The 72,089-nt window shown below is 40.2% G+C and overlaps 4 protein-coding genes across 9 annotated transcripts; 2 read left to right on the top strand and 2 right to left on the bottom strand.

Annotated features, from left to right (window-relative positions):
* The first annotated feature begins 13,419 nt into the window (after nt 1–13,419).
* LOC102702106 (G-type lectin S-receptor-like serine/threonine-protein kinase SD2-5) lies at nt 13,420–17,833 on the top strand. Its single transcript, XM_006656041.3, has 3 exons — nt 13,420–13,627; nt 14,596–14,690; nt 15,126–17,833. The coding sequence occupies exon 3, from the start codon at nt 15,129–15,131 to the stop codon at nt 17,655–17,657; it is 2,529 nt and encodes an 842-aa protein (XP_006656104.1). The 5' UTR covers nt 13,420–13,627; nt 14,596–14,690; nt 15,126–15,128; the 3' UTR covers nt 17,658–17,833.
* A 729-nt stretch (nt 17,834–18,562) lies between these two features.
* On the bottom strand, nt 18,563–22,165 carry LOC102708448 (paired amphipathic helix protein Sin3-like 2). Its single transcript, XM_015837937.1, has 4 exons — nt 22,061–22,165; nt 20,761–20,884; nt 19,289–19,369; nt 18,563–19,010 (listed from the first exon to the last, which is right to left on the bottom strand). The coding sequence occupies exons 2-4, from the start codon at nt 20,818–20,820 to the stop codon at nt 18,828–18,830; spliced, it is 324 nt and encodes a 107-aa protein (XP_015693423.1). The 5' UTR covers nt 20,821–20,884; nt 22,061–22,165; the 3' UTR covers nt 18,563–18,827.
* A 7,911-nt stretch (nt 22,166–30,076) lies between these two features.
* On the top strand, nt 30,077–35,830 carry LOC102708164 (pentatricopeptide repeat-containing protein At4g13650-like). Of its 6 annotated transcripts, none has more exons than XM_040525004.1 (5): nt 30,077–32,366; nt 32,856–33,008; nt 33,416–33,514; nt 33,591–34,888; nt 35,751–35,830. In XM_040525004.1, exon 1 carries the CDS (start codon nt 30,286–30,288, stop codon nt 32,293–32,295), a length of 2,010 nt encoding a protein of 669 aa, XP_040380938.1. In that variant the 5' UTR covers nt 30,077–30,285; the 3' UTR covers nt 32,296–32,366; nt 32,856–33,008; nt 33,416–33,514; nt 33,591–34,888; nt 35,751–35,830. The 6 variants fall into 6 exon arrangements, with proteins under 6 accessions (XP_040380938.1, XP_040380936.1, XP_040380934.1 ...); XM_040525002.1 differs by having other exon boundaries at nt 30,077–32,341; nt 32,853–33,008; XM_040525000.1 differs by having other exon boundaries at nt 30,077–32,341.
* On the bottom strand, nt 35,159–40,605 carry LOC102701830 (phosphate transporter PHO1-3). Its single transcript, XM_006656040.3, has 14 exons — nt 40,056–40,605; nt 39,455–39,776; nt 38,090–38,561; nt 37,968–38,016; nt 37,800–37,871; nt 37,579–37,708; nt 37,374–37,494; nt 37,030–37,279; nt 36,797–36,901; nt 36,667–36,711; nt 36,340–36,492; nt 35,974–36,252; nt 35,745–35,881; nt 35,159–35,668 (listed from the first exon to the last, which is right to left on the bottom strand). Exons 1-14 carry the CDS (start codon nt 40,470–40,472, stop codon nt 35,581–35,583), a joined length of 2,640 nt encoding a protein of 879 aa, XP_006656103.3. The 5' UTR covers nt 40,473–40,605; the 3' UTR covers nt 35,159–35,580.
* Nucleotides 40,606–72,089: the final 31,484 nt, after the last annotated feature.

The following is a 72,089-nucleotide window of genomic DNA, read 5'->3' on the forward strand; positions in this document are numbered from 1 at the left end:
GAAAGGTGGGTGCAGTGTTTTTTATATTTGTTGCCGATTTGTAGGGAAAATATTAGACTATATGTAAATTTTAAATTCCTAATATTTTGATGAAACTATCGAAATCTGTAGATTTAAGAGCATGTATCACAAGGCTATAGACTTTGGCTGCGTTCGGCATGGGGTGTAAGCTAACTTACCCCTGGCGCGAAGAACGTAGTAAAAGATTAGTAAATGATTAATTAATTATTAATTATTAAAAAATATTAATATGATTTTTAAAACAATTTTTCTATAGAAATTTTTTAAAAAATATACACCATTTAGCAGTTCGGAAAACGTGCGCGTGGAAAACGGGAAAGATAACTTATCAGTCTGAACGCGGCCTTAGAACCAAATAATATCCCAAAACTAGAGATTTAAGATCTATATGTTTAGTGGCGAAGCTATCAAAACAACTACAGATTTTAAAGTTTACATATATGCTTTCTTGTCCTTTAAAGCTACAAAAGTTATAGTTTTGGAATAAAATTATTATTCGATCCGTAGTTTGGGATACAATGACTTAAATATATGATTTGGTGAGAAAAGATGACACTAAATATATAGTTTTGTAATACACACTCTTAGTATTTTTTTTTTGATAGTTTGATCCAGGCATTCATAGTTTTGTAAAATTCACTCTTAAAGAAATGTGAAGGTTTAAATATAACATACAAGGGGTTGATATGAAAATGTGAGGCTATGACTAAAGCCACTTATACTGAAATAAATACTTTTAAATAAGTGGTCTTAGCCTACATGGTACTTAGGACCACTTAATTAAATGGCTTGCAATGTGAATAACCTAAATGTTACATTGGACGAATAAAACCAAGAAATTGAAAAAACAATAGATATCGGTAGAAATATTACAAGTGTCAAACATATATTACAAAACACATAAAAAATTATGCAAATGGATATTTGCATAGACCGCAAGAAAATCATCAGAAATTGGATGAAAGAGATAGAACCAAAGATTTTTTTTATATAAAAAAAAAGAGGTCGGAGCTCTTGCTAATTTTTCTCCGAAATCAACAAGGTAACAATCCTTTGGAATTTTATAGGATTCGGATTTCAGAATAGCTATAATCCCTGATTTTTAAAGACCCCGACAAACATGTGATTTTCTTTTCGTGACGACAAACATAAGCTTTTATTGGAAACAAATGGGCCAACTGGGCGTGACGGGAGGAAGAAACCAAAATCGCATCGTCAAATTTCAACGGCAGCAGCAGCAGTAGGCAAATGCAAATCGGCGTTGCGGCTGCCTGTCGAGATCGCCCGTCTTTCCATCAGATTAAATGCAGCGACCTCAGATCAGAGCAAATACTCGTTGACAATATATGTGCACCGGCGTCGTCAGAGCAAGTGTGGATGGAGCTGAGCTGACTCTGTGGTAGCAGCGTCTAGACGTTTTGGGGCGCCGCCGCCGTGTCGGCCAGGGCGACCGCCGGCTCACCAGCCGACAGCTTGAATTGATATCGAAAAGTAATTTTCATTCGTAGTCATAATTTTCATTGGTTTGGATAAGGGTGTAGTTGATTTTTTACAGGTTTAAGTATTAATAACTTTTTAAATATACGCTAAAAGCATGTATAGATTAGTTATAAAGAAAAGCACGTATAGGTGAGTTATAAACTGTATTTAATAAAAATAAATAATATATATTAATAAGAAATTATAGCCAAAAATATATATAGAAGAGCATGGTATTGTCCAAACGACAAAAAGGAGTAGCAGCTCCAATAGACTAATTGACATAAAAATGGAGCATTAAATATAGATAAAACAAAAAATTAATTGTACGGTTATGGGAGAAATTATGAGACAGATTTTGAACCTAATTAGGTCATGATTAGCCATAAGTGCTACAATAACCAATATGTTTTAATAATGGATTAATTAGGCTCAAAAGATTCGTCTCGCGGTTTTTTGGCGGAATTTGTAATTTATTTTTTCATTTGTGTCCGAAAACTCCTTCCGATATCTGATCAAACGTCTGACGTGACATTTGTTCCAAAATTTTTTAGAATCTATATGCACCCTAAGGGCCCCTTTGAATCACAGGAATGAAAAAACGGAGAAGTAGCAAAAACATAGAATTCTGACAGAAATATAAGTGTAAAACAGAGTATTGCAAAACATAGGAAAAACATAGCAATGGCCGTTTGATTGGACCACAGGAAAAACACAAGAATTTGAGTAGAGATAAAGACTCAAATGATTTTTTCCATGATGCTCTATCTCTTGTTAAATTTCCTCCAAGACTTGTATGGGAAAATATATTTCATAGAAATTTCATAGGATTTTATAGGGTTAATTCCTTTGATTAAAATTTTTTTTATAAGAATAAAATTCTATAAAATTTTTATAAATTCCCTTTGAATCAAAGTGGATTGAATAAGGATGGCAAGAGGCGGAGAGATGGCGTCACTACGAGGAGTCGGGGTAGCAACCAATCCTTGGCGACCAGCAGTGGAGTCAAATAGGACGGCGTGTAATCTCTCCCGCGTCAGCGTGTGTCCTGCTCCGCCGCTGCCCCATGGATCGCGACCTGCAGCTGCAACAACACCGCAACCGCTGCGTGCTCCCCCGGCCCGGTGGTTTTTCCTTACGGCCGGGGCACTTAATTTCTCAGAGAATGAATTAACGACTGGACAGGAAAATTTTCTCGTTGTTGGTAAATGGCACTGGCAAGAACAGTGTAGTAGTGCAGTACTGTCAGTGTGTCGCGTACGTGAAAGAATGAAACTTTCGAGCCGGGACGACCTTGGGCGCAGGATGATTTATATTTATCAAGCAGATCATTGCCACGGATTGTTAATTTTATTGTAGAAATGAAATAAATACACTTTTAAGAATAAACTTAATAAATAGATTATAACAAGTGGCCTAAGCAATGTGGAACAGAGTTTTTTAGAAAAATAATTTTTAAATCATAGAGTAAATACTACATGTCAAATCTTCGCTTCTGCCTGTGCTTATAAACTAAAATTTAAATTTTTAAACTTAAATCTAGAATAGATTTTTGATTTTTTTATCGTAGTTTATTTTTCAGCCTTGGCTTATCGCTAAGAGCACGTATATAAAAATTTTATTCATAAATTAGTACTTTTACAAATATGCCGTTTGAGCCACCCCTACGATGTTTTGGTAATCTAATCGTAGAGTGAATACCTTTGTCGGTGGCTGGAGATCAACCCCATATGTTCAATTATGCTTATATTTATATGTCAAAATTTAAATTTTTAACTTTAAGTTTAAAATTAATTTTAGATTATTTTTATCGAAGTTTATTTTTCAGCATTGGCTTCTAGACTGCTAATAATACGTATATGAAAGCTTTATTGTAATTTTATTTATATACATGTCATTTAACTTTTTCAATAAAAAACCACGAACAATACCAAGTAGCACCGAAGATGCAATGCGGCCACCAGCGCAGGTGTTGCTCGTGGTCAGTGAATCCTATACGCTACCTCCTGCACCGTTATTTTGTATTTTTATTTTCCTTTCTTTTTTTTCAGGAACGAATTTAATTTTAAAATTTGTAACGTTGGAGTCTCCATAAAAAATCCGATAGAAGAAATGACTCAGGCCCGTTTATGTGACTAGTCTATTAGTTCCTGCATTTTAGTCTTATTTAATTCCTAAAAACCTAAACAGGAAGATTAAAAAGGACTAAAATTATATTAGTCTATTAGTCCCTTCCAGAGATACTTATTGGGACTAAAATTTTCTTTCCCACATACCCCCCAACCAAAATTTATATATGTGATGCATTTTTAGTCTTTTTAGTCCCTCTAACTAATCAGTAGGGACTAAAGATTTTAGTCTAGGGACTAATTTTTAGTCCTAGGACTAAAGAATCAAACACCACATTAATACTTGTCTCAGACATATAATATGGCATGGATCAGATTTAATTTTGGACGCATGACAGTGCCATAATTTTTAAAAAAATAAATGAATTGTGACAGATTTTAAAACCATGAAAATATTAATGGCATGTATTGCAAATATTGGATTTTCTTAAGGTACCTCCAATGACCATAAGCATCAGATCCGAATTTATTATGCTACACACGTAGTACGTGCAATAGAAATTTTATAAGGATAATATTAAAACTAAAATATATAACTTTACGATAAATTTATACAAATTAATTAATAAACATATCTTACTAATATTTTAAATAAAATATTTAATATACTTATAAAAATATATTGTTAGATCTAAATTTTACTGCTGGCTATCACGGTAACTAAAATGTACCGTAAGAATTGGAATCCTATGACCATATATTTGTATATACAGCTATAGTATATGTGAGTACTGCTCCACTTATGAGAGTGTCAAAGTTGACACAGCATGCACTGACGACAAACAGAGACTCGATCAAGATCCTCTTTTGGGCTTATTTAGTGGAAACCGTGTCTACTTATCACGTCCAAATTAATATCACAACACGCTAAACCAGCTAGCTACTTTTTGTGTGTTACGTCTTCATTAATGATAGTTGACCTAGGCAGTGGTAGCTCGGAATTAAGGCAAAACGACGACCGTTAATAAGACACCAGTCCTCATTGACCCCCATGGATGATGACGATGATCCAATCCAGGCATTGACTTTCTTCCATTATTCCAGCAGTAGTAACGTGGTACGGACTAGCTACGAATTAACTGCTTAATGATCGGAGATAGCCAAACAATATATTTACAAACGAAAAATAATTTACGAATAAAAGTTTTATATATGTATTCTTAGCCATCTAAAAGTTATGTACAAAAATAAACTTCAGTGTAAAAATCATAAAAGCAATTTTAAATTTAAAGATGGCTTATAAGCATAAGTAGAATCGAAAAAGATGGGGGCGAGTATTACGGTTTGATCAGCTCAAACTCTTTGGGATTTAGTACTGAGATCACTGAGGAGCTCCGTCGAAATTAATCTCTTGGGGTCCATTTGCGTACAGGAAACAAGCTATTAGCTAGCTAGAGTAGTGATGCATGCTTTTCTGATTGTTAATAATTAGTTACTGCTCTGGAAGATGAAGTTAATTAATCTTGTAGCAGCTAGCTAGTGAAGATTGCCCCGTTTTCTAGACCTCGATTAAGAAATTAAGTACGTGATGAGCAGGGTTACTTGTGTGCATGCCCATTCTTCTAGACTTTCAATCAGTATGACTCTTTAAGATAGCTCCATCTAATTCTAGTAGCTACCCGTCTCTTCCTTTTCAGAGATGCAACAACTACTGTACCACTACGTACGTACTAGGTCGCTCAGATAAGGATGCAACTAAATACTAATTGCAAAATCAATGGCTCTTTGAAAATGAACAAATTTGGTCAGCTACTGATGGCCATGCATCAACAATATAATAGCTAGCCCAAAGTAATTAACTATTCTGTACTCGTACAAATTAACTCTGGGTAGTGTTTAATTGACTAGTAGAGGTGGGCATTAGGTTTAACCGGTATGTTCAGTTCAGCCTTTAAGAAAATTTGGTCAAGACTGAATTATATTGAAAAAAAAAAGATTCAAGCAACGAGTCATTCAGTTTCGATTGGCTGAGTTTAGTTTTTGGTCATGACCGAGATAATTAAAGTAATCAAGCAAAGCACAATATAAATGTGTTAGCTAGCACTTCTGTTTTAGACATGATTTGTCAATTAAATAGCGCATGATAATATTACCACTATTTTTCAAAGATATATAGCATCAATCATAATGGTTTCTGTTTCCAACATATATTCAAAAGAACCGAGATTAAGATAGCTATCTGGGTTTCTTTTTGTTAATTTTGGTTAATTCAGTCATTTTGTTTAACAGAAAATAACGACCTTATTATTTCTGGTTAGAGAAAAAGGCTTACTGAATATCTGACAAAATTTTTTTGTCTCGGTCTTTTTTGCCATAATATTGGCTAGCTAGTACGTCTTGGCAAGTTCATTCCTTTTATTAAGACCATGGCAACTTTGGTTATTGAGTGTTTTTTTTTAGAGTATATGGGAGATTTACCTTACTGCCTATGCATCAACTAGTGTATTTTCTTTTAGAGAATATATGAAAAAAAACCGACGTATTTGCAAATGAAAAAATTTTGTAAACAGAACTTTTATATATACGTTTTTAGCGATCTAAAAATCAAGCCTAAAAATATACTACGATGAAAAAACTTCAAAATCAACTCCAACTTTAAGATTAAAAATTTAAATTTTGATTTGCAAGCATGAGCGGAAGTGAAAAGATGAGAGTGAGCTACTTCCTCCATTCGTTTTATTTGGTGTCACTTTTTAGTCTATATTTGACTATTCGTCTTATTTTAAAAATTTATATAATTGATAGTTATGATTTGATTTATTAATAAAAGACTGTAAACATGATTTATATTTTTTTTGCATATTTACACAAAATTTTAAATAGGATGAACGGTCAAATATTGATTTAAAAGTCAACAAGCTCAAATAAAAAAATAAAGTAGCATATTTTTGGGCACCAAAATTTAAAACCGGTAATGACTAATGCACCCACAATATCACGTATGTATGCTCCGCTCCACCCACAAGTCCGTTTGCTATCAAGCAATATTTCCTTGTGTGAAGCACATGATGTCAATTACTCTGCTATGGTAGTTCCATCTAATCAATTTTGGTTATTCTAGAACCTAGCATGCATATATAATCTTGTGCAATCCCTTTTTCTATACTATAGGATAATATGCCATTCATTTATATCACACTACTTTAAATGTCTCTAGTGGTGCTGTCAGTGAATTTGCCACCCCACCGCTTTCTACGGTTGTTTTGCAAAATAACTCATGGTATTTATTGATATTATAAAATAGTTCATATTTAGTTTAAAAAGTGATATTAGTATAGTTGATAAAAAAACCTATAACATTTTATAATTCCATAGCAAAGTATGGGTATTTTGCTAGTGTATATATGTATATACATACATATATATATGTATATATATATATATATACATATATATATATATATACATACGTGCATGCATACATACATACATACATATAAGAAAATTATATATAGAGAGAGAGGAGGAAAATATATATTAGCATGGATAGAATCTTTAATATACCATGTTTATTTTAATTCTCACAAATAGGCATGAAATTCTTGTTGATTCCCTTTGGTTCAAAAGACAAAGAGTCCGCAGTACTTTGATTATCGCTTCATATCTTTATACATCTTTTATAACTATCAGTTATGTAATTTTCATTGTAAATATTGTAAGTTTGTAATTCTCTTCAGCTATATAAAATTTTACTGCTGGACATTGCCTAACAGTAGTTCTCTCTCTATCTTTTCTTATTGAAAAAAACAAAGCTAGTCAACTAATTTTAAGCAAAAAGTTGAAGGCACACCAAACCTCAGATCTAGCCAAGGACCAAAAAAAACTTTGTCCAACCAGGTACTCATCCAGTACAATAATATGAAACAACCAACCCAGGTAGAAGAAGTCTTCTGAAGTTGTCTTGCTCTTGTAGTTTACCAATGAATCATCATCAGCAAATGACAGACAAAAAAGTCACAAAGTATAAGGGGACACTCATCGCCTTTTGAAACACTGGCACCCAGAAGCCAACCAGAAGGATATGCTTGCTGGAATTTGCTGCAACAGCAACAGATTTTATATACAGCTTTTCTTTTCACTCTTCACACGCATGCCTGCGGTCACCACCAGTCCACAGAGTAGAACTAGCCAACGTAGGAAGATCCAAATGATAGTTGCCATGTGCCTAACCAAAATAATTTAATTGGATAGATTAGTGACAAGCTTTTGCTTAATTGGATGTCACTGATCTAGAACAGTGGCAATGTACTGGTCTGTGTGTGTGTGTGTTCAAATGTATTCAAAGTCCAGATCTAGCTTTTGTGTAGTGGGTAATTAACAATGTGTCTGGTACTTGGGATGATGGTGAAGCCAGCCCAATAACCTGGAGCGGATTGGAGTACAATATTGTTTCTGTTCTTCTTTTTCTATGGGCAGAGAGCTAGAGATTAGAGAGGAGCTAGGCTGTGTCTAGGGAGGGGTTTTCTGTGGGACAAATGGTTAATTAATTTGGCAATCGTGCATGTACCATGTAGGAGTGTGAACATGTGACTGTCTTCTTGAATAACCTTGCATCCATGGAAAATGACTTGCCTAGCCTTTGTACTCTGTAAGAAGTTGATTCATAGGTCTCTGTATATAGGACCGAGTTTTCTTTTTTACTTGGGCCTGTTTGTTTCGAGGCAACTTTTTTTTTTTTTTTGTCCCCGTCACATCAAATGTTTGGACACTAATTAGACTATTAATAAAACTCATTCATAATCTAGGACTATTTTGCGAGACGAATCTATTGAGCCTAATTAGTCCATGTTTAGCGAATATGATGCTACAGTAAACATTTGCTAATCGTAGATTAATTAGACTTAATAAATTTGACTAATGAAATAGCCTTTATTTATGTAATTAGTTTTGTTATCAGTTTATCTATCTATTATATATATATATATATATATATATATATATATATATATATATAGAGGTAGGTAGAGTTGATTTGTGGCAGGAGTAATACAATTCCCACAATAAATTATTTGCAAATAAGTCGAGGTAACATTAGTCATTTTATATGTACTTTGAATTTATCAACTGGTCGAAATTCTATTCTTGCGGCATACAAATGGACGTAACAACTAAACTTTTTTCTAATGAACGGGTGAGAAAGGTTTTCAGATATCTCTCAATCCTCTACCACATGTAGCTTGATTTTTCTTCTAGAAAAAGAATAAAAATATAGAAATTCTAGAGATTTTATATCTTAGGGATAAATATCTATAGAATGGACTTCTGTAAGGAATTCTTTGAGGAAAATAAACGTGATGTCTTACCTCACAGTTCTTTTTTTATTACTTTTTCGTGGGTGTCATTATAATAACAGTTTTGGGACGTCCCTATGTTTTCAAATTCTACGCGAATTTGGTGCTGCAGGATAGTTTATTTGAGTGTTTTTCTTATTCATGAGTATCATATGGCCTTAGCTGTAGATAGACTATACTATTCCTATATTCCTAGATATATAATAGAGGGCTAGAATTAATCATAATGTTACCTCTTTGGAGGTAATTAAGTGAAACAACTTAAAAGTTGAACGACTCTTAGGACATGTTCAATGGTAGATACCATTATAGACTCTATCTCAAGCTATGTTAGCAGAAAAAACTTCTCATACAAAGGACAGTTTCTCAACCTGACTATTCATAATTACAGACTAATTAATTTTTCATTCGTATTTCATCTGATTAGCGCATCTAATTAGAGTCAGCACACATATAAAACAGATGTTCTGCTTGTCTCCTCGTTTTATGCGCCAAGGGTCGATGTTTTACTGACTGCATGCAAAACAACCATTTTTCTCTCTCGTATCTTCTCTCTTACATGTCAGCGAGCATGTAACGATAGGGACAGTAATAAGAGCTCTTTGTGCGTGCCCTTACAAGTAACAAGGAGAAAGAACATCATTTTTTTTAATAAATGCCAGCATGTGTCGAAGACCTGTGCTGAGAAGAAAAAGAAATAACAACGGTGAGAGCTGCACATATATGAAAAATAATAATAAAAAAAGAGAACAGTTTGATCGAAGGGCAAGCAATGATCGAGGGTGACGAACGAACGACGCCGAGAGGAAGGCGACGTCAAGACAAGGAAAGCATGCAGGGTTCAAACAACGAGAGGAAGGAAGGCAACAACAATATTGGCGTCGCTATCCACGTACGATTTGGACTGCTGCAGGTGCAGCCGATCTGGAAATAAATGGGTCTACATCTCACGTCAGCCCAGCTGCCGGTACATTTCTCCGTGCTCCAATTTTTCTAGTGGAATTTAACACAGTTAACTTTTAAGTCTATATTTAATTATTCATTAAATTAAAGAAAATAAGTTTATTATGATCTGATTTATTACTATTAACACTTTAAACATGATTTGTGATTTTACATATTTAAACAATTTTTAAATAAAACTGAATGATTAAATGTAGTTTTGAAAGTCAATATTTTTAAATGAAAAACTAAAGAGTACTCGTAGTCTCGTACACCAATAGCCCCAAAACAAGGGGAAAAAAAAACCTCCAACTGGCTAATCCCAAAACAAGCTGCATCGCCAGCTGCGGCCGGCTGGCCATTTCTCAACAGTGAACGAATTTTTTACGAGCTATTCATTGTAGATTAGACTCTTTTTGAGGAAAAAAAATCATCTTTTGTTATTCGTTGAGGCAAGTGTTTCGCTAGATAAAGGTACGATTGTTTCACGGTATATTTTTAAATAAAAAGTAATTTATAAATTAAATTTTTATATAGGTAATCTTAACCATTTAAAAGTCAATGCTAGAAAATAAATTTCGATAAAAAACACTAAAATCAATTCTAAATTTAAGGTTAAAATTTAAAAAATTTTATAAGCATAAGTAGAAGTGGAAAAAATGGGGGTGAAAATGTACTGTAATTCCTCTTCTCAGGAAACGATATAAAAGTTTCTAGGATTATTTTATAAAGATGATTGAGATAGAAATGGTTATGATCAGTAGAGTTTATAGGAGCTATTATAATTTAATGAGAATGAATTTGAAGAGTGAAGATATCGTTATATTTTTGGGCAAATTTTAAACTCCATGTGCTCTTATATTTGTGGAGGGAGGAAATATTGTTGTAGCTTTCGTCCAATAGATGACGGAACTAATTAAAGGATTTTTTAAAAAAAGTTAGAGGAACTGAATCATTTTTTATTAAATAATATGATAAGTGTATAAATATTGAATTTTAAAGATCCTCATTTGTAAACATGATACATAAACATGTGTTTAAAATGATTATAGGATTTCTAAAGAAAATAAATTTTTAAACATGATAAATGTAGAGTTTTATGAAAGTATTTTTGAGATAGATATAAATAAAAAGTTTAATGTATTAAATATTTACATAGATTTTTGTACTCATAAGTTTTGAAAAATTGACTAGGTGGGCATCCAGAGAGGATGGCATGTTTTCGTGATCAGTTAGAGTTCTTGTAGTAACATCTATTTGTGCTAAGAAGGAAATATGTTGTAGGTAACTTTCAGTGAGTAGTAACGAATTAGCACTAATTCCATAAGTCTTTACGTATATTCCAATTTTCTTAATCCATGCGATGGAATGGTCTGTACTTCAAGACTCGCATGCTCAAAAGTATAAGTAGGATTGTGAAATTACACCTTATTCCGTTGTTAAAATTCTCTCTGTTCTCAATATATGGAAAGGTCAGTCTAATAAAGTCTGAATACAAGCATTATGGTTAAATAACAATCTGAATACAATCGGCTGCAATTTTTAGGTTGATTATTCCTTGGGTTTTACGCGCATATTTCCTAAATTTGTAATGGTGTATTTTTTTAAAAAAATTCCATATTACATTTCTAAAATAGATTTTTAACTTTGTACTAGTTAATTATTTATACTATAAAATAACTATCACATAATTAGATAATCTTTTATCTTTAATCTTTATCTAACAAAAAAATACAACCAATAACAACTAATAATATAAACAGAAAATATCAAATAGAGTAAATGATCTGCGTCTACCTACCGTAATCCAAGATAACATAAAGAATGTACTTAGGGCAATGCCTTATTAATAGAGAAAAAAATCGTTCCCTCTTCTTAAAAATAAATTATGTTTTCAAAATTTTACGCTTCTCTTATATACCACCACTGCATTAGTATTCATATCTCTTTTATCACTTTTTTCATCAATCTAATTAAGCTTGTTGACCTGCACATTTGCCTCGAAAAGACAGAGTATCATGCCACATGCCCCATAGAATATAAATCACTACCGGAAATTCCAAAAAAAAAATAATAATCAAGGAACCTAACATGAACGGTCCTGAAAGTAGTATGAAAACTATATCACATGGAAAACATAAAGTTAGTTTGAAAGAACCCTAACCGTACAACTTAAAAAGATAGGGCACATTTAGAGAACATTTTACATGTGCGAAAAATTCAGTATTTCAGTTCTTAAAAAGACTTGGAGTAAGACTGTAAGAGTAAGTACGATCTAACTAGGGTAGCGAGAAATTCCAATCGACGACGGCGACGATTAATTTTGACAAAGAGCCACCACACACAGAGAGAGTACATATAATAACATGGGGTTTAATTAATTAGCATGGGATCTGGAGGCCTAAAAAAAATTTTAAATTAAGGCACGAACACATCACCAACACCCCTGTGCTGTAAACTATTCACGGCATCACATAGACGTAGCGTGGCCGTGTCCCTTTATTTAATTTCTCTTACGTATAAAAAAATTTCTCCGTCTTTTGCTATCGATCTCTCTGTTGCTCACAGCGTGGCCGTACATGCTAAACTAATAGCAGTACTCCACTACTCCATCCTCGTAATTCTAGCCAACCAGCGTATTTACGAAAAAATAATCTATTAATAAATTTTTATACGCGTCATTAAAAGGTTAGATTGAAATCTAAGTTTTGGTGAAAAAAAAATTCAAAATCGACTGTAAGGATGAAAATTTAAATTTTGGCTCATGAGCAATAAGCAAAAGCAAAAACGAAATAATAATGGAGTATTAAACTTTATACCAGACATCACCATATTAATTCTTATTATTCCAATAATTTTAAAGCTCGCTTTGATAGAATATCTCAACAATTTAAAATTTAAAAATAACCATCAAAAATAAATCAAAGAAATATTTCTCAACTTTAAAACTTATCAACAATCTATGAGGCCGTTTAGTTTGAAATTTTTTTAGAAGAATTGTCACGTCAAATGTTTGACCGGATGTCGAAAGGGTTTTCGGATACAAATAAAAAAATGAATTTCACGGCTAGCCTAGAAACCGTGAGACGAATTTTGAGCCTAATTAATCCGTCATTAGCACATATTGGTTACTGTAGCACTTATGGCTAATCATATAATAATTAGGCTCAAAAGATTCGTCTCAAGATACGAATTTTTTGAGCCTAATTAATCCGTCATTAGCACATATTGGTTACTGTAGCACTTATGGCTAATCATATAATAATTAGGCTCAAAAAATTCGTCTCAAGATTTCTTCCGTAACTGTGCAATTAATTTTTTGATTTATCTATATTTAATTTAATATTTTATCTAAGTGTCTAAAGATTTAACGTGATGTTTTTTAAAAAAAATTAGGAATTCTAGACGAGCAAACACGACTACAATAGTAGTTAGATACTAATATAATAGTCTCACTTATTAGGTGAGAGAGAAGGATGGACGGATGGATGGATTATAAAATGAAGAAAAATTCCAATACCACTTGCAAACAAGTTTTTTGCAGGCTTGCAGTTGCATCCATCCACCGCCCCCTTCTGCTGCTCGTTTTAATTCCCTCTTGCTGCTCACCAACTTCTACTCTACTCCCACCATTTCGTCATCGCCTCGCCTTGCTATCCTGCTCATCGTCCACCTCTCCTTCTCCCATCCAACCCGAGATCTTTTTCTTCTCTCAGGCATCGCCTCGCCTCGCCTCGTCGCGTCGCGTCTTCCCTTCGTCCCCAGGTGAGCCCTCCTCTCGCTGCTGTTAGTAGTTCTAGGCGGCTTAATTAGCTCCTGGGTTCTTTGCTCTTCTTTTGTCCCTTTGCTTTTCTTTTCTTGTTTTGTTTTCTTTTCTTGGATCTTTGTTTGCTAGTAGCTCCTTTCTTGGGCGTGTGCGTGGGCGTGGGCTTTTTTGTTTGTGTGTGTGTGTTTCGTGGGCAAAGGGGGCTTCTTTCTTGGTTCTTGTTCCGGGCGATTGTTGTTCTTGTTCTTGAGAATTGATTGGATTAGGAGGGTGATTTGCAGCGGAGTTATGTAATGCTAGGCCCCAATTGAGCAGAAAAGGCGACTTTTTTTTTTGTTAAATTCTGTGTTTATCCAGCTTGGATTGGGTTCGCTGGTCTGAATTCCCTTTGCAATTTTTGAGGACAATGGAATGGAATTGCCTTTGTGATGCAAATGTGGATTCTTGTGCCTACATGAGCTGAATTCTCTTCTTGTAGAACCTAGCACAACATTTCAGTTCAGACTTCAGACTAATTATCGTTCTGGGTTTGAAGAAAAGAAAAAAGGGGTGAAATAAAGAAAAAAACTGGTTTGAATTTGTGACCCTGTAAGCTGAAAGTGCAGCCGAAAGGGGGAACAGAAAGGAAGAATTGACCGTGGATGGGTGTTAGGTGTTACTGCAGACATACAGGCAAAGATTTGTTCTTTTAGCAGTGGATAATGATGCTCTGATGGTCTGGCCATGATCAAGAGGTTGTTTTTCTCTGCAGGTTGTGGTTTACCTTTTGCTGTTAGTCAAAAGGAACTTGTGCCACCACTTTCTAGTTTATCTGTTTTGTTTTTTTTGACGATTGGTGGTGGCAATTCTGTTGCTCTTGGTTTCTTCAATTCCTTTTGCTGATTACTTTTTGAGGCAAAAATCCCTTTTCTGTTAGTTATATATATGCCTTTACGTTGCAACTCATTCACTTCTCATGTTTCTGAAGATAACCTGAGCAAGACGGTGGAGAAGCTGTCAAATGTTTCTAGAGGAGCTCAAGAAACCAACAGAAAGCTCTATCAGGGAGTGTTCCCAATTCAGGTAGTATGCTGGTTTCCTTTTTCCAATTGTTCTGCTATCATTATCATCAATCATCATATGTTTTTGTAGCGTCTTGAAAGTTCAAACACCCTTCTGAATCTGAGCTGAGACATCATCGTTTTCACAACTGTTTTGTTAGTCCATCAGCCCACATGCATGTTGATATGTCGTCTGATACCACCAATTTGAACCTATTGTTAATTGTCATGCATTAGAAAAACCAGTCATCTCTGAATATCCTATATTTGCAGCAATCATGAACAACCTGTTTGAGATCCCTCTTAAGATTTTGCATGATTTTTCTTGCTAGTGCATTCAAACGCAAGTTACTTAGCAAACTTGTCTGAATAAAACGCAAGCTATATTTATTCTTCCTGCAGTCTGATATTTCTCTCCAAGCTGAGCTTCTGACAAACTTCATTCTGTGCACTGCAGATTATGCAAATGAGTGGATGGTTACTGAAGATTGTTCATTGGGAAAACTTAAAGTGTGTGTGCATGGAAGTTCATGGCAATCGTCGCAGCAGTCCAACATGCCTTGTGCTGTGGACGATTTTGATATCCTGCCTATTGACAACATGTTATGGCAGTATCCAGAAACAAGTTCTCTTGCCAGGGTTTGCTGCCGCGCAAATGGACTACATTGATAATGATGGGATATTTCTTCTTTCTAATAACTCTGTCTTTGGCTTTGGTTTTGTCACGAGCAATGTCTCAGACAACACGTTCTACCTTCTTGCGGTGGTTCACCTGGACACTACTACCACCGTCTGGTCTGCCAATTCCAACTCTCCTGTCTCCCATTCAGACAATTTTGTTTTTGACAAGGGTGGCAACGCCTCCCTGCAGTCAGGAGGCTCCAATGTATGGGCTACCAATATCTCGGGGAAAGGGACTGCCACCTCTATGCAGCTACTGGACTCTGGTAATCTTGTAGTGCTTGGGGAAGATCCGTCTTCTCCTCTTTGGCAAAGTTTCAGTCATCCAACAGACACACTTCTGTCTGGTCAGAATTTCATTGATGGGATGACGCTGGTGAGCAAGTCCAACACACAGAACGTTACCTATACACTTCAAATCAACTCTGGGAACATGATGTTGTACGCGGGCTTCGAGACACCGCAACCTTACTGGTCTGCACAGCAGGATAGCCGAATAATCGTCAACAAGAACGGTAACAACATATACTCTGCAAACCTCAGTTCAGCTTCTTGGTCCTTCTATGATCAATCAGGGTCCCTTCTATCACAATTAGTCATTGCGCAAGGAAGTGCCAACGCCACATTGTCTGCTGTCCTTGGTAGAGATGGATTGATTTCCTTTTATATGCTGCAGGGTGGGAATGGCAAGAGTACTTTGCCAATTACAGCTCCGGCAGATTCTTGTGACATGCCAGCCCACTGCAATCCATATACCATTTGCAGTAGTGGGACTTGCCAGTGCCCTTCAGCCCTTGGCTCGTTTGCAAACTGCAACCCTGGTGTCATATCAGCATGCAAATCTAACGAGGAGTTTCGGCTGGTTCAACTGGATAGTGGTGTTGGTTATGTCGGCACTAACTTCTTCCCACCTGTGGCTAAGACAAACCTTACAGGATGTAAGAATGCTTGTATGGGCAACTGCTCCTGCCTTGCTGTGTTCTTTGACCAACCTTCAGGCAATTGCTTCCTTTTCAATCAGATCGGAAGCTTGCAGCAGAAAGGTGGAAACACAACTCGTTTCGCATCTTTTGTCAAGGTATCCAGCAGAGGAAATGGTGGGAGTGATAGTGGCAGTGGGAGGCGTGATATCGTTATTGCTGTCATTATACTCGGAACTTTGGCTATCATAGGCATCCTTGTTTATATTGGTTTCTGGATCTACAAGAGGAAGAGGCATCCTCCACCCTCACAAGATGATGCTGGTTCATCTGAAGATGATGGATTTTTGCAAACGATATCTGGGGCACCGGTGCGGTTCACTTACAGGGAGCTCCAGGATGCAACTAGCAACTTCTTGAACAAGCTTGGTCAGGGAGGGTTTGGATCTGTGTATCTTGGTACACTCCCAGACGGCAGTCGCATTGCTGTAAAGAAGCTAGAAGGCATAGGCCAAGGGAAGAAAGAGTTCCGCTCCGAAGTAACGATCATTGGCAGTATCCATCACATCCATCTTGTCAAACTCCGAGGGTTCTGCGTAGAGGGATCACACAGGCTCCTCGCGTACGAGTACATGGCAAAGGGATCACTGGATAGGTGGATCTTCCATGCTCAAGAAGGTGATGATCACCTTCTTGACTGGGATACAAGGTTCAACATTGCACTTGGAACTGCCAAGGGATTGGCATACCTCCATCAGGACTGCGATTCAAAGATCGTGCACTGTGACATTAAACCTGAGAATGTTCTTCTCGACGAGAACTTCGTCGCCAAGGTGTCCGACTTCGGCCTCGCCAAGCTGATGACCAGGGAGCAGAGCCATGTCTTCACCACGCTCAGAGGCACACGCGGGTACCTCGCGCCCGAGTGGCTCACCAACTACGCCATCTCAGAGAAGAGCGACGTGTACAGCTACGGGATGGTCCTGCTGGAGATCATCGGCGGGAGGAAGAGCTATGACCCCGGGGAGGACTCCGAGAAGGCCCACTTCCCTTCCTTCGCCTTCAAGAAGCTGGAGGAAGGCGAGCTCCGGGACATCTTTGACGCCAAGCTGAGGTACAACGATAAGGATGGACGCGTCGAGACGGCGATCAAGGTCGCGCTGTGGTGCATCCAGGACGACTTCTACCAGAGGCCGTCCATGTCGAAGGTGGTGCAGATGCTGGAGGGCGTCTGCGACGTGCCCCAGCCGCCGGTGTCGTCCCAGATCGGGTACAGGCTCTATGCCAACGCCTTCAAGTCCAGCAGCGAGGAGGGGACTTCGTCAGGGATGTCGGACTACAACAGCGACGCTCTGCTCTCAGCTGTGAGGCTCTCTGGCCCCAGATGATGTGAGTCCCATGTACAGTGCAGTGTTTAGTTTAGGTTGCAAGTGTTCAGTTTTGTTCTAGTGTCCGGTGCTTTTGGTGATCATTTGCTTAGAGTTTTGTACATACTGCCTCCATTTCATATTGTAGGACTTTCTAGCTTGGTCTAAATTTATCAATTGATGAATGTATATAATTTATATATATATTTAGATTTATTAGCATCCATATAAATTTAGACAAGTCTAGAAAGTCTTACGTTGTAAAACGGAGTGAGTAACTTATTTATTATTTCTGGTCGTAGTTTATCCCTGCCATTCTTTTCTGATTGTGGTTTTCGATATACATAGTTTACATAAAGGTCGCCAATAACCTTGATAATTTCTTTTTGTAGTTATATATTAGTAAAGGTAGTAGGAAATGCAATGATAAGAAAACTTTTTTTTTTCATTACAGACATACCACTACCAGTATCTTCTCAAGTGGTCAGTGTTTCTAATGATTTGGCATTCTAAAATGACAAATCTCATTTGAATGACCCTGATCCGTAAACTAGATCGATCAACTCGTGCACCTGTGGAAGCACGTTTCTGAACATATTCTGAACGAATTACGGATTCAATTGTATGAGCACTCGTTTCGGTTTTATTTTCTTCTCCTTTTTCTCATGTGAATTCTTGTAATTTCTTTGTAACTTCTTTTATCTATATTACAATATAGAGCAGTAGGAGCCTCTATTGCTGTTTCCTGTCAAAGAGTACCGATTCAGTTAACCCTCCTCTTGACACTACATGCCCAACTTAATTATTTGAGCTTTTTTATTATCTATAAAAAGATACATCAAGATAACATATTTTTCAATGTAAAAGTTTAGTACTTATATCGCAAGGTACTAGAATTTTACGCTAAAATTTTTGGTACATACTTCTTGATGGTAAAAATGCTCTAATTATTTGGTAAACAGTTCATCTCATCTCCTGCATATCAATGTTTGTCTTCAGCAAGTCCAAACAATCCTGTTTATCCTGCATTAACGCTATTCCAATCTCTCATCACAAACAAGAGGCTATTCCGTTGCATCAGTACACGGGAGATATCTCCAATATAAACAGCAAGATATCACCATGACGATGCAAGCTTTTAACATGGCAGCAGTTCGTTTCTTTGACAGATTGCACACCTGATCATTATATTCAGCTTTCAACTGGCTGTTGAAGAAGGAAGCACTTCCAGAGAAGGCTTAGGACAAGAAAGGGCATTAGGAAGAGGAGCAGCCAGATTGAGCTGTGGCTATAGACGGTGCTTGGAGCAGGCAGGGGTCTGAATTTTGCTAGCTCCTCCAGTAGATCGTCGTGATCCTGGAAAAGCAGCGAAAGCTGCACTCCAAACAGAAATTGGACCAAAATAAACTTATGATTTTATGATGAAACAAGGTACATAGTAGTCTTGGATGAGAGTAAGGATCGGGTTTTGAGCAATTTAACCATTCTTGAGAAGGTGTCAGGAGTAACCACTATTTTCTATATACAATTTGGTACCTCTTGGTATCTTAGATATTTATCTAAAACGTACCAAATTTTACATAGAAAACAGTGATATCTCATGGTAACTCTTCGAGGTTGGAAAAAATACTCGCGGGTTTTAGTTATGGTACCTCGCTGTAAGCTTCCAGGGGGATTCGCTCATTTCGACTGAGCACATCAAGCAGCGACAAGTACAACACGTAGTCACGAGCCTGCATAAACACCACGATTCAATAAAATAAATAACTGCAATATTCATTTCAGCAGAGAAGCAAATATTGTGTCCCTTTCGTGAGTCAACGGCTTACTATAATATATACATGAAAGAATTTTATGACAGATTAATAAGTTCAATATGATTCAGGAGCATAGTATATATTTGTTTGTCATTATTTATCTATGATGCCATAATCTACAAATTCTCAATATGCAATATACTACTAAGTAAAAAAGCGACTAAGTACGGTTTGGTCAAATTGCATAAATGCAATGAAATATGATGAAAGATAATTCCCCTTTCATAGCCAAGGCTTGCAGGTAGCTGCTAAAGTAAGCCAATGAACACATGTGAATTTTACCAAATGCTACATATTGAACTATTAAAACATTCTAAACACTTTAGCTTAAGTTTGTTACTACAAACCTGCAGCTATATCCTATTTAAGGAGGACTTGCAAAAATCCAATATTTATGTTTTGAATAAGTGAGGGGATTTCTTAAATTGTGATGTCTTAGAGCATTTCCACAATTTTTTAAAAGTCTGACATCAGGGTGTGTTCCAGTCAGCTCAACTTTGGACGGGCTGGGGTCCCAAGCCCATCCAAACTGGATTTTAGACATTTCGTTTGCAAACTTAAAACACAGATGTTCCAATCTGTTGCAGAAAATATATTAGGATATCGTATTCTCCTTCCAGAAAAAATACAGGTCAGTGGCAGCCTGGCCGGGATATCACTAGGAGGAATATATGAACACTCTTGTATTCAGTTCATGCTTACAGATAACTGTGTTTCCAAATGTAAAACATAATAAAAATTCGATAAGATAATGGTTTTGCAAAACTATCAGGTCTAATGATTCCACCATTGCTACAGTATAAGAAGATACATACTACAAATATTATGGACTATTATGCTAAAGGAAAGATAGAATATCTATTTTCCAATTTAATACTAGCTGCAAGGAAAGAGAAGACACAAAGAAACAAATAATGCTGCTTTTGTGCTTTGTTGGCAGGGGTGTGCACAATCTGTTTCATCACATATTTGTATTTGCTTCAGATCCAAAACATTGAATGATTGCTGTCAACTTTTTCTTTTAAGAAAGGGAAGCATCTCCAGTTTCAATTAATTGCTGACAACTAGCCAAGAAAAACAGTTCACCTAATGATTGAAATGAATGAAAGGAAATTTCTTGCTATGCACGCCAAATGATGAACTGTCCATCACACTGAAGTGATTTGGCTGGTGTGTAGATTATGAAACAGGTGTTTTTCCACCCATCTTATGGATTTTTGTAACTGCAATGACTTACGAGAAATACAGCATGTAAATTAACTGAAATGAGTAAAAACCGGGAGAAGATTCTTGGCAAAAATTCTCACCTTAACTTTCTTGACAAAGCAAAGAGATTCCTCAAATGTGACTGGCTCCCACTTAGACATGGAGCCCAGACAGCTCAACACTAGACTCTGGATTCCCTTTAAACAGACATAATTTCCTAACTTCCTGCAGGGAATAGTTCATTAAAGTGAGGTTTACATTGTGATAATGGAAGTGGACAATTTTAAAAACCACTATAGCTCCACAAAAAGCAATTCATTTTTTTATTAAGCGTAACAAAAGAATGATTCATTTTAGAAAATATCTGCCATAAAAAGCTTCATCTCGAAGAATTAAAACGGAAGCATATAATATTGTAGCTTCTAATGAGAAAAATAGTCTGAAATTAGATGCCCAATAAGGATTACGAACCGAAAAGAAAGGAAACTCGAATAGTTTAATAGCATATTATAGAGTTTACAAGGAATTAACACTACCACGGATAAGAAAGTATAGTTCCTCAACAAGCAGACAATGGCAGAGGAGAAAAACTACTATTATGAACTAAAGGAATGCTTTTAATAGTCAAAACTAATAAAGTTAGCCTATTCAAGCACACGACTACTTACTAACAAAATGGGGGAATTGATAGCATGGACGGGAAATCTCACAAATATTTTGAGATTAAGATGCCTACGATACAGAAACCATCATGAATTTTCCCAACTGCAAACTGAATCTGAATAAGCATGATGCGGATTTGCTGCAATAAATACTTCGAAATGGAATAAACAACAATTTTCTAACAGAAGTTACATCGTTAAAGTCAATATCATGCAGTAGGTGGAGAAGGAGCAGTTTACTTTTGTTTTTAGCAATGAAAAATCAACTGGAAGCAACTAAGAGATTATGAATTTGGGCATCAGACAGTAGAATTTCGTCATCACTAGAACAATTAAACTTTTGAAGTACGAAATGCCCAAATGATGCCGGTTGAGGGCTAATTCCGCGAATTAAAGCTACTTATTCACTCCAGAATGAACAACCACAGCTGCGGAACGAGAACAAAAAGGGTTCGGCGATATTGGGAGCATCATCTCTGACCAACCACCCCATCATCACAAACCCACAAAAGATACCAATTTGCAGCTTTTCGAGGACAAGTAAAAAAAAAAAAAACAAACAAGGACCAAAGAGCTAACCCAAAAGCGGCTACAACGCATCCCCAAGGATCAGTTAGACGCATTCATGCAGGACTACTGACCAAGAACAACAAGAACACAAGAGATACATGGGTTCTTGAAAGAAAACAAACATAAAAGAGGGGTTTTTTTTTTTTGGGGGGGGGGGGGGGGTACTCACCAGGAGAAGACGAGCTGTGCTGCAGCAGCGGAGGCGAGCAGGCTTCTCCCCGCCTCAAGAACTTATCTTTCAGCGCAGGCGGGGGAAAGGGGAAGATTGCGCAGAGGGAGAGGGAGGCGGAAGAATGGAAGGAAGCGGAAGTGGGGCCGGAAAGAGGGATGGAGACGTGCCGGGAAAAACGAAGGGAAGAAAAGGATGGGTCACCGTCTTTCCGATCGTCTTATTCCAAAACAAAAATGATAATCCAATTATCTTAACGATATTTGCTAATTTGACTTTGTTTCAAAGCTAACTATCGTAATAACTTTTTTTTTAGGTTTTCTTTTTTGACTCTGCTTTTCAAAAACCAAGCCACCGTTTGACCCTCATTTGCGTTACTGTTTTAGTTCAAAAAATGAATAATAATAATAATAATAATAGCGTATTTATGAAATGACGAAAGTACCCTGTATTAAGTCTCTCAACCTAACCTTCTCTCCATCCTCTCCATAGGTATTACGGCGTATCCATCCATCAGAGTATCCATCATGGCCTCCTAGGCATGGCAGCACAGGTCGACGCACGACAGCGAGAGGCGAGGGGGATGCGGCGGCGGCGGCAACGACTAGAGGCAAGGGCGGGCGAGGCTACGGCTGGGGGCGAGTAGAGACGGTGGTGGCGCTGAAGCCCGGCTAGCCGAATGTGCACTATTCGAATGCAGCAGGCCACATGTCGTGCTGCTGCCTCTGGCTACCCTGGGCTTGGCCAAGGCTGTAGACAACTTCGCCGCTCTCCCCTCTAGCTTCCTCGGTCGTCCCCTTACCAAAGCTCACCTCCACCGCCACCTCCATGGCCTTTCCCGTTGTTTGTAACCGGCCACCGCTATTGGCCCTTTTGACACTACTCTAGCCACCACCACCGAGGGGAATTAGATGTCACGCCCAGAAATTTCTCACACGAATTTCTGAACTTAATTGTGTATTAAATCCCTGTCCAGGACCAGCCAGGGTACACAAAAAGACAATGTTGATTACATAACCATCGTTCTTAGAAACAACTGAAAATTACACTTATTCTAGCGGAAATGCAGCGGAAAGAAAAACAAAGGGGTAGACTAGCTCCAGCGGGTACAGCTCCAGTCCACAGGCAACACTTCGACGGCGGAACAGCTCACTCCTGATAGGCACCTCCATCGGACTCTGCTTCTAGCTCTAGGTTGGGAAAGTTAAGCAAGGCTGAGTACAAACCATCGTACTCAACAAGTAACACGGACAAGGGGAAAAAAATAAATGATGCAACGGGATTTACAAGGACAGGCTAGGGTTAGTTGCGATAAAGCAGCAGTTTAAACAAATAACAGAGCTTAAAGAATAAAGGTAATTAAGTACGGTAAAGCACAAGTAAATAAACAGTTGTAAAGTACGACAACACTGTCCAACGTTACACCACGTTGCAACAGGCCCAACCACTACTCAACGTTACACCACGTTGCAGTAGTCCCAAGAGAAAACCAATTACTCAAGTTATTAGGGTTCACTAATCACAGTGAAGCTGGGAGTTCGCCCGTAACCGTGGGCACGGCTATTCGAATAGTTTATACTCTGATCAGAGGTGTACTACTGTACCCACAAGACACGACTCCACTACACTTGAACGTGCGCTGACATACCACCACGGCATACCGGAAAGGAGACCGTGATAGGACCCGTTACACAACCCTCCCTATTTAATCGTACGACACTTCAGGTTTCACCCCCTCCTTTACACCAAGTCGGGCAGTCCCCTCTTGTGCCTTGGTAGATCCGGAAGCAGGAGAAGCTTTCGTTACACCACGATTGCCCGTCCATACTCCATCACGCCTACCCTTGCCTGGGTACGTCAAATAGTTCGAAGTCATGCTCCAAATCCCACCTTACCCATTTCGGCATGTGGTTAGCACTTAACTACTTCCAGAGTTTCCCGTGAACCGGTCCTTAATTACCATGGGTGCGACTCTCAAAACCATGCACCCACAGCCCACCATTATCAATATTTTAGTTGACATTAACCCGAACCGGGTAGTGAATCAATATCTGAGCTATTCAGAACTAAGCATGATTAAATGTGATCCCATGAGCTATTTGTTCTAAGCATGGCTAAGCATTAACCTAGGCCTAACTCTAGTCAATTTACCCCTGGTCCAGCAAAGAATAAAGTTGGATAAACAACGGCATAATAATAAGGTTTACCCGCAAATAGCATAAAGTTAGAACTTTAATTAAAACGATGCATATTTGAAATAAATAAGCGGGGAATTTTGCAATAATGGGTTCAATATGTTCAAGGATGAGTGTCACTTGCCTTGCTCTGGCCCTTGGGGAACTTCGGCGACGATCTCGAAGTAAACCGGTTCTTCGGCGGGGTCCGAATCTAAGCGACAAAGCACAAAAAATAAATAAAACAGGCACAAACTCTACTGAAACAGCAAAAGAAACTATTTTTAATGGATTCTTGATAATTTTAAGGATTTAATGAAATTTGAATGGACCTAATCGGAGACTAGATGAATTACTTATGAATTTTTAGAAGTTTTCTGGGTTTTTTAGCTAAACAGAAAAGTCCTAAATCAATTATTGCGCAATTAATGGGGCTGCTGACGTCAGCGAGGAGAGAGGAAGCTGACGGCTGACAGGTGGGGACCACCTGTCGGTGAGAGAGAGGGAAGGAGGCGCTGACAGCTGGGCCCGGGAGGAGAGAGAGAAGGCGGGCGCGGGGAGCGACTGACGAGTGGGACCCACTCGTCAGCGAGAGGGAACAGAGAGGAGGGCGCAGAGCGCGGCTCGGGCGGACGGCGGCGACCGGCGGGAGCGGCGGGCGACGCGGCGGCGGCGGCGCACGGCGACGGCGGCGCGACGGCGACGGCACGACGACGACGACCGGCGGGCGGCGACGGCGCGACGGCGACGGCGACCGAGGCGGCGACGCACGGCGATGGTGGAAGGACAGCAGCGACGGCGACGCGGCGGCGACGACGGCGCGGCACGCGCGGGCGCAAGCGGCGGCGACCAGACGTCGGCGACGCGGAGGCGACGACGACCACGGCGGGAGGCGGGAGCGGTGGGCTTCGGCCTCGTCCGGCGACGGCGCGCGACTCGGCGGCGGTCGGCCGGGAAGGGGGAGAAAGAGGGGAGGAGGGTGCGGAGGCTCACCGGCGGCGGCGAGGGCGCGGACGGGTCGGCGAGACCGAGGCGAAGGTGGCGACGCGGGCGGGTGCGGGAGATCGGCGGTGGCGGCGGAGATCGATCGGCGGCGGCGAGGCGACCGGGCGCGACGGCGACGGCGCGACGGAGGAATGCGCGGCGCGGGGACGCTCACCGGCGACGACGAGGATGGCGACCGGTCGGCGACAGCGGCGCGGAGGTGATGACGCGGCTGGACAACGGCGAAGGCGTCCGACGGCGAAGTTGCGCGGCGGCAGCGAGAGGCAGCAGCGCGGCGGCGACACGAGCGACGGCGGAAAGTGAGCGGCGGCGCGCGGCGACCCGGAATTTATAGGGTGGCGGCATCGGCTAGGGCGGGCGAAGGTTGGAGACCGAGTCGGCGACGACGCGGTCTCGGCGGCGGCGGATGCGGCGGCGGCGGTTGCGGCGACGGCGCGGAGTCCGGCTCGGACGCGGCGCGGCGCGGGCGAGCGGGCGAAGCAGTCACTGACAGGTGGGCCCCACCTGTCAGTGGCGCGAGAGAGAGGAGGGAGGCGGCGCGGACTCGCGGCGCGGGCGTCGCGACGAGCTGGGCCGAAGCCGCGGCCCAGGCGGGGCGCGCGCTGGCGGGCGGAGGGAGGCCGGCTCGGCTGGGCCGGCCGAGGAGGAGGATGGGCCGGCTCGGCTGGGCCGGCCCGGGAAGGAAAAAGAAAAAGAAAAAAGAAAAGGAAAAAGAGAGAGGGAGGAAAATTGGACTTCGGCCCAATTTGGGAAGGAAGGGAAAAAGAAAGGAAAAAGGAGGGAAAAAGGAAAACCCCACTTTTGCCGAGTTTTAAATTAATTTGTTTGGCCAAATTTTATACTTCTGCAATTTGAATTAAATCCCGTTAGTCGATTTGCGAGCCTCGATTTAGTTGAATTAATTCCTTTTAGAGGGACTTTTCCTGAGTTAATTAAGCCAATTGTTATTTACGGATTTCTTTTTACGATTTAGGCTTAGGACGAAACTCCGGGCGTGACATTAGACCCCCTCAGCTTCTTGACCTCGTCGCCGGTCTCCTTTAGCCGTCGACGGCGTCCCCTATCACCTGTATAGAGGAAGAACGAAAAAAGAGAAACATAGGAGAGGAAAAGGAACGAAGTAGAAGAAAAATGAAAAGAAAAGAAAAGGGAGGGAAGGGAAGAAGAAAAAAGAAAAGAAGAAAATAAATAAATAATTAAAGGTATTCCATAAAAGTTTACCTATAACAAGGTCAAACGAGCAAGGGCAAACTGGTCAATTTATCCCCTAGATCACACTATTAACTATACTTCACAGGACAATGTCGCTCGACAACGTTATTTTTAAAAAAGAGGTCAAATAAGTAAACATGAAAAATGATGATCATTTTGGTAGATAGCCTTAAACAAAGGTCAAATGAGCAATTGTCCCATTATCTTATCTCTCGTATGCTCAAACGAAATAATGGTGTAGCTTTGTAATTTTTTTTTGCATCTTAGTACTTCCTACTGCCAATAAAATTGTATCAAATATTCCTACAAGAAGAAAAATGTCCCAAATATTCCCATGAGAAGAAAAAATGTACTTCCAGCGAAGGAGGGTTTTAAACTCGTAGATTTTGCTAAATGACACTAAAAAATCGTGTCATTTACTTGTGGAAATTGGTAGGAAAACATGTTACGGTTGGATAGTACTTTCTAAAACTTATCACTAAATAACAAAGTCGATATCCGTGCTAATGCTACGGTTCATTTTGTTAATACAAATAAGATATCATAACCTATTTCAAATACCAGTATAAATAAACTCTAACAAAATAGTACCTAACCACCAGTTAACAATGACTAATATAATTTTGCATAATTTACCAGTTAACAATGACTAATATAATTTTGCATAATTAATTATAGATTGTCACACATTGAAAGTAAGATTTTTCAAGTTTAGACGACTTTTTAGAACTCACAAGGCTAATTTTATATATTAAATTCAGACGTATTGGAATACCAAGCTCATACACTAATTTCAAAACCACTAACGAGATCACATTCACATACTACAAGGACAACTTTAAGTAAATAATTTAATTATGTTATCTATTATTAGCACAACATTTAAAGCATGCAAATCTAAATTTAATGAAAACTGTTTTATAGAAACATGAGTTACATCTCATACAAAAAATTATTTACGTTCGTATATTTCAAATGAAAAAATAATTGTACAACTTTCAAATAGCACATAATTCAAAATCTAATTTTATGAGTTTAAATATAAATATCATCGTGTCTCCTTATATTACATAAAAATAATTTTAAATTAAATATTAATTGATCATATAACACCTAGCAAATATTATTGCCTGGGCTCTTTTTAGTTTAAAAATATACTACATAGTTTTTAAGAATGAACTTAACTATGATGTTTCCACTGGTTGTGTTTCTTGTTCAACTATGCACATATCATTCAATGATTAAAAAATATTCTAAAGTGATAAAAAGGATAATGCCAACACAACATTTCTAGAACTCTAAATACCTATTCCTATTTACTAGAGATTTATTTGATGCTATTATTAGTGATTCGACAGTTTTAGCATCCAACAATGGTGTTACAGAGACTTGATCTATCTGATGATGAGTGCAGTTGCGACACGGTGATGAGCATAAACTTCATTATGTTGGCATTGTTGTCAGTGCTCAAATGGTGTTTCGCACCGGCTTGTGCTACTGTAGCAGTCGCGCTGTTGTGATTAGACTTTATTTTAAAGGTATTTAGTGCATATCTATGCAAACTTGGTAATTAAAATGTTTATATCTTTATCTTTGTATAAAGTCTATAATATATAAAAATGTTTGTCTTGTTTTTAATTAGAAATGTAATTTCTAAGAGATGGAAACTCTATAATTTGTAAGATAGCTCTAATTTAAAAGGTGTCTAATATATAGAAAGTTTGTGTAAGGAAAGATTGTGTCCATTCTAACCGTTTGATATTATAAAAATGATTTTAGCCATCAGATTTAAAGAATAAAGAATAAATGATGAAGGATGAGCCCTGCCTCCTCTTGGTGCTAGGCCCGAGAGTGATCTGACTACTTCATAAAAGAGTCTTTTGTTCAGACCGGAGTAATCAGACATATGTTTAATAAGGCCTGAGAGTCCATTAACAGGAAGATCTCCCTGATCTGGAGTAGATTCCAGAAACGAAATATTAGAAAGAATATGAGTTTTAGCAATAATTTTTAGAATGCCAGACATTGGACTACCAACCATTCATACATTTTTTCCCGGTAAGAAATTGATTCTTGCCATCCTATTCTAGGACCCAAATTCTAGGACCCAAAGAAGTTTCATTTCACCATGTGCTCCACCAATGATCGTCTCCCCTGCAGTACTACTACTACCATTCTCAGTAGAGGCGTCCCACAATATTTTACTTTTTAATGTATATGACATTGTCATTGCTTTTTATTTTTATTTTCATACCACATAAGCTTAGGGTCAGATGGAGACCAGGTCAACAATGCCCCGCCCCGCGTCACCGGAAACCACCTCCAAAACAGTCGGGGCTGTTTTGCACCATTTAAATAGTTGATGCAGCTATGCTTTTATGCTTGGTTTTGCGGTTGAGCGATAAATCCGAGCTAGATTAACGGTCCCTTTAAATCACATGAATGAAAAAAACGAAGGAATAAAAAAAACATAAGATTCTGACATGAATGTAAGTATAAAACAAAGAATTGCAAAACACCGAAAAACGTAGGAATAACCATTTGATTGGACCACAGGAAAAACATAGGAATTTGAGGAAAGATACATACTCAAAGAATTTTTTCCATAAGATTCTACCTCTTGTTAAATTTTCTCCAAAACTTACATAAGAAGAGACATTTCATATGATTTTCATAGGGTTCATTCCTTTGTTTAAATGGCTTTATAGGAAAAAATTCTAAAGAAATGAAATACTCTAAAATTCATATGAATTTCCTTTGAATCAAAGGAGGCCTAAGGGACCCAAATTGGACTTGTCTCGGTCCCGCTACACTCGAATCAGGAATTTTTTTTTCTAATTTTTAATTTTATTTAATAAATAATTTACAAAACTATATTTTCGTTTCTAAAATTTAGAAATCTAATCTCCCGCCGCCCTCCTAAAGGCTGGAAAGGTGACGTGGGGTGGGGAGGGAGCCAAGAACGGACGATGTCAGCGCGGTGGCAAAGGGCGGCAAGGGGCAAATTGCAAAATTGCCGCTTGTGTCTGGACACTTTTCAATTAAACCATGGTTTGATACATATATATGTATAACATATGTAATTGTTTACTAGAGGTCAAATCCTTGTAGTAGCATATTTTCTTATATTTTTGCTAACAAAAATTATGATCATATGAGGGTTCAATCTCTAGTCTCTAGGATAGAAAAGAGTGGTGATAACCACTGAGACAAGGTAGTAGTTATGATTAAACAATTACATACGTTATACATATATGTATCAAATCGCAGTTCAATCAAAAAGTTTCCGGGCGCGAGCGGCAAGGAGCCAAATTACAAAACTGTCATCGCGACGTCATCGCCCATGCCCGGTTCCCTCCCCGCCATTTGCCACATCACCTTTCCGCCCTTTAGGAGGACGGCAGGAGGTTAGATTTGTAAATTTTGAAAACAAAAATATATTTTTTTATAAATTGTTTATTAAATAAAAACAAAAATTTAAAAAATTCCTCGAATCAGCCAATGCCCTCCCCTCCCCAACGGGTGCGCCTTTTAAAGCCTTGAACACTGTGCGGGCCCATTCACGGCCCACAAATCCCGGCCTTACTCGAAGCGGGCCTAAGTGCCTAACCTAGGGAATCACCTCTTGCCTGTTCTGACGCCGCCGGGGCGCCAAGCCAATGCCTCTTCTTCCCAACCTCCGGTGGCGGCTGGCGGCTGGCGGCGGCGGCGGCCTCCTTAGCCCGCCGCATTGCCCAGCGTCAGGCGCTAGGAATTGCCGTAACTCCACACGCGGCGACGGGATTGTGAGTTGAGAGGCCAGGGGCGCGTGCGGCGTGCCGATGCCAGGCACCCATGACGCACGACCACCTCGCCGCCCTCCTCCTCCGCGGCGGCGGCGGCGGCCACCCGCGCGCCGTACACGGTGCCGCCGTAAAGCTCGGCTGCCTCGCCTCCGCCTACCTCTGCAACAACCTCCTCCTCTCGTACCAGGCCCGCGGCCTCCTTGCGGACGCCCGGGCCCTGTTCGATGAAATGCCCCGCCGCAACGTCGTCTCCTGGTCCGTTCTCATCTCCGCCTCATCACGCCTCGGTATCCTCGGGGAGGCTCTCTCCCTGTTCGCCGGCATGCTTCGTGGTGGGGAGCACGACCGCCCCAACTCGTTCGCGGTCGCTGCTCTGCTCGCGGGGTCTGCCCGCGCCAGGGGAGCTGTCGCGGGCGAGCAAGTGCATGCCTCCGCGGTCAAGCTTGGTGTCGCCGACGACGAGAGTGTTGCGGGGGCGCTGGTCGACATGTACGCCAAGTGTTGCCGCGTGGGCTCGTCGTGGCAGGCGTTCCTGCTCACGCCGCATAGGAGCGTTATGACCTGGACAAGCATGATGGCTTGCCTTGTCAATCACGGAGCTCCAGGGTCCCGTGACACAGCTACCTTCCTATTCAAGAAGATGCTGAGTTTGAAGGTTTGGCCAACAAATGCTACTTTTTCTTGCATTCTGAAGGTGTTTGATGTGCCCGAGTTGCTCCCCAGCGGAAAGCAGGTTCATGGCTGCTTGGTGAAGATGGGGACTGAGGTGGACCCTGCTTTAGGAACTGCTCTTATGACGATGTACAGTAGATGTGGTGGAATGGATGAGATAACTAGGTTGGCTTGCCGGATAAGGCACGATGTATGCTCCAGGACTTCGCTGCTTGTAGCCTATGCACGCAACGGTTGCAATATGGAGGCGGCTGGAGTTTTTCGGGACATGTTGATGAGTAATATGCCTATTGACCAATCGGCTATAACTAGCCTGCTGCAGATTTGTTCATCACTAGGACAACTGAGAGTGGTCAAGGAGGTCCATTGCTATGCTCTAAAGAATTTTTGTAAGTTGGATACGTTACTTTTGAATGCTATCATCACTGTTTATGGCAGATGTGGCGATATAATGAGTGCAGAGATTGCATTTAATACATTGGAAAATAAGGACACCATATCATGGACAGCATTATTAACTTGCTATGTGCAGAATGATTTTTCTCAAGATGCACTATTCTTCTTTAGGGAAATGGTTCGGAAAGGGCTAGAATCATCAGTATTTTGCATCACAAGTGTGTTACGTGCCTGCTCTGCCACTGCTAGTCTTTCTTGTGGATGGCAAATTCACTCGATGGTGATTAAGTTAGGAGTTGATGATGACAACTCTGTGGAGAATGCCCTTGTTGCAATGTATGCAAAATGTGGAGTTGTTCGGGTTGCATTGAAGATTTTTAATTCAATGAGGAATAGGGGTATTATCTCTTGGAATTCACTAATCACAAGTTTTTCTCAGCATGGCAATGAGGTTGCAGCCATCCAACTATTTGGTATGATGCAAGAAGAAATGGTATGTCCAGATGATTACACTTTTGTTGGACTATTATCATCTTGTAGCCGAATGGGCCTAGTTGCAGAGGGTTGTGAATACTTCACACAGATGAAGACTAAGTACAATCTGGAACCCAAGATGGAACATTACACATGCATGGTTGATCTATTTGCTCGCGCTGGCAGATTTTCTGATGCGATAAAGTTCATTGATGCCATGCCTTGTCAACCAGACCAACTTGTGTGGAAAGCTTTGCTAGCTTCATGCAGGGTTCATGGTAATTTAGATTTAGGAAGGCTTGCAGCAAAGAAGATTTTGGAAATAAGACCAGAGGATCCTTCACCATACATTATATTATCCAGCATTCATGCTTCGATTGATATGTGGGATGAAAAAGCCCGAAATCGAAATTTATTAGACTTCCAACAATTAAGGAAGGACATGGGAAGTAGTCAGCTTGATGCACAAGAATTTTCAAATGATATATTTGATGCATTACAAGTTGGAGTAACATAAGATTGATGATACGCGGATGCTTCCTTGTCTGCAATGAGCGAACTTGGTAGGTGCATTGCCAAATTTTAGGGGTAATATTGACTTCCAAGCCAATCGAACCATTAGCTGGCTCCACACAATCCAAAAAATGACCATAGAGTTGAGTTTGGTATATCTTTGTTTTGGTTTTTACTCTCTATCTGTGAATAGTTTCTATACCACATGAAATGTCTTTTTACTTCATCCTCTCTTGAGAAAATTCACTGTTTGCACCCAGTTTACGTGCCTTTGCTCTTTTGCCGCTAACTGATTTGTTAGCTAGTGACATTATGCCAGTTGACCACTAAACTCAGTGGAGAAAGAGCAAACGGCATATAAATTGGGTGGTAAATACTCAATTTCCCCTTCTTTCTCACCACTTAGATTTCATCTTCTATTTCTTTGTTTCTGAAAATGTTTCTTATAGTTACTTCCATTTGGCATTTCTTATATTGTGATGATATTTCTTGATTCATAATTATACCTTGATGATCTTTCTTGATCTGTAATTGTAGCTTGATACCTTATTTCTCTGAAAGCAGGACAAATAGAGATAATTCTTGCTCTGAAGGAATGACTGAAGCCTTGTGACAATGTCCAATTTGCAAATGCCACAAGTTACTACCAGACAATGCAGTGAAATTTGATGATCTGAGAGCAGGATGAACAGAGACTGGAGAATGCTTGGGGATTAGGTAATTAATAATTTCTTTGGCCGGTCAAAGCTTGAACCATCTTGGTTTTCATTGGTCTACTAATTTGTTTACATGTTTACCAACATAAAATCTGTCGTCAAGATGAATTGAGTGTCAGTTGAAAGGCCTATCCTTTTGGTTTCAGACTTACTAGATATTTAGTGTAATGAAATAATACTCTTGCATGCACGAACTGAAAATCATTTTTTTAATAGCAATATATTTCAATCCGTCCTATTATGATCATGGGTGTTTGATCATTGTTTCCATGATCAACCACGATTATTGATGGATTTGCATATCATTCTTGAAATGAAGTTTCACACTGTTAAGTAACTAGCTTTCAGAAAACAGGAAAGTTCTATTCTAATCAGTTACTACATTTTTGTTGTCCCTTTTGCTATTAGCATGTTAGGCAAGAAGATCCAAACCTTGTATTAAATGATGGACATCTTCTGCAGCATAGAATGAGTGAAATGGGCTATCCTCCACTCCATGTAACCTAGGTAAGTTGAATCTTCCAATTTGTGTCACTTGAATAATTGGACAGAGCTAATGGGTGCATTCTTAATCCTTTTGTAGGGTGTTTATGCGCGTTTTTAATAAAACCTGTACCTGCATATGTTTAAACATTGTTTTCATGTCTATTTATTGAAGCATATTTTTATGAGTCCATCCGTCATTATGATTGTTAGATTAGATGTCAATGACGAGGACAAGCCTTCTGGTATCACGATACATAAGAATAGGGAAATGAACAAGAATATGAGAAGGGAGAACTTCCAGAGAAAAGCAAACCATTTCCTCAGGGCATCATCATTCATCAAATTCTAGAGAGCAGTGTGACAGAGTCCTACTGCTATCATTATTCACCAATATACTATTCCTATGACTATGGACTAGCAAGCCCCAGTCTTTGAAGGTCTCATCCAGGTAGGGGACTGAGAAGCTTGTAGGCTGTGAAAATTCACTAGCCAATGAGGCAATCATGGTGCCTGAACTGTGCATGACATACTCAAGCAGGAAGTACTAAGCCAGTTAACATGAGCTTAGAGATGTTATTATGCCATTCTAGAGACTGTCATGGTAGGCCCAACTGCCATGGAGGTGAATAAAACATATAGTATAGCTTATTTGTACTATATAAATTGATTGATGAAGAATCTGATTTCTGCAAACTTAGAGCTGACATAACTTTATAAATCTCTTTTGCTTCCTTGTATTGTGTAGCCTCTTCCTGGAGATACTGTAGACTGCAAGTCTTTTCACTTTTGTATGGAGTTGTAAAATGCATATAAGATTTGTTAGCTCATTTTTTTATACCTATGAGCATGAAATTAATTTTTGAAAAGAACTACAAGAGCAAGATTATAGCCTCAATCTTCAACAATTATGCAAGTTTGTTTTCAGATGATATATATTTGATACATAGCTATTAGCAAGTTGGAATAATGTCTGACTGATAATGTTCTGCTGATGCTTCCGTTTTTGTACCCAGGGAAATTAATCTTCATCAGTTTTAGTTAGATGTAACATAATGGAATTAATCGTGTGAAATCTACCTATTGCATGATGTGTTCATGATGAACATTTATGTGAGGAGATATGGAAATGATGGATTATGATTATCATCATTTGCATGGTGACAGGACATGTTTGCAGTGTGGTTCTTGCTTCAAATGCAAGACAATATATATAGCATGGTTCTGACATTGTGGTAAACTGCATACAGAGTGGTCACTATTGTCTTCAGTATAGTCGCTCTCTTTTGCAGTTTAAGCAGACATTTTCATGTCTTGAAAATATAGAGGTTTGGGCATTGGTGAATGCTAATGCCATATGAAGTCTTCAGCAACTTCTGCTTCCGAAAACAATGGGAGGTTGGCTTTCTAGCTGATTTTGCTGTGATTTTCCCTAAATTAACTTGCTATATTTTCGTTTTTGAATACATAATGGGTAAATGGGCCACACCACTTGAAATGATGGTCGATTTTCAACATCAGTATGGCCTTCTGACTAGAACTCACATTTTTTTAACCATTGTCAATTCCGAGTACCACAATTTCTTTGCAGAACATGTGATAATACTTGGATGGTGTGTTGCAGTTTTTTCTTGTAATTAACTGATCAATGAACTGTGAATTCACAAGTTGGAAAATTATCCATTATTAATATCTTTTGAGGTAATCTGTGGTTGGTCAAACTTCAACCATTAGCTAGAATATTAGATACAAATACATTTCCAGTAAACTGAATTGCAAAATGGATGTAGTGGCTGAAAGAACCCTTGTGATTGATTGGACTTTCCCATGGGTGAATTCACATCAATTGCACGAGATTAGTATTCATTTGTACCTGGTACACTAATTGGAACCCCTGTATAATACATCTATATATTGTTTGCCTTTTGCTTGTAACTTTCCAAACTGAACTTGTGAAGTATCCATTATTCCTCATACCAAAAAATTTAATTGAATCATAATAGGGTAGTACTCTCTAACATTAGTTGGTTACATCTGAACTGCTTGGAGTTCTGAATCCCTAGAATTTGCTGCAATGATGGTCTGTTTCATTAGTCCTCTTCCACTTCATGAAAAGGAAGTGGAACAACTTTCACAGCTCTGAACTTCCCTGCATTATTTAGGTGCTCGTTTTCCAACCTGACATATAAAATTTTTTGAGTGCCAATCTATATTTAAGTTTACTTCTGTAGCTTGATTAGCTATGAATTTTTACCTGTAGAAGTTCCAGTGGCCTCGTCGAATCACCTCAAGAGCTGCCAAGAAGAACAGAGTTACTCTGGAATCCAGGCTTCCGATGTTAGGGTGGATGACAGTCTGAAGCCATGCAAGCCTCAAGATAAGGTTCAGACCCTGTAAAAAAATGGATTCTGGTGTAAGTATCCTGAAACCTATCTTTGCTCTAAAGTACTGGTGCAAGACCTTAGTTTTGTAAGAGAACATACCATGGATAGGAAATAGATGTACTTCTGTCTAAGTATCAGATCATTACGGAGCCAAGGGTTCTTGGAATTAAACTGCAGAAGGCCCCAATCCTTGACAAAGTCCCAGTATAGTTGGTAGATCGTGGCGACACTTGACACAATGACAACAAGTGACAGCCATCCAGCACTGTTATCATTCTCATATGCCACTTTTGCTCCAGCAGCAAGCATTGCTGACACATACTTGCCAAGGTTGACAATGTGGTTTATGTCCCCCTCATCAAACCATCTCCTTGCACACTGCCCAACCATTAGAAAACATAAGATATGAAATCTTCATAGATTATGAAGAAGGGATACTGCAGTGTATGATTTTTAATTATATACCTGCATAGCTCTCCAGTAGTAAGGCAGGAAGGATACTGCATAAGCCAAATCTCTAAAATGCTTCACTCTTGTGCAGTAGCCATAGTCTTGTGTCTTATAGCTGCTAGTTATGTAATAACATGCCAGATACTCCAGACTCCTAAGCAGTGGTACCTATTTGCAAGGAGTCAATTGTTTATTAGTCTTTTTTTCTGTAGATAACCATCACTCAAACAGACACTTGTGGTGACAAAGCCACTTTCATCATGCTTATTATTTCATGCTGAAAATGTGCTCTTCTGCTGAGCAAGGGCCTGAGTGTGTGTGTTGCTTTTGTTAAGTAATTACCTGGCTGCAAAGTTGATCAGCCATGAAGAAATCAACCATGACAACCTACAAAATCGAGCAATTTGTTTATGATGTGGAATTTGATTGGACATTATTGTAAGCCATTTCTCTTCATCTATAATAAAAATACCTTGTAGAAGGGGGTTAGAATGATGTTTCTGATCACTCTTAGGAAGTGGTAACGACATGATCGGTAGAGGATGTTGAAAGGGCAGACCAATATTAGCAAGAAAACCTGAATAAATGGCAAGATCAACCTCATAAATGTTTAACCTTTCACAATGTAAGCAACTAAACATATAATTTTTTTTGAACATAAACTAAACATATAATTTTACACTTGGAATGTTCAACACTGCATACCAGAAGTAGAGCTCCCGGTATTGCTTGGACTGCACATGACGAATACCCTTTGACAATGAGTGTCAGGTGCGCAAACATTACACCAATGACAATCGTCATGGAAGTAGTGCAAATCAGGAACACATCACGATACTTGAGCTCTTTCGTAGGTGTGAATTCAAATATGAATGTGTAGTTTATACGTGTCTTTCTCCACATGAAGATGTTGCATCCGTAGAGGAAGAGATGAAGAAAGAAGAGGCTGAACATGCTGCAGTTTTGGATCATTCAATGTCAGGTTAGAGCGAAATTTTCATTTTTCAAGAGGTGTGTAGTAGCAGTTGACATGGCATTCTTGAGCTGACCTCAGGACGGGATATGATGTTGCCATGTAGACCTTGTTTGACTGCTGAGTGTACATCCCAGCAATGTGCGCCATGATACAATAGCCAATGAACAATGCTAAAAAGCCACCAGTGAATAGTCCTGAACAAAGTTGGCGAGTGTGCATAAGGAACCTTAAATTTGTGCGATGAATAAATGCAAAGATCATACAAGAAATATTATTACCTATGAAAAATGTTGTGGTGTGTGATTCTTCCCTCTGATTTGGCTTCAGATACTTCATTGCTTTCCTTTTATCACCATCGGCAAAATGTCTCACAAACAGCTCATCCACATCGTCCATTAACCTAATCACCTGTTAAGATGAAGATTTTTGAATCAAATCTTATCTGTGTTAATAGAACCAACTGATTCAGAGTTTCTGCAGACTGCTGCATGATTGGTACCTTGTCAGAGACATTGAAGTAGGAGCTCTCCACCACTTTCAGGTATATGGACTGTGCTTCCTTTGCTGTAACCTGAAAAATGAAAAGATATTCATTACGTTGTTCCAGCAATTCTTAATATGTGATAGCTTTCAGGACATGGAATCAGGAAGGGGAACTGGCACCAACCTTGTCAAATTTCTTCAAGATCTTAACAAACGCCATCATGTTTAAGCTCCTGCAGCAGCAAGGTTGCCATGTCAAGTACCCACACAAAACCGAACGAAATGTCAAATGGCAGCTACACCTACCGGTACGTCTTGAGGTACCCCAACCCCTTGTACAGCTCAACCAGGGCACCCCTGATCATCTTCTCCGCCTGGTGCACCTTCCTCTTGTTGATGCTCAGCTTGTCGCCGCACTTGCCGCCGTTGGTGCCGCCGCCGCTCCGCCTGGACTGGCTCAGCTTGTCGTCGAACAGCAGCTCGCGGATGGCGGTGACCGTCCTTGTCGGCGTGGTGACCGGGATGTTGATCCTCAGGCTCCTGCCCTGGCAGGTGATCGCCCTCCCTCCTGAGAGCGCCGTCCTCAGCTTGCTGCCGCCGCCGTCAGCTTCTGATTCTCTTGTCCTGCCAAGCCTCCCTGAATCTCCCAGTTCTTGAGGGATAGAGAGCAGCTGGTCATCGTCCCCTGCTGCGTCGGGGCTCCTTGCAGTGATGTCTCTGGTGAGCTTCTCCTGGCCTTCCTGCTCTGGGTCACAGGCGCCTCTGAGGGACTGATCTCCTGTGATGTTCAGTTTAGAGGACGTGTCATGAATCATGATCAATCGTGAATATTATTGGCCGTCTTCAGTTTCTATCTTGTTACTAAATTCAGAGGGATGGTTTAGATTAGATAATGAATCCAGCTCTTTGTTACTAAATTCAGAGGTATGGTGTAGATTAGAACACGAATCCAACCCAAAGAAATGCCTAACTATCCATTCCTTGTTTCATACTGAGATTGTCACTTGCAAATTTTGTTGGGGCGTTAAGTTCCAATCCTGGTACCTACATTTATGTATACAAAAAGCGTGTTTCCGTAGGTATTGCAATCAAGCATGTTTGAATACGAATTTTTTGAGGTTCACGGATTATTTCTGACTGTATTCGGGGGAAACAAAAATGAAGATGGCTCCTTGCAGGATTCTTTCGTATCTAATTTGGCCGACAATGCTGTATATATCTAGCATGCATCTGTACATATGGGTGTTTTGGGTATACGCGTACATCAGCCTGCCTAATCAAAATCTATTCTAAGCAGACCGGAAAACATATCAACGTACTAATCGATCGAAATGCTACGCCACCAAACTTGCTATCTTCTCAGTCTCAAAAGATTTAAAGAAAGAAATAAAGAATAACTGCTCCCTCCATCTCTAAAACGTCTGATGCCGTTAACTTTTTTATATATATTTAACTATTTATCTTATTAAAAAATTTTACGTAATTATTAATTATTTTTATATTATTTTATTTATTGTTAATATATTTTTACGCATGCATATAGCTTTATATATTTAAAAAAAAAGTTGAATAAAATGAATAGTTAAATGCGAATATAAAGATCAACGGCGTGTCGATGACAGTACGTGCACGTGTCAGTAGGAGAGAGAGAGAAGAGAGGCAGGAGTATACCGTGCAGGATGGAGCAGGAGACGGAGGGGTCCTCGGAGCCCGGCGGCGAGCGGCTGCCGCGCCGCTGCTCGGCGACGACGGCGGCCTTGAGGTCGGCGAGGATCTGCAGCTGCCGGCGGAGCGACTCGCCGCGCTCCACGAACTCCGCCTCCTTCCGCTCGTAGAACCGGTTCACCTTGTTCAGCTGCTCGTCCAGCCTCGCGAAGAACGCCGCCGCCGCCTCGCCGTCCGGGAACCCGGCGCCGCCGCCCGCCAGCTCCGTCTCGTACACCTCTCCGGCCACCGCGCCGCCCCCTCCGCCGCTCGCCAGCTTCCTGTGCACCTGCATTATAACAACACATACAATTAAATACTCTTTTATTCTACGTACACCTTCAGCCATGCATACATATTACCACTACCTAATTCACATTCAAGGTAGGATTTTGTTTAGCTTCAAAATCAGGAAATTTTGTACGTAGATGGTCCTTAAAACTATTACGATAATATCATACGCTTGCTAGATGTTCGTTAAATACTTTTGTACGTAGAGGGTCGTTGTAATTAATTTATAGAGAGGTAATAAAGGTAAAAGGCGGCAGTAGTGTGTGTGGTGACATGCCTGGATGGCGCCATGCTCCTTGTGGTGGTGACCATGGGGGTGCAAGAACGGCAGCCTCATCACCCACTGCGCCGCCGTCACCGGCGCGGCCGCCGGCGGCGGCGGAGACGACGACACCGCCGTCACCTTCTCCGCCTCCGCAGCCTGTAGCCTCTTGATGTCCTTCTTGAGCTGCCAGTAGTCCACGAAGGCGTCCTTCCACTCGGGCACAAGCTGGCCCTCGAACTGCTTGGAGAACTTCACCATTGGCGCCGCCCTCGAACCTTCGTCTTCCTCCTCCTCCCCCTCCTGCTTCCTCCTCCTCGCCGCCGGGGAGAACTGGTAGCAGCGGTGGTAGTGCGCCTCAATGGTGGCCATGGGGAGAGGCCTACTTATACGTGCGTGCGAGCAGCATATGGTGGTTGCAGTGGTGTCCATTGGAGAGATGGAGATGGAATTTTGGAACAAGAGCTAGCAGAAAGCTGCTGGGAAATGGGAATCTAGCTAGAGAGTGATGTATCAGTATCAGAGGCTGCTTGCTTGGATGGATTCTTGGGCTATGGCTGGCTCAGCTCCCTGTCAACTCATTCTCATCTGCTGGCCACCAAGTTTCACCAATTGGGCATGCAGGCAATGGTGGTGGTGCATGCCATGGATTCCCTCCCCCCCCAGTGGAAGAAGTGTCTTATAGGGATATGTTTGCATGGCGGCCATGGGTTGTGTACAGCTGCTAAGCTATATTAATTATTGCTTGATTAGTACTGTCAGGGGTATTATACAGATATATATGGGGGATATAACATGTGAGCTAATTGCCCTACTGTTCATGCTACTTTACACAATATGATTACCTTGAGCCGGTGTCAATTATGGAAACCAGGAGGGTATATATGTATTGTCTTTTGCTAATCAGCATGTGTATAGTTTCAGATGTACCTGTGAACAGAACCTGCGAACATTCAGTTACAGAATATTCATCGGTAATACAGAAAAAAGGTTGCAATTAATAGTACTATTTTTAATCTTTTCCTGGAAATTAAACGTTGAACGTGGCCCCTCCTAACTTCCAAGTGGAGATATAATTACTACCCCCGTCCCTAAATGTTTGACGCCGTTAACTTTTTGACATATGTTTAACCGTTTATTTTATTTAAATGTTTTGTAAAATATGTAAAGTTATATATGTGCACAAAAGTATATTTAACAATAAATAAAAATGATATAAAAATAATTAATAATTATGTAAATTTTTTTGAATAAGACAAATAGTCAAACGTGTATAAAAAATCAATGGCATCAAACATTTAGGTCGGAGGGAGTATATGTATTGTACTCACGATTATCTCTTTAATTTGTACTTCCACCCATTTTAAAATATATGTATTTCTAGGGTGTTTAAAAAAATACTAAGATTTCCTTTCATTTTATTATATTAGTGGTAAAATTTTGAATTTTAAGCGCTTAGATTTCCCTGCTAATCTTTTTTCTTGTGAAAGAGAAGATTTCCCTACTGATCATCTAATAGGTCAAAAGTATATGACTTTCTGTGCATTGGAATCATTTATCTAGAAATATTTATACCGTACGACAAATTTTGAACAAATTAATGGTTATATTTTGGGATGGAGCGAGTATAATAAAAAAACTCATGCTTAAACATACCCTTAATATATCTTGGGAACTGAAAAGAAAGGTGTGTAAGTTATTTATGATAAACTTATTGTTTGGTAGAATTATAAAAAGTAACCAAACTAAACGCGTAAATTCCTTCTGTCTTAATAGGGCACGTTTGTTTTCCACTATATGCATCCTTCTTGCTGCGGATTTTGGACGAGTTCCCTTTAGTGGAACTATTGAAGAAAAACATGTGATTTCCATGTAGTTTAGTACATGCAGTTGTGTAATTCACAAAAATGACAGATGGAAAACATGTCAGTGAAACTGATAAATGTACGTGCACACATTTAGAAGTTCTGTAAGATACACGTAACTATTGATTTTATTTTTATTTTTGCCTTTGAGTTATTACTCTGTAAAAAAAGATCTTCTAGAGCCTTCTTAAAACAGGTCAAACGGTCAATGCATACATCAGCTGTACTCGACAACAAGTGTAATCTCACCTAGTTTTAAAAAGGCTAAAAAGCTTCTTCTAAGATACAACCCTAATTTGATTCATCATTTAATTGATTGCACAAAGTGTTAATTACCTTCTTTTTTTTTTGAAAATGATGCGGTCGAAAACTTTAGCCAATTTTTAGTTGTGGAATTTAAAGTTTGCACTAAAAGAGGTTGTGATCACTTTGCTTTGCAGCTTTAAAAATGATATCCTGCTAACTTGAAAAAGGCAAGTAGGATGGTCTTCAGAGAGTGGTCACCAAAGGCAAATTGCAAATCTTTTCAGCTAAGCAAACAACGGCTTCTATTTTCGCCAACAAAAGATTGTTCTTTTGCTCTCGGAATTTAATTTTTTTGGTGGTAATCTTGCTCGGTAATAATGTCTTCATCTTGCCCATCATATCGATTTTCTTTCTACCAAGAATATGTAACTGGAGCAAATTGGTTTAAGCAACATGATTCACAAAGTTTAATAATACTACAAGTCTACAGCATGTATATTACAATAAAAAATGTTAATTTTACCCTAAGTTTCTGGCGTTGTCATCCCGTTTAATTCTCTTCTTGAAAGGAATGCAAAGTTGCTTACCCTTTTGGTTTAATCCAGAAAAAAATACTTTAACGAGCAATTCATTAAACTGTTCAATATTGTTTTCGACTTCTCGTACCTCAACAAATCGATCAGAAAACTTTAGTTACTCACTTCATTCCAAAAAAATAAAAAAAACTATAGATGATAGCTAGTTAAAGATAGAGTTAAAGGAAGATAAAATACTATTATACACATTATTAATGTGGAGAGACAACGAGGAGGAGGAGTACTACTCACTAGTTTCATGGTTACGAGAGAAAAATAATTAATGAAAATTAAAAAGGTCTAGTGTATTCCACTATGAAAATATGTCTTTGTGGGATAAATTTATAGGCTAAAATTACAATTTTTAGGGATGGAGGGAGTATTGAATTTCCTTTATAGGATTCATTTCTGAGTTTAGGTTTGAGTTGGCACGAAGTAATCAGTAACCATCATATCCTTGCCACTAACTCTTATCAATTCTTCCTAGTACGTAAATTGAACCACTGATGTGTTTGGAACAATAATTCTCAACTGTCTTATGAAAATCACATAATTATATCCATGATCAGAAATGCTTTCATAAATATTACACCTTAAATATATTAGCATGCATATACTCTCTCCGTTCCACGTTATAAGATTTTCTAGGTTTGCTATATATTTGTATAGATGTCTAGATTCATTAGCACATAAATGACAGAACGTCTTATAATATGGAAGGGAGGAAATAATAAAATAAACTCTTAGCAAAGTTATGATCAGTGGCGGATCCACCACCGGGGCTAGGGGGCTTCATCCCCTAGCCCCTCCGCACCATTGAAGCCTCTGCTTAGTCCCCGCAACAAAATTTTTGATATTACTAAAGAGAAGGATTGGCTAGAAGCAATTCTCTCGTCTAGTTCTTCCTAATATTTTTTCAGGATCCGCCACTGGTTAACAATCAATTGCAAAAAGAGCCGATCGAGAGTATTTATTTCTACGCGAGTTTATTGTCAAAAGGCCATCCAATTGAATTTTACGGATCAACAGTGAATGTAAGTACGAGTTGTGTCGATTGAAAAGGAAACGTATAGACTTGAGCACATATTTTTAGTACATTAATTGGCTACGGACTGAAACTAGTGTCAGCACTCGGACAAGCAGAGAGAGACCCTTTGGCATTTTTTTAATTATTTCTGACGGCACAATTCTGATCACGAGGAAATATATTTTTTCACCTGACACTTTGAAGATATATTTTTCATCCTCAACTTTCAAGACTGGACAGAAAACACTCTTATATATTAGGTATGTTCTTTTTATTATGAATTTTTTTATCTAAAAAAGTCACACTTAATTTGAAGATTTTGACCAACGAGTAGTTAAATTACGAGGATATTTAGCGTATAGAGTTATACCAAAAGATCCGTATGTTTACAATTGGTACTGGTGTTATAACTACAAGAATAAAGACTTTTTATAGTTATTAGGAAGGTACCGAAATATATTACATTTTGTAGTGATGATTTTTCATAAAAATATATTACATGAGAGATTAGTATTCGAACCTTACTTTTGAAAAAAAAAGTTAATTAAAGAAATTCTTTCTCGCAATTCTTTACACTTTTGGGACGGCTCCTCTTTATATTTAGCTGTGGTAATGGCAGGCAGATTATAATTTAAAATTACACATGAAAATCGATTTTCACAGCCAGTCCCAAAAGGAAATTGGACTGTGAAAATAGGGCGAGGACAGTTCTATTAAGAAAGAGTCTGTTTGATTTTCACGGTTATACCCCTCCATATTTTTCTATATGACGCCGTTAGGGATGGACAGAAAGCTCGTGACTCGTTAGCTCGCTCGACTCGTCACAAACTCGGCTCGGCTCGTTTCATTTTTCTAACGAGCCGAGCTAGCATTTTAGCTCGTTAGAGATAACGAGCCAGCTCGAGCTAGCTCGTGAGCCTAACGAGCTAGACCAAAGACACGCAATTCGTTGGCGTTTATTGATTCCACCCCGGAATACATGTGTTCAGTACTTCATAGGTTCATCATGTGATATGTTGGTTCAAAATATAATATTTAGATACAATTTCATATGATTTTCATGTTTGAACTAAAAATTTGCTTGTATAATCTATTGAAAAATTGTTTAAATTTACTTTCAATGCATGGCTCACGAGCCTAACGAGCCAGCTCGAGCTTTGTAACGAGCCGAGCCAGATTTTTAGCTCGTTACGATAACAAGCCGAGCCGAGCCAGCTCGTTATCTTAACGAGCTAGACCGAGCCGAGCCGAGCTGAGCTGGCTCGTTATCCAGCCCTAGACGTCGTTGACTTTTAGTCAACGTTTAACCATTCGTCTTATTCAAAAAAAATTATATAATTATTAATTATTTTGTTATAATATAATTTATTATTATAGAAACTTTAATTATGCATTATACTTTTGCATATTTAGATATAAATTTTGAATAAGATGAATGGTCAAACGTGATTCTAAAAGTCAACGGTATCATGAGGGAGTATTAAGAAACTGAACGTAAAAATTGAAACGACATTATCTCAATAAAAAAAATCATAACCTTTTCATGTGGAGTTGGATGAGAACAAACTTTATATAATAAGTATTGTTCTCGATGGGATCTACAACTTTCGATTGAATGTTAAGTTGTTCCATTTGAGATTGTTGAGGGGATCAAACATTCATTACAGCATCTCAGATCTATTGGATAACCGTTTGTAAATATGGCAATGATCATATCTCCATAAAAAATGAACAACATTTTTGTATGATATCAGATGGGTACAAAATTTGTATAAAAAATATTGCTTTCGATGAGATCTAAGAACTTTCTATGTGAAATCTTTTCATTTGAAATCTTTCCATATATAGTAAAGAAATACTGTACTCCATCCTCCGGAAACAAGTGACTATTTTGGATTCAAAACTTGTACTCGTTCCACTTACCATATCTCATCCACACCATTATCTTTTTGCTAATACTTATACTTATAAGCCAAAGTTTGACTTTTTAACTTTAAGTTTGGAGTTGATTTTGATATTTTTCATTGTAGTTTATTTTTCAGTATTCACTTTTAAATCGCTAAGACCACATATATAAATTTTTTTATTCATAAATTATTTTTTGTTTGCAATTATGTTGTCTTGCTTATTTCTCGAATAAGGCAAAAGATTAGCACCTTAAAATTTTCTTCATTTTACCCCCAATAACTACCGTCCCACTCATAAACATATCAACATTTAATAAGGACTATCTCGGTCATTTTTCTCTCCTCGTAAATTATCCCCGCTCTTCTAAAGTGGTAGGCAATAAGGATTGGAGAGAATTTAGATAATTTTGGTTCATCTCAATTGGACTTAAAATATTTTTTTAAAATTTTGTTATTTTAAAAGAAGGCATAAGTAAAATATATTTTTACACAGCTCCATAATTGAACCCCCTCCCCCCAAATATCAATCGCAAGTTTTTAGAACTATTTCAAAGAACAACATTTTAAAAATTTCAAAACCTTGTCGGGAGGAATGCTCATCATCAAAGTTACAGAACTCAATGAGCTCCGCAACTTTGTAGTTCACGATTTTTAATCATTTGAAATTTAGAGTGATAAACATATTTTGCAAGTTTCCAAGAGCTAAAGCGAAAAGAACAACAACCATATATAGCATCCCAGCGATGAAGTGCATGCTTCATAGGTCGGAAGTGGTAAGAGAGATATTTGTGGAGTTAATTAAAGAGTCCTATTATATACCGCACATGCCAAAAAAAAACATGTGAGTTTCTAACTTACGACACGCTCTGTCCGTACGAAGCCTCCGATTTCCGTCTTGAGTTAGGACGCCGCTACGTCTCGCGCGCAAGCTGTTTAGTGCTAACTGCATGCTAAACAGCGACCTACCCAAAACGGAAAGAAGCTAGTTGCTACTAAGTACTCCATCCAAACGTGTTTGTATTTTTTTCTTCTTACCAAAATTTCTCTTAAATTACCTATCTAATCTATGGTTCGTTTTAGCCATCGTGTTCATAACAATTAAATCTTTATAATAAGACCTCACGTGATTATGTTTTTATGAATAAATACAAATTATTTTTATAATATATCTAAATTACTTTTAGATATCATAAATTACTTCTTAATCATAAAAGTAAATTTAATAAAGCCTGAAAGCAATTTCCATATATTATAGAAGTAACTTAAAGTAAAAGTAAAGTAACTTGTTACGGCATTAATAGAAATCTAGTGTGGGGTTACAAATATAAGTCTATCTAAAAATTAGATTTAATCAATATATCATAATTACCCACAACGGATTTACTTCTAATGTCATGATAAGTTACTTTTCTTTTGTTTTAAGTTCTATAATATATGCAAATTACATTTATGTTGTATTAAATTTATTTTTATATATCTAAAATGTAACTTAATGAAATCTGAGAGTAATTTAGATATATTATAAAAGTAATTTGCATTCTTTCATCAATATAATCATGTGAGATCTTCTTATAAAGATTTAATTGTTACGAACGCAACAGTGTAATTGGATCATAGATCGGATGAATAGTTTAAGATAAATTGTATTTGAAGCATACGTGGTTCCAATTTGCTTGATGGACTAGTAGTATATTTTTAGTAAAATAAGGCCATGTGTAGATTGAACAGCTCCTTGTAGGATCTGATGATTGATTAATGCATCTCCAGTTAAGTCTATCGAGTGCAGAATTTACTTCTAATGCCATGACAAGTTAAGCTACTTTCATAATATATGTAAATTACTTTTATGTTATATTAAATTTATTTTTATATGTCTAAAATGTAACTTAATGAAAAAAATAATTTGGATATATTATAAAAGTAATTTATATTTTTTTTATTAAAAATATAACCATGTGAGATTTTGTTATAAAGATTAAATTGTTACGAACCCAACAGTGTAATCGGATTGTAGATCAGATAAGTAGTTTAATAGTAAATTGTATTTAAAGCATAAGTGATTTTAATTTGCTTGATGGATTAGTAGTGACGGGATTCCGGCTGCATGTGGTGTTGGGTGTGTACAGAAGAGTAGAGAAGTGGCACGGTTGGCTAAATAGTGAGGAGAAGGGACGACTCAAAAAGTGTCACTCCATAAGACCATACAGTGTGTGCGGACTGATTAGATATTACGCTTGAGTTACGTATATTACCGATCATTTGATAAATGTTAGTCTGTAGCGGTGAGTGTTATGCACTCTCCGATGTGTAACTGGAACAGTACAACTATATATACTCACTCCAGTCTGATAATTTAAGTCGTTTTGGACGGCTACACAGAATTCTAAATCTATAGTTGACTATAATTTTCTTTTTATTAAATTTTATAAAAAAATAATTAAATATATACTTTTACAAAAGTACTTTCTATAACTCATCTGTACATATTGTCACATTGTTTTTAAACTAAATATCTTAAAAGTTATTAATAGTATTACATAACGAAGGAAATTTATAATTACTAAACTATATATATATATATATCTCGAAAGGAGACGTCCATGACCGAGGCACTGCATATATATATATATATGCATGCGTGGCCGGCCAGCATGGAACGTACGTTTGTCTCGCACGCACGACGATCTGACTGTAACCATTGTCACGCATGTACGTGCATATATATAATACATGTATGTAACCAAACCGATGCGTACGTGCGCTTGCATTTGCTATATAGTACACTCGATCCCTTGGTTCTATAATATATTTATATATACTAGCTACATATGTATGTGTTACGATTTGTAGTTGGTTAATAATAAAATTAAGTCAGGCTGAGAATATATTTTTAATTTATCAAAACAGGATCACATTGTGACAGACACTATTGCAGTGGAGGAGCATGTACCAATCGACCAAATTTATTTGCATTCTCCTTGCATGCTCATAATGCATGAAAATACCACAAATATAGTTGGCAAAGGAGGTATGGAAAGGCTTTTTTCGTACCACTGACAGAATCTTTATTTTCTCTTGCAGCCAACAACCATATATAACTTTGAGCACTGTTATCCTTGTGTACGTAGATACAGTGGTGGATCTACGATGAGGCTAGGGGTCTCTCTACCGGCTCCAAGTCTATGGAGACCCTAAAAGCGCTCACTAAATTTTCTACCATAATTTTATACATTGAGATATTGAAGTTCCTTCTAAAGGTATAAGAAGATAGATTCAGTCCCACTGTTATTTTTTTGATCCACCTCTGTGTGGGTAAATACACCTTTGTCGACGTACAAGTCACAACAATTTCGATTATGAAAAGCATTCGTCAAAGATCTTATGATTAACTACTACAAAAATAATTCTGTTGGATCTGTCCTGTAGAACACGTTCACATCACATCGTCCATTGTTTCCCGGTGTAACGCGAAGAAAAAACAATCAATATATATATTTTTTGAAATCACGCAAAAAATACTTTCACATCATGCTGTTAAATCAATCAAAATATTTTCTTAGAAATCATAAAAATATAAAAAAGGTGCCCTGCAGCTGTGGACTGAAATTTGCAATTGATAATTTTGAGAGACCAGCTTAAGTGCATCCGAGGAGGGATAGCTTTAATTAGCCGTGTCAATGTCAGTCATGATATAGATATGATCAGCTAATTAACTAGCTGCATGCACTCCCACATTCCTGTACCAGTGACAATGAAAGGCAAGCAAGCACTCATAGGGTCTGTAGATCATAGACAGCTCCTTTAGCTTTTAAGCACTGCGACCAGCATGCAGCTACCATCGTCAGGAATATTAGATTGGATATTCTGATGCACCATGGAGGGATGCCCCCAAAAACTAAAAGGTGACCATGAACCCCATCATATTAGAGCAGGTACAATAGCAGGCTATAAACCAGCAATAAGTATATTTTAAAGAGATAAAAGCGGAGAGAGAAGAGATGACTCCAAGACAAAATGTGTGTATGACATGTGGGACCATATATTAATGTTTTATAGGTAACTATTGTATGAATTGGCTATTAGATTGACTATAGATGAATTGGAGCCAGTAGTTGGCTATACTATTGAACTTGCTCTTAAATGACATATCATTACATTTTCTAAATAAATATCCTGGCTGCTGCATCTGAAGTTGCACAAGGTCATAACCGTTTATTATAGATTTTACACCGTAAGGCAAAATATATAGAACTGGGGGTTTGAATTTTGTTTCAGAAAATTTTTCCTCTCACTCTCACTCTCAATCTGTTTTTTTTTCAAAAAAATGTTTTTACCTGCATTTCTTGAATAATTGGGGTTACATTTCAAGTTCTGTTGGATAACATCTCAAAGACTCAAAGCATTGGACTACTTTTTTTCTCTTTTACAAGGAGATTATTTGTTTTATTAAGTACAATTTGTCATGAAAGGAAAATCTTCATTATTTATAGTCCTTAAAAAAACCCCAATGTTAATTGAGGTAAATTTGGCATCATCACCTACCCATTTTTGTGTGGATCCAAGCTATCAGTGACTTGAAATTCAAATCGTGGAATCGACGAATTACCGGTTGAGAAAGCACAAGATTCTAAATCACATTTTAAAAGGTAACAATGTTATTATTTTTTGAATTCCGTTTCAATACACGGGCGTTGGACTAGTCTAACGAAAGAAAGAAAACTCATATTCTTCTGGAACCATAACCCAACCACAAGTCTGCTCTACTTTGTTTCTCAACTTGATTAATACAAAGGAAACTAGTGCGCGATTACCACAATCAATTTTGGACAAAACTTGTCGTGTTCTCTTATCGAATGGGGGAGTTTCACGGCTAGAAACAGTGACAGAGTTATGGGTATATGACTTCAACTGATCAGGGTTAAAATCCTGATGCACACAGTTAGAGATGATTGTGGGCATCTCTAGTTGGTGCAGTATGTGAAAATGATGTCTTAATGTCTTACCTAGTGGCACTCATAATCACATTTCCATCACTCATTTGATTGCCATGAGTGAGATCATATCATAATGCATTGTTATCATCAAGATGGCTTATCAAATCATACAGAAAGTATGGGCAAATGATTTTGGTGTATTATGATAGAAATGAAGGAGACGCGTTCCATTTCATATCTCTTTTCAGACAAGTATGAGTGACATGATCCAATCAGTCCCTGGAGCTATCTATCTGTACAAGAGGCCAACCTGAATCATGTTATTGCTGGTCTGAGTAATATGGCATTCCTTTTGTTCTCCCCCACTAGTCCCTGCAAAAGAACATGTCACAGATATGGTTGCTACTCATCTTTATACACCAACAAGATATTCTTGTCTAAGGCAATGTGCAACTCTACTCTACTTTTGTTCAATGATTCTTGTTTTCTACTATGAAGATCAATCAGACTGCAAGCAAGTTTGTTAACTTCCCCTTTAGCATTAGTTCCTCTTTTGTTGAGTTCAAATATTGCATCATGGCGATGATGTTGCAATCTTCTTCTTTAGTGAGAGAAGATCTTATTCTGAACTTCTAATTGGTTCCTCCTGTCTTATGATTGTGCAAGCCTAGTTTTAGTTTGGTTGTGCTTGTGCTGCAAATTCTAGTCTCATGGTAATGCTGTCTGTTCCACTGATGAAACACTTGTCCTTCTGAAAGCCTTTCACTTCCTTGCTGTGTTTCAGATGAGCAAGAGCTGACATGTTTTGACTATGGTGTATTTGTCAGCTATGACAAGCAGCTGCCTGACAGCCACTCCATGTTTCTTCAGACATTTTAGAGGCAAGCTGTGACATCACTGACCTGCGTATGTGCAGCTTCTTTTGCTTTACATAAAGTATTTGATTTTTCACAATTGATATCAAGAGATTGATTGGTGAACGACGCGGCGCATCGTCGCCTTTGAGCACTTTACAAACAGATTTTTCTTCTCCCTCATCGATGTTCATGTAAGCATGACACAGAAATTCAGAGTTCATCTATCTTTAGTGCACTGACAAGCTGGCATCTGATACTCTGAGAACTAATCTGAGTTGCAGATATGTTTGTAAACGACGCCTGAATACAATATCATACAGCTGAACTAATCACACTTTACCTAATTATATACGAGAAAAGGAAGCTAATCTGTCCAGGAATTCAGATGAAAAAGTTTGACAGCAAAATCAGCTACCCTTCTTTGGCTAGCTAGTGTTGTCCAAATAGGCAGCATATCTGAATCTGCTCCCCCAAAATGCCACTTTAACCACTGCAAATCGACATGCCTGCTCGTGGGTATCAAACTCGGTACGCAACATGTTCCTCAATCAGTTTCCTGGGCCATTCTATACCATTTAATTTTGTAGCTGAATTATTACCAAATACAATATACACGGGCAGCATGAGTTATTCTTTGTCGAGTATAGGATCCCCAGATCATTTCAGTTTCATACTGACAAAAAAGCAGCTACCAATACTACTTGATGCAGCCAAGAAAGTAATTGTCTCTGTCCTTTCTTTCCTCTCATCCTAATCTCCAACCTTTACAAACATCTAATACAAAAAGACACACACAAATACTAATACTGAAAAGCATGTTATTAGGGCCCATTACATCTGAGAATCTGTTCCTCTTTTGCAGTAACATATCGTGCCTACCCTTTTCAAGATTATACCTTACCCTTGCTCATAGTTGGATACACATCAATGCATTTGTTTGATGCTGTTAGATGAGACAGTATTGAGAACCTTCAAATACCACTTCCATTATCTAACAAGAAAGAAACATCAAAATGGTGACGAGTATCAAAGTACTGCATCGATTCTTCTGGATCATCCATGGCAGGTTCTTGCCAAGAACACCATCAGGCTAAATGGTAGGCACTGCGAGGATCCACGTGACCTGTCGGTGGTTCTCCTTGTTGCATTGGTTCCCTTCTGAAGATGCTAATGAGATTATGTGATCAGATGTAATATACTGAGTATAAACGAACTTTTTGTTGTCTGAATTTCTCAGTATTTGAAGATAATAACGGGAATATATTCTATTTCAGTGCCTGAAACAAGATGTACAGTACAGTATGGAATGCCGTGTTTTGTGTGGACTCTGATCGATTTATATGCCAATTTGTGTTCTTCCATAACATGATTATTTGAGTATAACATTATGAGAATTTCTATGGCAATTTGGACACTGATCGAGTATGGAATACACCATTATTTAAGGTTGACAACTAGAACACCCTGTGTGAACGTTTCGTTTGAGTGCTGACAGTTTTCTAGTTCTACTTATAATTTCCTTTCTCATAAACTCCTTTTAATTTATGGATACTGAACATGAATGTCTAGATGGAGGATATAAAGGATATTTGCTTCTGAAATTCTCTGCAGAACTGACAGACAGATGCAATATACCATGAATAAACCCGGAAATGTTTTGGTTATCAAATCAATAATTGAAGGACTTGTTATCTTTTTCATTTCCATCGTGGGTATCAACCGCTCAATGACGTATTTACTACAGTATTTCTGAAAAGCTAAATTTGATCGGAATTTGTTCTCCTAACTAATTTGGTCTGACCCTTTGATTACTGAACATTGTAATCTGATCAACAAACTGCTACCGGAGATATGCCAGGAATAAACCCAGCACATCTATCCTTTCTGCACATGAGCGCAAATTCAGCAATTCTGTTGATCCCTCGCAATTTATTTATTCATCAGGTAGATCTGGATAGATTTCACATAGCTTGCTAGACACTGTGCTACCAAAATTTCCCAATCAGTTAAGAACTGAAACTTACACGTAGCCACCAGTTAAATTTACATTTTCACCAAGAGTTTCTTCATATGCTTGGCAGATGATATCTATGGTTGGACATAGATTTAAAGATTGGTCAAAATATTTTGTATGCTGCAGAAGAGTGCCTAAAGCACCATGTGATACAATGGCACCAGGCATGACAATTCTAGTTTCTGTGTTAATATTCGATTTCCTTTTCTAATGTCAGAAAAGAAGAAATTTCATCACACCGCAGTAGCTAGTAATATACTGGAGAATAAACCAGTATTTATTCTATTCCCAATGCAGTACATAACCACATATAGTTTTGGCAAAAAGTAAAGATTTTCAAATGAAAAGAACATCTGGGAAATTATGGCCTTGCCACGGTGGTGGAAGGTAAGGCAGCAACAAGCAAAAGTAAAAGGAAGCATATAACTCTGTTCTGATTCCAACATTATCAAAGGGATAACTTGTGCTGCAATAATAAACACCAACTTGAAGTATCTAATACTCTTTTTTTTCCACTGGTTTTAATCCCTTGTATTCTTGGGAGAATCTTGCAAATTGTTGAGAGTATCAGATATATACTATTATTTGGATACCTCCATTTTTCTGTGTTACAGTTCGAGTAAAGCCGGCCCAAAAAACTGGCACAAAGTTTTTCTTTCTTTTTTTTTTTTCTAATTACTAGGGATGCATATGCATGCACACACATTTACCGTTACTCATAGAGATGGAGACTAATAGTTGGCAACTTGGCACTGAATTTCAATACTGTTATTATATGGAGTCATGCACCAAAGAGGTGATTCCCCTTGAACATCCTAGGAAACTTGTGAACAAATATATAATGCGAGAAAGACCAGGGGGTCTTTCCGCTAGCACCACAAGGTATGGGCTAGCCAGCCCAGGTTTGAGTCTCACCCCTCAATTATATTGATACGAGAGTCTTTTTGTCATATCCAGCCTTTTTTTATATATAATACGAGTCCATTCTTCTATGAATCGGTGGTCTCTTTGTCTCATTGACATTTTCTCCTATACTTTCTTTGGTACTTCATTCTTCCCAATATAACTTTTAAACTGAAATATGAAGTTATATTTATTTTGAATTAGAAAGACGAAGCTATTTTGATACCGAGGGAGTAGCTTTCATCCGAGTCATTTGAGGTTATAAGCAGCGGCAAAATCGTGGTGTTTAGTGAACTCTTATGCTTGTCATTATTTCTGCTATTAGTTACACTGCAGATGAAAGTTAATTTGTTTTTCAAAGAACTCGCGGGATTTCGTTGCTTGCTACTAGTGATTAAAGGGACTTGGATAAAATATGGTAGTTTTTGCAGTTAAACATGCTGTCCTCTGCAGCTCTGCTACACCTATATAATTCTTGTCATGCTTATAACACAAGATGCATTTGTTTCATGGTCGTTACGATGCACCTGTATTTGGTTAGCTAGTAGAACAAAATAGACTTTTTTGGGTACTTCCTCTGTCCACAATATAATAATACGTACGAACCATATACATCGATAAATGTGTCAATTTAATCGTGATATGTAATAGATGGATCACGCGTCATTTGAATATGGGAAAAGTCATTTCTCCTTTACAACTTACTACAACTAAAGCCCTACTTATTTTTATCTTTTATTCGTAGGCCTTAAAGAAGTAAATTATTGAACATTAGTTCATAAACATAAGCAGGCCACGTTCGGCTTGAGTAAAAGGAGGGTTAGTTATCTGGTATGAAAAACGTAGTAATAGATTAGTATATGATTAGTTAATTATTAATTATTAAAAAAATAAAATAGATTAATATGAATTTTTAAAACAACTTTTCTATAGAAATTTTTTTAAATATAGTAATTTAGAAAACGTGCGTACGAAAAACGAAAATATCTAGGATAAGACAGTGAGCTGTCATAACGCGGCCGCAGTATGGGCGGTAAGATATATAATAAATAACATCCTAAAACTTGAGACTTAGATTTGGGCTCTAGAGTTTACATCTCAAGAATGAAGCCCAATAGGCGGAACCAGGTCCATAGCACAGGAAGCACCCGTGCCTAGAAATTTTTTGGCAGTAAACTCTGTGCACATTGCTGGCCTGTTGCTCCCATGATACTGCAACCCAACTTTGACCTAGGGTTGTACAGTAGGTCAGAATAACGAGCCAACTCAGTTGGGTAAAGATCGGCTCAACTTTAGTTGACCCGTTAAACTCGTTAGGCTAATTAAGAAACTGTATATTATTTAAAAAGAGAATCTTACCGTGTATCGTCGACTTTGGCTGTATTTCATGATTTACCCTGGTCTTCGTTCAGTTTTATAAAGTACCATTGATTTTTCTTAACTTCTACGATTTACCATCACCATCTAGGGAGCCTTCGTCAGTGTATATTTTGTTTTATTAACCAAAATATCATTGGGATAAAAACTTTCAAAGTTTGGTGAAAACTTCTGAAATATCATATTGTAAATATCTGAATTTTGGCCAAAAATTTATAATATGATATTTCATAATTTTTGGTCAAGTTTTGTACTAGGGGTATTTTGTTCATTAGAACAAAACAGTGCAGTATAATTTGACGATGATAGTGAATTATAAAAGTTAAGTAAAAATTAAGAGAATATTATAGAACAACATGAAGTTACTGATAAATCGTACAATTGAACTAAAGTCAGTGTGATACAAGTAGATTAGCTCTTATTTAAATCAGCGGCAATGTATCCTACATATAACTATATATGGTGATGCACACATGCACTCCGTCACTCTTAGGCCGTAGGATCTAAGTTTAAAAGGACCAGACTCGATCAAGCTTGGCATTTTTTAAACAAAACCACCCGCTTTTGCACTGGATTTTTTTACTGTGTTTACTAGCACTACAAGAGATCTTATGATAGATGACGTTTCATTTACGTCACAAACATTAATTTTTTCGTCACGTTTTGTAATCTGTGACGCTCACATGACGAAAATTCATTCGTCACCTATCATGTGTCTCTAATGGTGTTTTATGACGAAACCTTATTTTTTCGTCATTAATCTAGTGACGATCCTTCTATCATCATAACTTTATGATGCTTGTATTCGTCATTATCTAGCTAATAAAACGTCATAAAATATCTGATGGCCTATTAAAATCCGTTTATTGAGCACCATGTTTATGGGCTTAGCCCAATGGCAAACCCGACTAGATTTTAGGCTGGCCCATCTATGATGTAGAATATTTTCAGCCTAATTCTATTATATCCATTTGCTTTAATATCAAATAAAAAATGGGCTAAGACTATTACAAAAACTCATATCAAATATTATAACACACTTTTTTTAGTCCGGTCATATTATATTCATTTGCATTAGTATCAACGAACAAGTGGGCCAGGGCCATATAGACCCAACAATCAAACACAATAACAACTCATACAACACAAAGGTTACAACCCAATTAGCATCCAACACAACCCGACAAACATCAAATACAACACAAAATTTACAACTCAGTTAACAGCCAAATCCAGCCACATTCCAAATACAATCACAACAACCAAACTTCACCGAATGCCACGTGACCAAGATCTTCCAAGTGAGCTTAGCAGCACTGCATATGCACAAGATAAAACATTAGTAACTACTGAGCTGAACTCCTGCAATCAGAAGGCACCCGGAGAATAAAATCACAGTAGTACTTGCTATTTATTAACAACATAGACAAATATCATCCTATCCATCTAATCTCTTTCACAATTTTTTTCTCCCGAATCACAACTCAATGCAATCAATTGCTTATATAGTTGTATCGATTTATATGTAGGAGTATTTGCTGTTTATTGTTAGGCTTGCCCAAAGGTCAAGAAAATTTTTGGACCCGCCACTGTCTGTTGTAATATCCATTCCTTTCAAATGGGGCTAAATGCACGAGAGAGCATTTAGAATTTTAAACAATGAATTATACTCATTTATCATCATTTTTTTGAAACCCAAGGAGCATGCATCGAATCCATGAGCTCTAGGACAAATAATCTACCCTAGTGATATGAGGGCCTGGTAGATGTTTACACACTTACTACTAACAGTCCAACACTAGAATTTTGGTGAGAGAAATACATCTAAAATCCATGGTAAAGAGCATATACTTTCAACTTATAACCAGGAGAAATACTTACTATGGCAAGTAATCGAGCTGAAAGCCACCGTGGAGCTCCAGTCTTCCCGTCTCTACTGTTCCTTGATTCATTAATCAACTAATCATTAGTGCAAGGCAAAAGAAAGAGTACATGGATTAGTTAAATGATTTATGAATTGTATGGTTCATACATATGACATAAACGTCAAAGAGTGCTGATTCTTTGTGTTTTTGGTGGCCTTCCTTTGTGTGGTTATTCTTGAATGCATTATTAGCTTGAAGCACTTGGTTCCTCGAGGGAAAAAATTAAAAGCTTGAAGCATCAACTATCGTGCAGTCTAGTGAGACCAACAAACCATTTTTCCAAGACGAACAACAAAATTAAATACCGGAAACTGAATGGACTTCTATATAAAAGTTTATTTTTTAAAAAAAGGATTGGATTTGGATAGGTAACTATTGGTGCTAAATGAAGGGGGGAAATCCCCAAATCCTATAAAAGTGTGTAATCGCAAACGCTAACAGAAACGAACTTCTTCGACATGTCATCATGCAAGAGATTGAATTGGTCGAGAATTCAAACATGCACCCATTTGAACCATGCAGTGCCACACACATGTTGGGAATCTCTCCTCTCACTTTCTAGGTGTTTATCTCAAACACTCACTAACTTTGTTTAAGTTGGTGGATACACACACACGAGCTGAGCAAGAAACTGGAGTTCTTTTGGTCGATGCAGCCACACTACTCTCGCCGTTTTCCATTCATTATATAGACTGATGTACATGCAAAAAGTTACAACCAACTAGTCAATCAGCTGGCACAAAATCACTTATTCACTTTGTTGCCCTTGATCCAGATGCACTTGCTAAACAATACGTATACATGCATGTACCACTTCACATGGCATGACTTCTCACCAAACATGCACACCGATTCAAGTCAGTAGCTTGTGCATTTCAGATACCAAGTTCTGCTTGATCTACTGGCTCATATATTGCTACGAATGCAAAGGACTACATGTATATATATTTATTTGCTACATGCATACTAACAAAAATAAACATGGAAATTCACTAATGACAAGATTACTCCTAACAACACACGGAGCATAACGCAAACCACAAGATGAACCACTATGAAATCGATTGCTGCAAGTAATTGCAAAGAAAAGAAATACTGCTCCGTACTCACCTGCAAGTAATTGCTGGTGGTGGACCTCGGCATCCACCGTCTCGTCCGCGGCGGGTATGCGCTCAAGCCATCGGCGGCCGCGGTGGGGTGGTTTGGGAGCAGACGGTGGGCGAAGAGTCTCCTGGACCTGTCGCCGCCACCGGGAACGAGCCCGCTGGCCGGGCCATCGGGCTCCGGCGAGGCGGCGGCGCAGTACCACGCACCGGAGGGCGTAAAGAACCAGAAGGTGAACGCCAAGTGGGACGTCTACTCCTTCCGCATGGTGCTGCTCGAGCTGGTCACCGGGCGCGCGATGACGAGCTTGGAGCTCTACCAATGGAGCTCTGCGGAGGAGACCGGGTGTGTGGTAAATTAATATATAGCTTATCCTCGTCCCAGCAATATATATCTGTCTGAATAAAACATTTGTACTATGGATCTGACTTTTGGTGTTTATGCCGTTGGTTGATTTATTCGGTTAGACACCGGATAAAAGAAATTAGAGATAGAGACCGGTTTAAGAAATTCGGAATCCACCATAACCGATTTTCTACCGTGTCCTACTCCTACTCAAACAATAAATTCGTGTCCTACTCTGACAAGAAAAGAAGAGATAGAATAGGAGTTTGTTTCAGTGATCGGTAGAATCAGACTCCGTATTAAATTCAAGTTTACTTGAGCTCCACCAGTGCCATATAAATAGAGAGACAGAGGAGGAGGGGACGCCCAAGTTCTTTGTTCAAAAACAAAAGCCCTAATTGTCCGATCGATTAAGCACTGGAAGGGGGTCATGACATGATCTCAAAAGAAGGTTGCAGGTTTAGAAATAATCACCGGCGATCTAATCTCGCCGGACCCGAAGGTTGTCGACGCATGATCAAAGGAGAGAAACCCTACTGCTTCAACGCCTACTTCAAACAGCAAGGAATCGCAGAAGAAGGGAAGAACGGAACACGAATTTGTTAGCGATGGCTTCTCAATCAGGTCAGTAGATCAAATTAATTCCGCATTAGCAGAGGTGATCAATATTAGACTAACATTAGAAATTAACGTCGGATCAAATAACCCAACACATGGTGCTGGCCTGATTCGTGTGTATGTGTGTGCACCAGACTCTCCTACGTCATGGCGGTTTCTGTATGCAGAATAGCAAAAAGATTACGCCTGTTTTTTTTTTCTTCTTGCAAGGTATTCATGCGCATTTATTTGTCCCTCTGAACTTTGGTCCTGTAATGCTGGGCATGTCACGCTACATAATGATATTTTTACGTGGAATGCCGTTAAAATCGTTGCCCTAAAGAGCGGTAAAATCAATGCACTTCACACTACCACACATGGCCATGTTTAGTTCGCAAAAAGTTTTTTCAAAAATATCACATCAAATCTTTGGACATCTAAATGAAGCATTAAACATGGATGAACCAAAAAAACTAATTGTACAGTTTTGGAAGAAATCGTGAGACGATTTTTTTGAGACTAATTAGTCCATGATTAGCCATAATTGCTACAGTAACCAATATGTGCTAATGACGGCTTAATTAGGCTCAAAAGATTCGTCTCGCGGTTTCCAGGCGAGCTATGAAATTCGTTTTTTCATTCATGTCCGAAAACCCCTTCCGACATCCGATCAAACATCCGATGTGACATTTATGCCAAAAGTTTTTGCCAAACACCCCTATACCCCAAAAAAAAAAAACGCAGGGGCATGGGTTAAAAAAATACTTGTGCAAAAGCAAATGAGAAAGATAGCTGGACTGCATCCCACACCAACAAGAAACATGACAGTACTGTGTCTATATCGAAAATCCTCTATCTAATTCTTTCCTGACAGATCAACCCATCCAAACTTAATCCAATCAGAGAAAAGATACAAATTCAATCCATAGGATGAATGAGTGACCTATACCTCAAAATGGAATCAAAGAAACGCTCGAGGCCGGGCTTGGGGAGAGAAAGAGCACCTTGTGCATGCTGAGGAACTTGTGCATGCCGAGGAAGGACACTTCGTTGCCGGAAAAGGTAGATAGAAGGATGTCGAGGAGGACAGAGCTCTGGTGCCGCCGTCGTCGCTGCCGTGTGTGGTTTCGAGCGTGAGAGCGTTGATTGGGACGGGTTAGATGGTTTCACTGGTTTCTACCTGCCCTAAAATCTAACCCGTGAGTATTTTTAGTTGTTGACCCGAAAACCATTAAACCCGGTGAAACCGTCATTGACGGGTTGGTCCCGTTTGGGTTCATGGGTTGGGCTGGTTTCGCTCAGACCCGTGTACAGGGTGAGATAGACCCAAAACTAGACACCATCACATCCAAATAAAGAACCTGCACAAATGATCCACTGCTAATGTCGGGTCTTAGTAATAACCATCACAAATATTTTGACCCACTGTTTGTGTCGGGTATCTAGAAGAACCGTCATAGGTAGCTACCCTATTTGTTTTGTGTACTGAAAATATCAAAGAAAAAAAAGAAGGAATATCTATTTATGCCGGGTTTATATACGTGAATCGGCACAAAAGGTCTACTACATATACATATACATATGTACCAGCGATAAAAATATCTACAGAATTAGCTATTTTGTACTGGGCGATAAAAATATCTACAGCATTAGCTATTTTGTACTGCGTGTATAGGACAAACCGACGGTCAATTTGTCCGGATATATCTATCCCTTTTTATCCACTCCACCGCCCAAGGCACAACCACGGAAAAACGCCACGCGCGCCCCCTCATCTCCTCTCCACTAAATTTACCCTCATGTTTCATAGGGTTGTGGCCTGGTGCTGGAGCCGCGGTGGTGCGCAGGGCAACGGGGAGGGGGAAGGAGGAGGTGCTCAGCGACGTGTTGTTCCAGCCGTTTGAGGACCTCAAGGCCCTCGTCCCGTAGGCCAACGACAAGTCTCCTGCGAGGCAAGAGTTTGTCGGCGAGTGCTATGCCGGCCGCCTCCAACGAGCAGATCAAGTCAGTGCTCACTCTGCCTTTGTTTTGCATTTTTCTTTATAAAATTTGTCTCTACCTCTTGGGCAACGGTGGTTCACCCCCCTCTAAGTTAACTTAACACCCTTATTTTTTATATGTATGATTTTCGAACTGCTAACGGTGTACTTTTTTAAAAAGTTATTAAAAAATCGATCGTATTAAAATATTTCATATATTTTAATAATTAATAATTAATTAATTAATTAATCATTTACTAATCTATTATTATGTTTTCCGTTTTGGGTAAGTTAACTAACCTATGCCTCTACCGAGCACGGCCTTGGTCATTTTGTGGTTACGGTTAGTGGTTTGATTTCATAAATGTGATGGATTTCTCTTTCCCAGCTGCATCTTTATCTGCTGCTACAAAATGTGATGGATTTCTCGGCGACCACGGCGGCAAAGGAAGAGGGGGACTCGCACGAGAAAGCGTCGATGGCGGCTGATGGGCTGAGGGGAGGGATGGGATACAGAGAAGGGGGAGGAGGAAAGGAAGAAAAGAATAGGGGCTAACATGTGGGCCCCTCGATATTAGGGTACGTACGTATCTGTTCTTGGGTTAAATGCAAAATATTCAATTGATTTTCTAATAAAGAAAAGAAAAGGACTGATACATAAATACGTAAGGGCTAAAATATAAAAAAGAGTAAACTACATAGCCGGTCCTTAAACTTGTGGCGCGGTACCACTTAGGTCTATAAACTTAGAAAGTATACGTTTAGGTCCATGAACTCATTTCAATGTCTAAAATCATGAACCTGGATGCATTAAAACGAGTTCATGGACCTGGATGGTATTTTTAAAACAAGTTCACGGACCTAGATGGTACATTAAAATAAGTTTATGGATCTAAACGTGTATTTTTTAAGTTTATGGAGCTAAGTGGTACCGCGCTACAAATTTAAGGACCGACCATGTACTTTACTCCATCTATATTCCATTGTGAATCTAGTTGCTCCATCTTACATGGCACATTGAGACCTCTCGTAGGAGTGGTATCCATTGTGTATACCCTAAGAAAGTTCAAGAGTATAGCCGACTACTATCTCCAAATCATCTATATTCAATCTAATAGCTAAGTCATATAATAGTTATCTATAAAACATATATTATCATGTCCCACTTGTCATACACACAATACGTCTTGGGGTCCGTGCTACAGCTAGCTATAAATCTGTAGTCCACTACTCTTCTCTTTCCTCTCTCATCTTACTAAAATATTTTTACAACCGACTTATAGCCTGCTATTGTACTTGCTCTAAGAAAATGAAATACTTAATAGAGAAAATGAGGCAAAAGCTTCTGACGAAATCATCAGCCTAATCCAACTCCAATGATGAAGAGATGGGTTCTAAGCAAGACATGCCCGATTGGCCGTTGAGTGTGGGAATTGTGTTGCCCACGATGACAGAAATGCATGAGTGCCCATCCACCAGGAGCCTCTGTTTGTATTGAATAGTAGTGCTTACTGTTAATTTCTAGCCTGAATTGTTCCTATGCTTAGTGCTTATGTATGCTTGACATGAATTTACTAAGTAGAACCGTGATGTTTCAGTGCTTCCATAGTTCTGAATGTTTATTACCCCCAAGAAATATGAATGTTAAAAAATAACCAAGCACACAGTCATGTCTGCCGGGTCTATGTAGTCTTTTGCATCGGGTCCTAGCAAAAAAACCATCACAAATATAGTCAGTTGTGCCAGCTATATATAATTTTTTGTCCTGAGTATTTGCTTTGACACGGACAAATATTCCACTAGTCAATAACGGGCAATAAACAAGCCCTCTTCGCGTCGGCTATTGAACCTGGCACTAATGACCTCTCTCATACCCGGCACAAATGGGCGTTTTGACCCAACACAATACTTTAGGTTTTTTTTAAAGTCCTGTCACATCGAATGTTTGGACGCTAATTAGAAGTATTAAATATAGACTATTAATAAAACCCACCTCATACTTTAAACTATTTCGTGAGACGAATCTATTGAACCTAATTAGTCCATGATTAGCGAATGTGATGCTACAGTAAACATTTGCTAATCGTGGATTAATTAGGCTTAAAAAATTTGTTTACTGAAATAGCATTTATTTATACGATTAGTTTTGTTATCAGTTTATATTTAATACTCCTAATTAATGTCCAAACATCCGATGTGATAAGAGACTATAAAAAAGTCCCTGGATCCAAATAGACACGTAGTGTAAGCACAATTGAGGTGAATTAGCTCCAAATTTAGAGTTCCTATACGACACCTTATCAGTGCATCAGAGAGCTCCTCTAACGGTTTAGATCCACTCAATACTTAGAGAATTCCCCACGAGTAAAATGGGTATAATACTAGGATATTAAAAAAGAAAAAATTAGAATCGTGCCATTATAATTTTACAAAATATAGTTAACCATAACTACCATAAAGGGATGAATGATAGGTATAAAAAACCAAATCTTTATATGGAATTAAAAGATTTATATCAAATAGAAGATCGATGAAGTGTATGCAAAACCGCCGGTTTGACCGCCGCCTCACGACCGGTTAGACCATTGTTGCTCTGCTAGTCTAACCATTGAATCTACTGCGTATGGACCGACGGTGAGCCCTCGGTCGGACCATGCTCCTATCTCCAGTTAGATTGTCGGGATCCTGGAAAGACCGGTTGACAATACTCGATTATATATATGGAAACAAGACCGGTTGAACCGCCGCAGCCGATGTGCTCCGCCGCCAAGAGCTGTGCACTGACGACCATGCGCCACCGCCATGCCCACCGTTGAGCGCCGTGCACGTTGCCACGGCCCGAGCACCGTCGCCGATACCTGAGGCTAAGGCAAGGAGAGAATGAGCAGATGCCAATGAGAGAGCACTGATAGGTATCCCACAGCAGCCCCAGAGTCGTCCATAGCAGCGTAAATCATCCGTGAAGATCATTGATCATCAGGCGTATCCCAACGCTATATGCTTGATATTACCCGAGTGCTTTTTAGGCGCTCCTCGAGTGCTTCTCGAGTGATCCCAAGTACTCTGTGATGATTGTAGAGGCTGTGGATGGCTCCGAACGGAAGAAGATGTGATGCACCTAATAGGTGTAGCCCCAGACTCTATGCTTAAATGCGTAACAATTAAACATAGAGTCATCTATGGACTGTTACCTAGCAGATTTTCACTGACTCGAGCTACACTATTTCAAATGCTTCTGGACCCGAGTGGTTCGGAAATGATTTTGTGCCGTGTTTCCCCATGGGATAGGTCGAGCCGACTGGCTTAACCGTTATAGCCGAGTAGTTAGTACCAAGTATATTCGTGTTTACTCAAAGTTTAGGCACAGGCTAAAGAGCGCAATTAAGTGCCATGGGCGATATCAACTGACGCCTACCCAAGTAAGGTCATGAGCCCATAACATAGGCGTACCAACTCGTAACGTTCATTAAAACACAGCATGGTAATCGTTATGCCAGCACCGAAAGTTTCGGCCCGCTTTGTCCATAGGGGAACAAAACAATACTTAGCCTAGCAACGGAATTTTCTAGCCGTTGGGCCCAGTTGCAGCCCATTTAGGCCTCCCGTTACCCTGTCCATTCATCTTCTTCTCCACCGCGCTAACCATTGTAGCCCCAATTTGCTCCAGTGATCTCGCGCTCACCGAACCCTAGCCTCCGCGCCCAGAGCCCCAACTTCTCCTCCACCCATCACACCCACGCTTCCCCTCCGGCCCACTGTAGAAAGCCCCTGATGGCTTCCCCGGTGGATTCAGGGAAGATGCTACCGCTGCACGCCTGGCATTCTTCCATCATCTCCGACCAAAACCTCTCCATTCTCTCCGGAGCCGGCCTGATCCAAATCAAGGAAGTAGCCAGAGACCGCAGTGCTTATGGCGAGGAGTTCCCTACTCCCGACTCGCGAGAGGTAGTAGTATTCGAGCATTTCTTTGAGCGGGGTTTTGGGCTTCTGGTGTCTTCCTTTTTCCGGGGTCTGTTGGATTTTTATGGAATCGAACTCCATCATTTGAACCCCAATTCCATTCTTCAGATCGCAATGTTTGTATACACTTGCGAAACCTTCCTTGGAATCCCCCCTCACTTTAACCTCTTCCGCCACTTGTTCGCCGTTAAGCCCCAACCGAACCGGGTTCATCCTTCGGTGGTGGGAGGCGCCGGCATTCAGCTCCGTGAGGAGAGCAAGAAAGCTTGGCTTTCTCTGCCCATGAAAACTTCTCTCAAGGGCTGGCATGCGGCATGGTTTTATTCTTCCAACCTTGCCGACTCCCTTCCTCCCTTTGTCGGCCATGCCCCAGTAACCTGGGAGACCTGGTCGTCCCTTCCGACTGCCGAGGAGATGCCACAGGTGAACTTGCTCCTCAACTTGATCGAGAACTTGAAGACTGCTAGCCTAACCACTGTTTGGGTGACTTGGCACTTCATCCACCGCCAGATCCAGCCCCTGAAGGACCGGGTTCGATTTGCCTTCGACTACATCGGGAACGACGACCCAACTCGGGAGACCGCATAGACACTTCGGCCGGTGGATATCCGGTCGCGAGCCCGTAGGCTGTTTGCTCCGAACACCCTCATCCTGGTCAATGCCTCCGGTCTTCGATCTCCGTTTAATGCTAGGAATGCCCCACCGCCGGTGAGTCCTCCACCCTTTTGAAGATTCCTTTTCCACTTCTCGGGTATTCACCTCAGCCTACCGCGATTCGACTCTCGTCATGCCTGCAGGACCGGCACCGGTTCCTGTCCTTCCCCCCAAGTCGGGCGCTGCCCGTGCTCAAGAGGGGGTCAGAAGCTTCAATTGACGAGCCGGCCGCCAAGAGGATGGCGTTTGACCCGGACGCCGAACTCGCTGGGGCGCTCGAGGATGACGACGCTCGGACCCCAGCTCGCTCTCCAAGCCTACCTCCTTTGAGGTGCTTGAGGAGGTCCGCCTTCACGATAGGATCAAGGTAACATGACTGAACATTTTTGCCATGATCCGAGAAGGACTCTTTTGCCGAAGTCATATAACCCAGTTTCTTTGTCAGGAAATCAAGCGACATTGATCCGGCCGTACCGACCGGGCCCGGGGACGCTCAGCCCCCAGGTCCGGCGGCAGCCATGCTTCCTGCCGCCTCGAGCCCGACCCCGGTCGCAGCAGCTATCCCAGCGATGAGGCCGACCGCCGAGACGGCTCTGGCGATCGTCCCGGCCGCGGCCGCAGCTCCGACTGTGGAGTTGGTTGTGCCCGCGGTGCCCCCATCCACAAGCACTGTGGAGCCAGGGGTTGGGGTGTCTGTTCCGCTGATCGTAGCTACGACCTCGGCGATGCTTCCCCCGAGGCCCCAAGAGGGCCGAACCGACTGGGCCCGGATCGACCCTTCGGACGACTCTAAGGACATTGCCAAAATCGAGTGATACATCGAGAAGTCGGTGAAGCTTATGAAGGTACGCTTTTTAACCGCTTCCTTGTGTGCGTGATCTTGTTAACTTTTGTTGTGTCGTTTAGGGAATTGAAGCACGCTCGAAGGCGAAGTCGGAGGCCCATCGGTCGCTGGATCCTCAGTTGGGGAACTTGGACACTCTACGGCAGGATCACGATGAAATCTTGGGACAGGCGAAGGCCATGGAGGCCGCCTGCAAGGTGAGGTAGCTGACCTTTGCATGGAGCTGGTGTCGAGCACCGCTCGGATCAAAGGTGCGATGACTTGACTTTGGTCGTTGTTTCTTCTTTATAGCTGAAGGTTATCTTCTTTTGCTAGATCAAGATGCAGCCTTGGGGGAGTGGAAGAATGCGAACGCCAGGCTGCAAGCCGAGTGCGCCAAGCTGCTGGCGGCGAAAGCAGAGCTTGAGTTCGAGTGCTCCTAGTTGTTGGCCTCGAAGGCCATGCTGGAAACCGAATGCGCTCGGCTCAAGAAGGCGAAGGACATCGCCGTTGCCGAGCTCATGGGTAAGTTTTTCTTTACCTCGTCCTTTGTTCCTCCCGTCCGAGTATTTCCTGACTCGTATGCCACTAGTAGAGGCACAGTCCCGGGCAAAGTCTGTAGTGGAGGCCACCGAGGCCAGGGCTCAGGAGGCTGAGTTGACTCGGGATTGGCTTCTCACAGTTGCCCTTACCGTGCTTGGGGCGACGCCGCTACTGGCGCAGGGCTCCTCGTCGGTCAGCATATACGGGTTGGTCCAACAGCTGGAGAAGATGCCTGCGGCCCACGACGCCGAGTTGCGGGAGACAGCGAAGCTGGCATCTAGCCATGCTCTTGCCATTGTAAAGTCGTTGTATCCCCGGGTGGAGGTTGATGCCATCTGCAACGGGTTTGTGGTCGACTGCGACGAGGCGACGGAAATGAAGTTCGTCAACGACCAGGGTGATACCGGTAAGCCGAATGCCGAAACGTCAGGTCATGCCTGGCCCTGAGTGTTGTCATCAGACTGTAAGCAGCTTCCTGGCAGGCATGCTCATGCGAACCTCCAGCTCCTTCTGCTTCCAAGTTAGGGAGAAAACCGGGGATTCCATGTAGCTCCAATCTTACTCGGTGGGGAAACTCGCCTTCCAGAGGATGGATCGTGGTGTACTCCGGCTCATAGGGGTATCCTGCTGTGAACGAGACTCTTGCCAATTCTGCCACGAATCCAGCCATCCCGTTTCCACGATGGTACAAGGGGTGGTCAGCCATCTAAAGAGCACAAGGATTTGGAATCAATAGATGCAAAATTTTGTTTCAAGATAAATAAATCATAAAAGAAACAAAGTAAATAAAGTTTTACCCGTAAATCGATTTACTCACGCTTTTCAACAAAAGGGGTTTTGTCTTTTTAAATCACTCACGCTTTTGAAAAACACTAACCCATTTTCAAAACACTCTAACTTTCGCAAACTATGCACAAATATGAAAAGCAGAGGGCTCTTAGGGCTTCCATTGGGCTGATCCTACGGTCAAAGGTGGCTCTGATACCAACTTGTCACGCCCAGAAATTCCTCACACGAATTTCTGAACTTAATTGTGTATTAAATCCCTGTCCAGGACCAGCCAAGGTACACAAAAAGACAATGTTGATTACATAACCATCGTTCTTAGAAACAACTGAAAATTACACTTATTCTAGCGGAAATGCAGCGGAAAGAAAAAACAAAGGGGTAGACTAGCTCCAGCGGGTACGGCTCCAGTCCACAGGCAACGCTTCGATGGCGGAACAGCTCACTCCTGAGAGGCACCTCTATCGGACTTGACTTCTAGCTCTGGGGTGGGAAAGTTAAGCATGGCTGAGTACAAACCACCGTACTCAACAAGTAACATGGACAAGGGGAAGATAAATGATGCATAGGGATTAACAAGGACAGGCTAGGGTTAGTTGCGATAAAGCTGCAGTTTAAACAAATAACAGAGATTAAAAGAATAAAGGTAATTAAGTACAGTAAAGCATAAATAAATAACAGTTGTAAAATACCACAACACTGTTCAACGTTACACCACGTTGCAACAGGCCCAACCACTACTCAACGTTACACCACGTTGCAGTAGTCCCGAGTGATAACCAATTTACTCAAGTTATTAAGGTTCACTAATCACAGTGAGGCTGGGAGTTCGCCCGTAACCGTGGGCACGGCTATTCGAATAGTTTATACGCTGATCAGAGGTGTACTACTGTACCCACAAGACACGACTCCACTACACTTGAACGTGCGCCGACATACCACCATGGTATACCGGAAAGGAGACCGTGATAGGACCCGTTACACGACCCTCCCTATTTAATCGTACCACACTTTAGGTTTCACCCCCTCCTTTACACCAACTCGGGCAGTCCCCTCTTGTGTCTTGGTAGATCCGGAAGCAGGAGAAGCTTTCGTTACACCACGATTGCCCGTCCATACTCCATCACGCCTACCCTTGCCTGGGTACGTCAAATAGTTCGAAGTCATGCTTCAAATCCCACCTTACCCATTTCGGCATGTGGTTAGCACTTATTTACTTCCAGGGTTTCCCGTGAACCGGTCCTTAATCGCCATGGGTGCGACTCTCAAAACCATGCACCCACAGCCCACCATTATCAATATTTTAGTTGACATTAACCCGAACCGGGTAGTGAATCACTGTCTCAGCTATTCAGAACTAAGCATGATTAAATGTGATCCCATGAGCTATTTTCTCTAAGCATGGCTAAGCATTAACCTAGGCCTAACTCTAATCAAGTTACCCCTGGTCCAGCAATGAATAAAGTTGGATAAACAACGGCATAATAATAAGGTTTACCCGAAAATAACATAAAGTAAGTACTTTAATTAAAATAATGCATATTTGAAATAATAAAGCGGGGAATTTGCAATAACGGGTTCAATATGTTAAGGATGAGTGTCACTTGCCTTGCTCTGGCCCTTGGGGAACTTCGGCGACGATCTCGAAGTAAACCGGCTCTTCGGCGGGGTCCGAATCTAAGCGACAAAGCACAAAAATAAATAAAACAGGCACAAACTCTACTGAAACAGCAAGAGAAACTATTTTTAATGGATTCTTGACAATTTTATGAATTTAATGAAATTTGAATGGACCTAAACGGAGACTAGATGAATTACTTATGAATTTTAGAAGTTTTCTGGGTTTTTTACTAAACAGAAAAGTCCTAAATCAATTATTGCGCAATTAATGGGGCTGCTGACGTCAGTGACGAGAGAGGAAGCTGACGGCGGACAGGTGGGGACCACCTGTCGGTGAGAGAGAGGGGGAGGAAGAGACTGACACGCGAGCCCGGGGACGACTGACGGGTGGGGCCCACTCGTCAGCGAGAGGGGAACAGAGAGGAGCGGAGCAAAGCGCGCGGCTCGGGCGGACGGCGGCGACCGGCGGGAGCGGCGGGCGATGCGGCGGCGGCGACGCACGGCGACGGCGGCGCGACGGCGACGACCGGCGAGGCGGCGACACACGCGGCGCAACCCAGCAGAGCAGCGGCGACGGCGACTGGCGAGCGGCGATGGCGCGGCACGCGCAGGCGCAAGCGACGGCGGCTAGACGTCGGCGACGCGAAGGCGACGACGACCGTGGCGGCCGGCAGGAGGGGCGAGCTTCGCACTCGTCCGGCGACGGCGCGCGACTCGGCGGCGGTTGGCCGGAAAGGGGGAGAGAGAGGGGAGGAGGGTGCGGGTGCTCACCGGCGGCGGCGAGATCGCGGGCGGGTCGGCGAGGTTGAGGCGGAGGTAGCGACGCGGGTGGGAGCGGGAGATCGGCAACGGCGGCGGAGATCGACGGGTGACGGCGACGGGCGAGACGCGGCGGCGTAGAGGTTGGAGGAGCCGCGACGGGCGCGAGACGTCCACCGGCGACGACGAGAGCCCGGGAAAGGTCGGCGACACCGAGGCGGAGATGAGGACGCGGCTAGGCGGCGACGACCGGCGACTGGTGGCAAGATTGCGCGGCGGCGGCGAGAGGCGGCAGCGCGGCGGCGACACGAGCGACGGCGGAAAGTGGGCGACGGCGCGCGGCGGCTCGGGATTTATAGGGTGGCGGCACTGGCTAGGGCGGGCGGAGGTTGGAGACCGAGTCGGGGACGACGTGGTCTCGGCGGCGACCGTTGCGGCAGCGGCGGTTGCGGCGGCGGCGCGGAGTCGGACTCGGCCGGCGCGGCTCGGGCGCCGGTTGGCGCGGGGCGGCGAAACGGTCACTGACAGGTGGGCCCCACCTGTCAGTGGCACGAGAGAGGAGGAAGCGGCGATGTACTTCGCGGCGCGGGCGAACGGGCGAGCTGGGCCGGAGCCGCGGCCCAGGCGGGGGCGCACGCGATGAGGGGGAGGGCGGCCGGTCGGCTAGGCCGGCCGAGGGGGAGGCGGTGGGCCGGCTCGGCTGGGCCGACCCGGGAAGAAAAAGAAAAAGAAAAAGAAAAGGAAAAAGAAAGAGGGAGGAAAATTGGACTTCGGCCCAATTTGAGAAGGAAGGGAAAAAGAAAGGAAAAAGGAGGGAAAAAGGAAAACCCCACTTTTGCCGAGTTTTAAATTAATTTGTTTGGCCAAATTTTATACTTCTGCAATTTAAATTTAAATCCTGTTAGTCGATTTGCGAGCCTCGATTTAATTGAATTAATTCCTTGTAGAGGGATTTTTCCTGAGTTGATTAAGCCAATTGTTGTTTACGGATTTCTTTTTACGATTTAGGCTTAGGACGAAACTCCGGGTGTGACACGACGGAAATGAAGTTCATCAACGAGGTGCAGAAGGTTGCGGAGTCGGTCGCAGACGACCTTGGCCTGTAAAGAAGTAGGAGAACTTGTAGTAGTTAACCATGTTCTAGGCGAATTATTGTGATGTGATTTTATTTGATCTATTTGCTTTAGTCTTTTGTTGTGGTGTGTTTTGTCGTCATGCGAAGAGTTATCCTCTCGGCGTGTGCCTGCCC

Source organism: Oryza brachyantha, chromosome 6 (genome assembly GCF_000231095.2).
Source record: "Oryza brachyantha chromosome 6, ObraRS2, whole genome shotgun sequence".
Taxonomy (NCBI): Eukaryota; Viridiplantae; Streptophyta; class Magnoliopsida; order Poales; family Poaceae; genus Oryza; species Oryza brachyantha.

Coding starts and splice junctions, on each gene's coding strand:
- LOC102702106 (XM_006656041.3), top strand. CDS start 15,129: ATGCAAATGAGTGGATGGTTACTGAAGATTGTTCATTGGGAAAACTTA.
- LOC102708448 (XM_015837937.1), bottom strand. CDS start 20,820: ATGTCTAAGTGGGAGCCAGTCACATTTGAGGAATCTCTTTGCTTTGTC. Junction 19,370..20,760: donor GCTTTGTCAAGAAAGTTAAG/GTGAGAATTTTT, acceptor GTGTTTATGCAG/GCTCGTGACTACGTGTTGTA. Junction 19,011..19,288: donor CCCTGGAAGCTTACAGCGAG/GTACCATAACTA, acceptor TTTGGAGTGCAG/CTTTCGCTGCTTTTCCAGGA.
- LOC102708164 (XM_040525004.1), top strand. CDS start 30,286: ATGACGCACGACCACCTCGCCGCCCTCCTCCTCCGCGGCGGCGGCGGC.
- LOC102701830 (XM_006656040.3), bottom strand. CDS start 40,472: ATGGACACCACTGCAACCACCATATGCTGCTCGCACGCACGTATAAGT. Junction 36,712..36,796: donor TTCTAACCCCCTTCTACAAG/GTATTTTTATTA, acceptor TCGATTTTGTAG/GTTGTCATGGTTGATTTCTT. Junction 36,493..36,666: donor CTGATCAACTTTGCAGCCAG/GTAATTACTTAA, acceptor CCTTGCAAATAG/GTACCACTGCTTAGGAGTCT.